The following is a 68,744-nucleotide window of genomic DNA, read 5'->3' as shown; positions in this document are numbered from 1 at the left end:
GGGCAGGCCCAAGTAGACCTCGTTCTGCACCGTCTCCTTCCGAGCGTTGAATTTCTTCCCCTTGTAGATGTATTCTCCGCACGTCTTACACCTGCGGGGCGGGATGTAGGGGAGCGAGCTGTCTTGGAACTCTGGCTCCCACTGGTGGGCTGTCCCTGCGGCATCCTGCAAGATCACTGCTTGCTTGCCTCCAGCGACGGGGAGCTTCCTCCTTCACGAGGCAGGCTGCCCCACCCTGTGTCCAAATTTGTTCTACCTGAGAGCTCTGTGTTCTCATTCATATCTATCCGGGGCTCGGTCCAAGGGTCGCCTGCTTGGGAAGCCCCCGGAGTAGGTGACGCCTGCCTGTCATGCACTGCTAGAAGCAATCTTGGTGCTTACGGGGCATCCCACCCCCCAGGAGGAAAGACGCTGCACAGAAAAATGCCGCCCCACCTCCCTCTTCCGCTCCTACTCGGGGCTCTGCTCCCCAGCCCAGCACGCCTGCCTCCTGTCTGAGCCTGCAAACACCCCCCGCTCAGTCCCAGCTCAAGGCCTTTGCTCCTACGGTCCCATGGCCGGTGACGCCCTTCATCCTCAGACCTCAGTGCCATCAGCAATTTGCCTGATGTCGCCCTGACCACCCCCGCTACCTACAGCCCTCCCTCCTCCGCCACTGCCCCAGGGGCTCCCTCTCCTGCCTGACTTCTGGGGCCCGTGCACCTGCCTGACTACCAATGATCTCCACTTCCCAGTAGACTGCGGGCTCCGTGAGGCCAGGGACTTTGTTTCTAGCGCCCAGCACAGACCCTGGCACACAGCAGGTGCCCAATAAATAAGTGCTGAATGAATAAATGAATGAAGGAGGGGGAGGCGCAGACAGGCCATCAACACATGGGCATGAACCAGATTTCACTGACCCAGATGGCTCTTTCCTCGTCAGGTGTGTGATTTCAGATATGCTACAGCATGAAGAGGTGTGGGGTTTAGAGTTGGTGAAATACAATAATTCTAAAGTGCTACAAAGGGCAAGATGTGGGTACCGTGAGTGGGGACAATGGAGGCCTCCCGGAGGGGGTGAGATTGGAGCCATGACCTATGGCAGCCAAGAGGAGCCCACCACGTGTAAGTAGGAGAAAGCCAGGCGTGGTAGCTCATGCCTGCAATCACAGCACTTTGGGAGGCCGAGGAGGGCAGATCACCTGAGGTCAGGAGTTTGAGACCAGCCTGGCCAACGTGGTGAAACCCCAACACTACTGAAAATACAAAAATTAGCCGAGCATGTTGGCGCACACCTGTAATCCCTGTTACTCAGGAGGCTGAGGCAGGAGAATCGCTTGAAGCCGGGAGGTGGAGGTTGCAGTGAGCCGAGATCACACCACTGCACTCCAGCCTGGGCAACATAGCAAGACTCTGTCTCAACAACAACAACAACAAAAGAAAGAAAGTAGAGGGAGAGAGTTCCAAGCAGGGGCAGCAGTGTGTGCAAAGACCCTGGGATAGGATGAACTTGGCTGTTGGAGAAGCTGAAATATATCTATGGGGCTGCAACTCTGTGGGGTCCTATCCTCTCTGCTCATATGTTTACTAACCACCAAGATCTCAAGGCAGGCACTGGCGGAGGCGGGGGTTCTAAAAGGTCCAGAGCTTAATTCCAAATGGTGAGGCGAAGGAGGGCCAGAGTGGTCAATGTCTGAGCCAGGACCAGTGATCTGGTCTGAACACAGGACGAGTCACCTCTGTCGATGTCAGGCACTGCGTCCTTCAGCCACGGCTGGTGTGTAGGATCTCGCAGGGGGTGCTCACCTCATGTTGAAGGGGGCCATCAGCCGCACCACGTACTGCCGGTCTTTGGGGAGCTTGAGTTTGGGGATCTTTGACGGGTCAAAGTCCGGCGGGTAGTATTTCTGCGGGGCAGGAAGGAAACATTGGGGGAGTTATTTTCAGAAGCAGGGGCAGGACATGGCAGAGGGAAGGGGCTCTGGGGAGCTGTGTCGGGGGTCCCCAAGCCCACCCTAGGTTCTGCGATAGGCAGAGAGGACTGGCAGGACTCAGTACAGTCGGAGGGAGGCCAGGCACAAGCTTCCTGACTCTCTCTCAGTGGAGACATACAGGATGCATTTGATTCTCCTAAATACCAGTCACGACAATACACATGAAATGTTATCTACACGGGAAGCTCTAAAAAGCCAGTTTTTTTGTTTGTTTTTGCTTTGAGACGGAATTTTGCTCTTGTTGCCCAGGCTGGAGTGTAGTGCCGTGATCTCAGCTCACTGCAAAACTCCGCCTCCCGGGTTCAAGCGATTCTCCTGCCTCAGCCTCAGCCTCCCCAGTAGCTGGGATTACAGCCACCCACCACCACACCCAGCTAATTTTTGTATTTTGAGTAGAGATGGTGTTTCACCATGTTGGCCAGTCTGGTCTTGAACTCCTGACCTCAGGTGATCCACCTTCCTTGGCCTCCCAAAGTGCTGGTATTACATGTGTGAGGCCCCATACCCTGCCCTTTGTAGAGGTTAAGCTTTGCTTAGTGCTTCTGTTGTTCCGGCAGGAGACTGAGTTCCCCAAGGTGTCCCAACTCCCCAGCAACTCTGTAGAGGTTAAACCAGGACACTGTTAGCTCAGCCTCCCAATTACTATACTACATCGTTTCCTACACAGTCATGTCCCTGGATCTGAATCCTAAGTAGCTGAAACCTGCGGGGCTCAGTTTACTCCTCTGTGAAACGGGCACATTGTCTTCTGTCTCCAAGAGTCTTTACACAGGTTCCTTGAGGCAAGGGGGATAAACTGCTCTTTGCAGTGTCTGGTACCCAGCAGGTGCTTCAAACACAAAGTGCTTTATTTTCCAGTGGTGCAGTAGAGTTATCTGTCATAATCCATACTCACACTGCCTTTGTATCCCGGGGCTCCTGTTTCCCAGGAGTTCCTACAGCAAGCCTGGGACCGCTCTCCTAGAAAGACCTGCGTGCGGCCGGGCACGGTGGCTCACGCCTGTAATCCCAGCACTTTGGGGGGCTGAGGTGGGCGAATTGCCTGAGCTCAGGAGTTCGAAACCACCCTGGGCAACATGGTGAAACCTCATCTCTACTAAAATACAAAACAAAAATTACCCGGGTGTGGTGGCGGGCACCTGTAATCCCAGCTACTCAGAAGGCTGAAGCAGGAGAATCGCTTGAACCCAGGAGGCAGAAGCTGCAATGAGCCAAGAACGTGCCACTGCACTCCAGCCCGGGCAGCAAGAGCAAAACTCAGTCTCAAAAAACAAAAAAACAGAACTGTGCCAACACTATGGTTTATACTGAACCTCTGCTTTTCTTCTGGAAGTCTGGAATCTTGGCCACTGTCAGGCAGAGAGTATCTGCATGACCAGACCCCAACAAAAACAAACACACACACCCCTCTCCAAAGAACACGATTGGCTACAGGCCCCAAGAGGGGCAGGGCTTCATACGGCCACGCCCCTCAAAAGGATAGCACAAGACCGCCAGTATTTTAAGGAAGCCCCGCCCCCAGATAACATGATTGGCTCATTCCCTCCGGGAAAAACCCTATCTGGTGAAGTGATTGGGTAAAAGCCCAAGCCTCGCCCCACAGGTGATGGCTACACCCCTGCCCGGAAGGGAAGACTTAGCGAAGGCCCACCCCCCACGGAAGGCGATGGGGAGGAGTCTGGGGAAGAGTCTGGGAAGCCCCATCCCATGGAGGGCCGTTGGGAAAGAAGGGTTCCAAAGAAGAGATCCCAGGAAGCTCCTCCCTCTCCCGGAGTTCCGGGATGTCCCGCTCCGATTGGAAAGCCCCAGTCGCCCAACACTTACGTTTAATACTTTTCGCTCCGACATCTTTGCCTCCTAATCACCTCGCAAGCACCTGAGAAATGCTAAGCCTAAGTACCAAGCTTGTCCGATGGCAGCCTCACTTCCGTAAACGTCACTTCCTTCATCCTGTTATTGGCTGCAGCATACATAGCCGACTTCTTTCATTGGTTCCAATCCCCGTCTATCAAGCTGGAAGTCCCGGCGTCTTCCCTCCGGAGTTGCAACCTGAGTAGCGCGAAATAAGGGTTCCGGGATCCATACGGAATTGGAGAGTTTTGTAGAGTGCGCTGCGCCCCCTAGAAGCGGGCAGCGGCTCATTAAAATTTTGTAACTTGACCTGGCTGCGGGTCGCGACAGCCCTTGTTCTTCATTCTTTTATTCAGCAAATATGTATTATGCGCCTGCCTTGTATTCTGGGCTCTGGGATTCCACACATCGTTCCTGTGCCCGCAGCTTTCACATGGGGTTGGGGCCACATATAGGATGACTTAAGAGGACCCTGGACGCCTCTTGAGTCACAGACATTGACTTAAAGATCAGGCTCCAAACCCACTTCCTAAACATACGCAGTGTCTCCCAAATGTCCCTCCATTGCCCACCTGTGCCTTCCCTTTAAAGAGGACTTCCCATCCCATTCCTTCCCCAGCCTCCTCCCCACCTTTCATGGACGTTTCCTCTATGTCAGATTGTTCCAGGAAAGGGGTCCGGATCCAGACCCCAAGAGAGGGATCTTGGATCTCGTGCAAGAAAGAATTCAGGGCGAGTCCACAGTGCAAAGCAAAAGCAAGTTTATTTAGAACGTAGATGAACAAAAGAATGGCTACTCCATGGACAGAGCATCCCCGACGGCTGCTGGCTGCCCACGTTTATGGTGATTTCTTGATGATATGCTAAAACAAGGGGTGGATGATTCATACCTCCCTTTTTTAGACCATATAGGGTAACTTCTTGACGTTGCTGTGGCAATTGTTTATTTATTTATTTATCTTTTGAGAAAGAGTCTTGCTCTGTTGCCCAGGCTAGCGGGCAGTGGTGCGATCTTGGCTCACTGCAACCTCCGCCTCCAGGATTCAAGTGATTCTCCTGCCTCAGCCTCCCAAGTAGCTGTGATTGCAGGCGTGTTCCACCATGCCTGGCTAATTTTTGTGTTTTTAGTAGAGACAGGGTTTCCCCATGTTGGCCAGGCTGGTCTCGAACTCCTGATCTCAAGTGTTCCACCCACCTCAGCCTCCCAAAGTGCTGGGATTACAGGTGTGAGCCACCACGCCCAGCCTGCCATAGTATTTGTAAACCGTCATGGCGCTGGTGGGAGTGTAGCAGTGAGGACAACCACAGGTAATTCTTGCTGCCATCTTGGTCTCGGCCGGCTTCTTCACTGCAATCTGTTTCATCAGCAAGGTCTTTTTTTTTTTTTTTTTTTTTTGAGACGGAGTCTGGCTCTGTCACCCAGGCTGGAGTGCAGTGGCTGGATCTCAGCTCACTGCAAGCTCCGCCTCCCAGGTTCACGCCATTCTCCTGCCTCAGCCTCCCGAGCAGCTGGGACTACAGGCACCCACCACTTCACCCGGCTAGTTTTTTTTTTTTTTTTTTTTTTTTTTTTTTTTTGAGACGGAGTCTCACGCTGTTGCCCAGGCTGGAGTGCAGTGGCGCGATCTCGGCTCACTGCAAGCTCCGCCTCCTGGGTTCACGCCATTCTCCTGCCTCAGCCTCCTGAGTAGCTGGGACTACAGGCGCCCGCCACCGCGCCCGGCTAATTTTTTGTATTTTTAGTAGAGACGGGGTTTCACTGTGGTCTCGATCTCCTGACCTTGTGATCCGCCCACCTCGGCCTCCCAAAGTGCTGGCATTACAGGCTTGAGCCACCGCGCCCGGCAGCAGGGTCTTTATGACCTGTATCTTGTGCCAAACTTCTGTTTTATCCTGTGACTCAATATGCCTTAATCGTCTGGGAATGCAGCCCAGTAGGTCTCAGCCTTATTTTACCCAGCCCCTACTCAAAATGGAGTCACTGCTTCGAATGCCTCTAACAAGATGACTTGCTCACTAAATGCGGACCCATGAGACAACAAGACCTAAGACTCCAGCCAGGCAAGGTGGCTCACCTCTGGAATCCCAGCACTTTGGGAAGCTGAAGTGGGAGGAGTGATTGAGCCCTGGAGGTCAAGAACAGCCTGGGTAACACAGCAAGACCCCGTCTCTACTTTAAAAAAGAAAAGACACAAGATTCCTGCCCTCACAGGGATCACTGTCTGATGGGACAGACAGACAATAGATTAAAAAGGGTCATTTCAGGGCATGAGGAATGATCAGAATGTTAGGGAAACAGGAGCATAGGAGAGCCGGGTGACACCATTTTAAAATCAACTCCATTTTTTTCTTTTCTTTTTTTTTTTTTTTTGAGACAGAGTCTGCTTCTGTCACCCAGGCTGTAGTGGAGTGGCGTGATCTCTGCTCACGGCAATCTTCGCCTCCCAGGTTCAAGTGATTCTCCTGCCTCAGCCTCCCAAGTAGCTGGGATTACAGGCACTCACCACCACATCTGGCTAGTTTTTGTATTTTTAGTAGAGATGAGGTTTCGCCATTTTGGCCAGGCAGGTCTCGGACTCCTGACCTCAGGTGATCTGCCCACCTCTGCCTCCCAAAGGGCTGGGATTACAGGCATGAGCCACCACACCTGGCCACAAATCAATTCCATCTTAAAAGTAACAAGGCACATTTGCTGCCAGTCACGACCCAGGGTCATAAGATGTTTACAATTGAGAAAACATCTTACAAATGCCTGGGAGGATGCACTCCTACAACAATGGAAGGTCCAGAGGTCCTGATATCGTGCAGCAATATATGCTTTTACGATCGTTATAGTCGCCGGGCGCGGTGGCTCACGCCTGTAATCCCAGCACTTTGGGAGGCCAAGATGGTCGGATCACCTGAGGTCAGGAATTTGAGACTAGCCTGGCCAACATGGCAAAAACCCAACTCTACTAAAAGTACAAAAATTAGCCAGGCGTGGGGCAGGCGCCTGTAATCCCAGCTACTCCGGAGGCTGAGGCAGGAGAATCGCTTGAACCCGGGAGGCGGAGGTTGCAGTGAGCCAACATCACACCACTGCACTCCACTGTGGGCAACAAGAGTGAGACTCTGTTTCAAAAAAAGAAGAAAGGGCCAGGCGCGGTAGCTCACACCTGTAATCCCAGCACTTTGGGAGGCCAAGGAGGGCGGATTGCCTGAGCTCAGGAGATCGAGACCATCCTGGCTAACATGCTGAAACCCCATCTCTACTAAAAATACAAAAAATTAGCCGGGCGTGGTGGCGGGCACCTGTAGTCCCAGCTACTCGGAGGCTAAGGCAGAAGAATGGCGTGAATTGAACCCGGGAGGCGGAGCTTGCAGTGAGCCGAGATCGCGCCACTGCACTCCAGCCTGGGGGACAGAGCGAGATTCCACCTCAAAAAAAAAAAAAAAAATTAGCCAGGCACGGTGGTGAAGGTCGGGAGTTCAAGACCAACCCGACCAACATGGATAAACCTCGTCTCTACTAAAAATACAAAATTAGCCAGGTGTGGTGGTGCATGCCTGTAATCCCAGCTACTTGGGAAGCTGAGGCAGGAGAATCACTTGAACCCGGGAGGCAGGGGTTGCAGTGAGTCGAAATTGCACCATTGCACGCCAGCCTGGGCAACAAGAGCGAAACTCTATCTCTAAATAAATAAATAAATAAATAAAACCTGCTTTGCAAAAGTGGAAGGTTTAACAGACTTTATTTTATTTTATTTTAGAAGGAGTCTCACTCTGTCACCCAGGCTGGAGTGCAGTGGCATGATCCCGGCTCACTGCAAGCTCCGCCTCCCAGGTTCACGCCATTCCCCTGCCTCAGCCTCCCGAGTAGCTGGGACCACAGGCGCCCGCCACCACGCCTGGCTAATTTTTTGTATTTTTTTAGTAGAGACAGGGTTTCACCGTGTTAGCCAGGATGGTCTTGATCTCCTGACCTCGTGATCTGCCTGTCTCAGCCTCCCAAAGTGCTGGGATTACAGGCTTGAGCCACCGCGCCCGGCCAACAGACTTTAAAAAGAAAGAAAAAGAACCCCTAATATTCTCTGCTCAGCTCATGGAAACATTCTGAAACTGGTCCAATTGTTCCATAGAACGAACACATGATTATTTGAATAAACAAAGAAATGGATCCTCCCTAGTCTTAAAACTTGAAACTTAACATTTGTCTCATCTTGGTTCCTTCCTCAGGAAACTGACCATCAGGCAAGGAACTGAAACTCATCAGATCATCACATCCAGACAATGAGAGTCCAGACCCCATCATCCATCAAGATTATTTCCTTAACATCCTCCCTGAATTTGTTTTCTCCCATTCCCCAGCTATGTAAACTCCCCAATTTTAGTTGGTCAGGGAGACATATGGGACTTTACCACCCCTTCTCCTTGATTGCAGCTCCAGGATAAAGCATTCCTCCCTGGCAATCCTTGTTGTCTCAGTGATTGGCTTTCTGTGCAGACGGCAGCAAGACCTAGACCAAACAGCTGGCGTTTTAGTAGCTAATTCGATCTGATGAAATGAGGTGTTGCCCGATTCCAGAATTGCAAAGAAAACCCAATTAAGATCTCTGAACTATATAGGTTGCAGCATTTGTTTTGTTTTGAGATGCAGTCTTACTCTGTTGCCCAGGCTGGAGTGCAGTGATGTGATCTCACCTCACCACAACCTCCACCTCCTGAGTTCAAGCAGTTCTCCTGCCTCAGCCTCCCAAGTCGCTGGGGCCACAGGCCTGTGCCACCACACCAGGCTCATTTTTGTATTTTTAGTAGAGATGGGGTTTCACCATGTTGGCCAGGCTGGTCTCGAACTCCTAACCTCAAGTGATTCACCTGCCTCAGCTTCTCAAAGTGCTGGGGTTACAGGCGTGAACCACTGTGCCTGGCCAAGGTTGCAGCTTTGTCTTTTGACCATGGATAGTGATGGAAAGGGGGCAATTGTAGGTGATGCTTGAGGGGCTTATGGCTGTTGTAACAAATGGCTACCAACTCAGTGTCTGAGAACAACACGCATTTGTTTTATGTATTTATATTTTTTTCTAAGACAGGGTCTTGCTCTGTCACCCAGGGTGGAGTGTGGTGCTGTGATCACAGTGACTGCAGCCTCGAGCTCTCAGGCTCAGAGATCCTCCCCCTTCAGCCTCCTGAGTGGCTGGGACTAAAAGTGCATGCCAGCATGCCCAGCTACATTTTAAATTATTATTTTGAGAGACAGGGTCTTGATAGGTTGCCACGGCTGGTCTAGTACTCCTGGGGTCAAGTGATCCTCCCACCTTGGCCTTCCAAAGTGTTGGGATTATAGACATGAGCCACTGCGTCTGTCTACAACATTCATTATAGTTTTACAGGTCAGAAATAAAAAATGGACTGGGCATGGTGGCTTATCAGCCCTGTAATTCCAGTACTTTGGGAGGCCAAGGTGAGAGGATTGCTTGAGACTAGGAGTTGGAATCTAGTCTGAGGAACATGGTGAGACCCCATCCCTATTAGTCTTTTTTTTTTTTCTATTGAGACAGGGTCTCACTGTCTCACCCAGAGTGGAGTGCAGTGGCACGATCATAGCTTACTGAAGCCTCAACCTCCTGGGCTCAGGCAATCCTCCTGCCTCAGCCTCCAGAGTAGCTGGGACCACCGGCATGTGCCACCATGCCTGCCTAACTTGTATTTTTTGTAGAGATGGTGTCTCACTGTGTTGCCCAGGCTGGTCTCAAACTCCTGAGCTCAAGCAATCCAGCTGCCCCAGCCTCTCAAAGTGCTGGGATTATCAGCGTAAGCCACTGTGACTGGCATCTATTAAATTTTTAGAAATACTTTTTTTTTTTGAGACAGAGTCTCACTCTGTTGCCAGGCTGGGGTGCAGTGGCACGATCTTGGCTCACTGCAACCTCCACCACCTGGATTCAAGTGATTCTCCTGCCCCAGCCTCCCAATTAGCTGGGACTACAGGTGTGTGCCACCACATCTGGCTAATTTTTTTTTTTTTTGTATTTTAGTAGAGATGGGGTTTCACCATATTGGCCAGGCTGGTCTCAAATTCCTGACCTCGTGATCTGCCCACCTCAGCCTCTCAAAGTGCTGGGATTACAGGCGTGAGCCACTGAGCCCAGGGTCTTGCTTTTTGAGACAGGGTCTTGCTCTTTTGCCCAGGCTGGAGTGCAGTGGTGAGATCATAGCTCACTGCAGCCTTGATCTCCTGGGCTCAAGAGATCCTCCCACCTCAGTCTGATTAGCTGGGAGACTATGAGTACATGACATCACACCTGGCTAACTTATTTTATTAAATTTTATTTTATTTTATTATTATTTTTTTGAGACAGAGTCTCGCTCTATTGCCCAGGCTGAAGTGCAGTGGTGCGATCTCAGCTCACTGCAACCTCTGCCTCCCAGGTTCAAGTGATTCTTCTGCCTCAGCCTCCTGAGTAGCTGGAACTACAGGTGCATGCCACAACGCCTGGCTAATTTTTGTATTTTTTAGTAGAGACAGGGTCTCACCATATTGGTCAGGCTGGTCTCGAACTCCTGACCTCATGATCCTCCCGCCTTTGATTCCCAAAGTGTTGGAATTACAGGCATGAACCCCCATGCCCGGCCTGTTTTATTTTTTTAGAGATGAGGGTCTCACTATGTTGCCCAGGTTGGTCTGGAGCTCTTGGCCTCGAGCAATCCTCCTGCCTTGGCCTCATAAAGTGTTGGGATTACAGGCGTGAGCCACCATGCCTGGCCCATTTTCATTAATTTGATGAAAGATCTTTAATCTTTAAAGATCTTTGAGATTATTAATGTAATTACTCCCACAAAGTTCCTTTGGCTGCGTCAGGCAAAATATTCATGACCTCTGGAGATTGGGACATGGATGTCTTTGAGGGATTGCGGAGTGTTACTCTACCTGCCACAGATGGGGTAGTCAGGGAAGGCTTCTTGGAGGAGGTGATTTTTGACTGGCGACCCAAGTGGAACCCACAGACAAGCCCAAGGCTGTTTCTCTCTCCTTCAGGGCCTGGCTGCCTTCCTTGCCCACTGTTCAGTTAAATCTCCCCAGAGCCACTCATACCTTATGGGTGTCTATCCTCAATGGGGCTGACATCTGGGCAGGTTTTCAGGAAGTGAACCAGCTGGGCGCAGTGGCTCATGCCTGTAATCCCAGCACTTTGGGAGGCTGAGGTGGGCAGATAACGAGGTCAGGAGATCAAGACCATCCTGGCTAACACGGTGAAACCCCGTCTCTACTACAAATACAAAAAATTAGCCGGGCGTGGTGGAGGGCTCCTGTAGTCCCAGCTGCTGGGGAGACTGAGGCAGGAGAATGGCATGAACCCGGGAGGTGGAGCTTGCAGTGAGCCAAGATTGCGCCACTGCACTCCAGCCTGAGCAATAGAGCGAGACTCCATCTCAATAAAAAAAAAGAAAGAGAAAAAGAAGGAAGTGAATCAACCTAACTGCTAATCTGAATGGATTCTTTTTTTTTTTTTTTTTTTTTTTTTTGAGTTGGAGTCTCACTCTGTCACCCAGGCTGGAATGCAGTGACGCGATCTTGGCTCACTACAACCTCCGCCTCCCGGGTTCAAGCGATTCTCCTGCCTCAGTCTCCCGAGTAGCTGGGACTACAGGCAGACACCAACATGCCTGGCTAATTTTTTGCATTATTATTTTTAGTAGAGATGGGGTTTCACTATCTTAGCCAGGCTGGTCTTGAACTCCTGACCTTGTGATCCACCCGCCTTGGCCTCTCAAGTGCTGGGATTACAGGTGTGAGCCACCATGCCTGCCCCTGAATGGACTCTACTATCCCACTCCAGGTGGAACCTCCAGCCCCCCACCCTGACATCCCCAGGCCCATGATGTCCCCTGGTCTAGCCCTGACAGTATGGCAGTGGGGATTTGTAGTGTCTGTGTCCTTTGGTTTAGGGCTGAGTCCTCGCCGGATCTCATCTAATCGAAGGGAGGAATCTTCATTTCTTTGTATTTTTTTTCCGACGGAGTCTTAGTCACTCTGTCGGCCAGGCTGGAGTGCAATGGCACAATCTTAGTTCACTACAACCTCTGCCTCCCAGGTTCAAGCAATTCTCCTGCCTCAGCATCCCGAGTAGCTGGGATTATAGGCACCCACCACCACGCCTGCCTAATTTTTGTATTTTCAGTAGAGACACGGTTTCACTGTGGTGGCCAGGCTGGCCTTGAACTCCTGACCTCAAGTGATCCACCTGCCTCAGCCTCCCAAAGTACTGAGATTACAGGCATGAGCCACCATACCCAGCTGGAGTTTTCATTTTAACTATGATTTCTTTGTTTTTATTTTGAGACAGAGTCTCACTCTGTTGCCCAGGCTGGAGTGCAGTAGCGCAATCTCAGCTCACTGCAACCCCCGACTCCCAGATTCAAGCAATTCTCCTGCCTCAGCCTCCTGAATAGCTCGCATTATGGGCATGCGCCACAACGCCCAGCTAATTTCTGTATTTTTAGTAGAGATGGGGTTTCACCATGTTGGTCAGGCTGGTCTTGAACTCCTGACCTCATGATCTGCCTGCCTCGGCCTCCCAAAGTGCTGGGATTACTGGCGTGAACCGCCAGGCCCGGCCTCAACTATGATTTTTTTTTTTTTTTTTTTTTTTGAGACGGAGTCTCGCTCTGTCGCCCAGGCTGGAGTGCAGTGGCCAGATCTCAGCTCACTGCAAGCTCCGCCTCCAGGGTTTACGCCATTCTCCTGCCTCAGCCTCCCGAGTAGCTGGGACTACAGGCGCCCACCACCTCGCCCGGCTAGTTTTTTGTATTTTTTAGTAGAGACGGGGTTTCACTGTGTTAGCCAGGATGGTCTTGATCTCCTGACCTCGTGATCCGCCCGTCTCGGCCTCCCAAAGTGCTGGGATTACAGGCTTGAGCCACCGCGCCCGGCCAGATTTTTTTTTTTTTAAACAAGGTCTTGCTCTGTTGCCCAGGCATGAAGGCAATGGTATGATCACAGCTCACTGCAGCCTTAACCTCCTGGACTCAAGCGATCCTCCCACCTCAGCCTCCCAAGCAGTTGGGACTGTGGGTGTGCCACATCACACCTGGCTAATTTATTTTATATTAATTTGTCAGAGATGGGGTCTCACTGTGTGGCCCGGGCTGGTGTCGAGCTCCTACCTCAGGCCACCCTCCCACCTTGGCTTCCTGATAACTGGGATGACAGGTGCGATCCACGGCGCCCAGCCCAACAATAATTCTTTTCTAATTAAACAATAAAAAAGATCTCACAGTGACGGTTCAGTAAGCCCCACACTGTGGTAAAGGAGAGAGTAGTACATCTCCATTTCTCAGCTAGAGAAACTGAGGCTCAAAGGGAAAAGCTGGTCATCTGAGGTTGCCCAGCAGCTGAGCAGCGGCAAAGCAAGGATTCCAGCCCAGCCTGGGCAGAGCCCATCCACCCTCCAACAGGTGTCCCGGGGCTTAGGGTGGCGAGGACCCAGGTCGTGTCTGGAGGCAGCGGGAAGCCCTCACTACTTGCCCGGGCTCATCGGGGTAGTGGCGGGGAGACTCCAGTCACTCAGCTCCCCGTAGTCTGTGAGGTCCTGAGCCGCCACTTGGACGCAGTACCTGGCTCGGGGCCGCACAGCCCTGAGGATGAAGGACGTGGCTTCAATGGGCCCCACCTGAGGGAAGAGAGAGCGTCAGGTCACTAGAACGAGAAGATGGAGAGGGGCCACTGTGCACAGAACCACACCACGGACCCCGCAGTCCTCCCTGCCCGCTGTAGGCTCCAATCCAGGACGCTGGCCCCAGCTGTACAGCCCCACTCCAAATAGCATCATGGGTTCCTCCCAATCCCAGCCTCTGTCTGTTTGGCCCCCAGAGCCACTTCTCTCACGAATCCTTCCTGGACCACACTAGCCCCTGCGGATGTCTCACCCATGAGGGTCTTTGTTCATCAGGACACCCCGATCCCTAGAATCCTCTTCTTTCTCCTCCTCGGAACTCAACTAGGATCTCTGGGCTAGGACCCCATACCTCCCTTTACCCCTGGTCCCACTATATTAACTATGCTTTTTGTTTTGTTTTGTTTTGTTTTGAGACAGTCTTATTCTGTCGCCCAGGCTGGAGTGCAGTGGGGCAATCTTGGTTTACTGCAACCTCTGCTTCCGGGCTCCAGCAATCCTCTCACGTCAGCCTCCCAGGTAGCTGGGATTACAGGCGCCCGCCGCCAAGCCTGGCTAATTTTTATTTGTTTGTTTTGAGACAGTCTCGCTCTGTCACCCAGGCTGGAGAACAGTGGCGCAATCTCAGCTTACTGCAAGCTCTGCCTCCCAGGTTCAAGTGATTCTCCCGCCTCAGCCCCCTGAGTAGCTAGGATTACAGGTGCCCACCACCACACCCGGCTAATTTTTGTATTTTTAGAGTAAAGGTGGGATTTCACCATGTTGGTCAGGCTGGTCTCAAATTCCTGACCTCGTGATCCACCTGCCTCAGCCTCCCAAAGTACTGGGATTACAGGCATAAGCCACCGCGCCCAGCCCTTTTTTTTTGAGACGGAGTCTTGCTCTGCTGCCCAGGCTGGAGTGCAGTGGCGCGATCTCGGCTCACTGCAACCTCTGCCTCCCGGGTTCACACCATTCTCTTGCCTCAGCCTCCGGAGTAGCTGGAACTACAGGCGCCCACCACCACGCCTGGCGAATTCTTCATATTTTTAGTAAAGACGGGGTTTCACCGTGTTAGCCAGGATGGTTTCAATCTCCTGACCTCGTGATCTGCCCGCATCAGCCTCCCAAAGTTCTGGGATTACAGGCATGAGCCACCATGCCTGGCCAACTTTTGTATTTTTAATACAGACAGGGTTTCACTTGACCTCCAGTGATCTGCTTGCCTTGGCCTCCTAAAGTGCTGGAATTCCAGGCATGAGCCACCACACTCAGCCTAACCATGCTTTTTATTTTATTTAATTTATTTAAGTTGGAAGACAGAGTCTCTCTCTGTCGCCCAGGCTGGAAGGCAGTGGTGCCAACACGGCTCACGGCAGCCTCAATCTTCCAGGCCCAAGTGATCTTCCCACTTCAGCCTCCTGAATAACTGGGGGCACAGGTGTGTGTCACCACACCTAACTAATGTTTAAATTTTTTGTAGAAATGGGAGTCTCACTATGTTGCCCAGGCTGGTCTCCAATTCCTGGACTCAAGCAGTCCTCCCACCTTGGCCTCTCAAAGTGCTGGGATTACAGGTGTGAGCCACCCTGCCCGACCAGAGTTGTTCACTTTAAAATGGTTAATTTGGCCAGATGAAGGCCTCACACCTGTAGTCCCAGCACTTCGGGAGGCCCAGGCAGGCAGATCACCTGAACTCATTGGTTTGAGACCAGCCTGGGCAACATGGCAAAATCTCATCTCTTCTGAAAATATAAAAATTAGGTGGGTGTGGTGGCCTGTAGTCCCAGTTATTCAGGAGGCTGAGGCAGGAGAATCATTTGAACCTGGGAGGTGGAGGTTGCAGCGAGCTGAGATCGCGCCACTGCACTCCAGCCTGCGTGACAGAACGAGACCTTGTCTCAATCAATCAATCCATCAATAAAGTGAACAATTCGGTGGCTCGCGCCTGTAATCCCAGCACTTTGGGAGTCCGAGGCAGGCAGATCACCTGAGAGCAGAAGTTTGAGACCAGCCTGGCCAACATGGTGAAACCCCATCTCTACTAAAAATACAAAAGTTAGCCGGGCGTGGTGGCACGTGCCTGTAACCCCAGCTACTGCGGACGCTGAGGCAGGAGGATCGCTTGAACCTGGGAGGCAGAGTTTGCAGTGAGCCGAGATTGGGCCACTGCCTGGGCGACAGAGCGAGACTCTGTCTCAAAACAATAACAAGAACAACAACAACAAAAGCGGGTGTGCAACTGCTTGTGCGAGCCCCTGCTTTCCATCTGTTTAGTCAGAGGCCCAGGAATCAGATTGCTGGACTGCTTTTTTTTTTTTGAAACGGAGTCTCGCTGTGTTGCCCAGGTTGGAGTGCAATGGCTGGATCTCAGCTCACTGCAAGCTCCGCCTCCCGTGTTCACGCCATTCTCCTGCCTCAGGCGCCCGCCACCACGCCCGGCTAGTTTTTTTTGTATTTTTTTAGTAGAGACGGGGTTTCACCGTGTTAGCCAGGATGGTCTCGATCTCCTGACCTCGTGATCCGCCTGTCTCAGCCTCCCAAAGTGCTGGGATTACAGGCGTGAGCCACCGCACCGGCCTGGACTGCCCTTATTTAATGCACCTGGAATCCCAAGCGCTACGCGAGAGCCCAGCACACCTGGTGGTCTTGGTAGAAGCCATTCCCTCTGCCGGGCACCGCGCTTCCCGGCCTCCCCCTCATCCTCCTCACCTGGTGGAAGCGGGCAGCTCCCTGACGCTTGTAACGGATCCAGTACTTGAGTGAGAAGATCTCTGGGAAGGGCCAGGACCTGGGAGGTTCCCACTGCACCTGGAGCTGGCGCTCAGCCAGGGGGCTTAGGCGCACGCCTTCTGGGGGGTCGGGCTTGACTGACGGACAAGCAAGAAGCAGCGTTAGGGGACAGTAAGTCCAGTCATTCATTCGCTCACTCATTCATTCAACCAACCGACATATTATATATATATTTGGTTTGGTTGTTTTTTGTTTTTGAAACAGAGTCTCATTCTGTCACCCAGGCTGGAGTGCAGTGGCACGATCTCAGCTCACTGCAACCTCTGGCTCCCACGTTCAGGCGATTCTCCTGCCTCAGCCTCCCGAGTAGCTGTAAGCCACCATGCCTGACTCAACCAACAAATATTTATTTATTTATTTATTTATTTATTTATTTATTTTTGTGACAAAGTCTCGCTCTGTCGCCCAGGCTGCAGTGCAGTGGCCGGATCACAGCTCACTGCAAGCTCCGCCTCCCGGGTTCACGCCATTCTCCTGCCTCAGCCTCCCGAGTAGCTGGGACTACAGGCGCCCGCCACCTCGCCCGGCTAGGTTTTTGTATTATTTAGTAGAGACGGAGTTTCACCGGGTTAGCCAGGATGGTCTCGATCTCCTGACCTTGTGATCCGCCCATCTCGCCTCCCAAAGTGCTGGGATTACAGGCGTGAGCCACCGCACCCGGCCAACAAATATTTATTGAGAAACTGTGTGCCTGGGGCTGCCACAGAGGGGACACAGCAGTGACCTTAACTGACCTACCCCTGTCCTCATGGAACTCGTAATCCCTCAGAGGGAAGGCAGGAAATGAGAAATCCGTAGTCACACAGAATAGAGGAGAAAGCTGGGGAGTGCAAGAACGGCAGTGGCTGCATTTTTTATTTTGTGTTGTTTTTTCAGATGGAGTCTCGCTCTCTCGCCCAGGCTGGAGTGCAGTGGCACGCTCTCAGCTCACTGCAAGCTCCGCCTCCTGGGTTCAAGTGATTCTCGTGCCTCAGCCCCCTGAGTAGCTGGGATTATAGGCACCTGCCACCACGCCCAGCTAATTCTTATATTTTTAGTACAGGCAGGGTTTCACCATATTGGCCAGGACTGGTCTCAAACGACCTCAGGTGATCTGCCTGCCTCGGCCTCCCAAAGTGCTGGGATTACAAGTGTGAGCCCCCGGGCCTAGCCAGGGCTTGCAATTTGTAATAATCTACTCAGGAGAGGCCTCACTGAGGAGGTGATGTAGGCACAGAGACCCGAAGGAGGTGAGGGAATAAGTCATGGGGACAGGTGTTCCACGTAGAGGACACTGCCCATGCAGAGGCCCTGGGGCAGAACCGTTCCTGGCATGTTGGAACATCGAGAAAGCCCATGTGGCTAGAGCAGAGTGAGCAAGGGGGAGACAGGGCAGGTTGTCCAGGGTTTGGTGAGCAGTAGAAAGGACTTGGGCTTTGACCCCAAGGCGGGTGGGAGCCATGGAGGACTGTAGGCAGAGGGGCGGGCCCTGACGCAGGTGCTCTCAGGCGCCCTCTGGTGGCTGCTGTGGGAAGGACAGGCTGTGGGGCCAGGGCTCAGGATGGAGGGGACTGGGCTGTCAATGATGGGGGTGCTCCACGTACTGGTAGAGGAGGAGGAAGAAGGAGTCAGATTTTTGCTGAAGTGTGAAGGTGCAGCCGCAGGACTGGAGGACAGGTGGGAAGTGAGGTGGGGTGGGGGGAGCTGGAAGGAGACGGCAGCTCCGCTCCCACGCCCAGGGCCGCCCGCACTCACTGATGTGCTCCGCTATGAAAGGCACGAAGCTGCTGCTGGAGCCCCAGGGGTGGACGGCAGTGACATTGAGCACGTAGGGCGCCATGGAGAACAGCCGGACATCCGCGATGGTGCAGCTGGTGGACGCTGGCGTCTGCTGCAGGCAGGGCCAGCTGTGGCCCCGGGCAGCCATGCCGAACCTGCACAGGGTGGGACTCGCTGAGCGTCTCGGGGAGCGCCTGTGGCCTCAGCACCTCCTGCTGCCGGGCCTGACCCGGGACCCCAAGGGGAGGCAGGAACAGGAAAGGGCAACAGATGGGCATCCCAGGGTGGGGTCCTGGTGGTGGCCGTGCCACCCTCCCGGGAGCGGGGCATGGGCCCCAACATCACAGTGCCCCTGATGGCTCAGGTCGGGGATTACAACCCAAGCTAGATACTAGGGTCCCGTATTCTAAAGGTTTCTGGGATGTCAGCATTCATTCATTCATTCATTCATTCATTCATTCATTCATCCATCCATCCATCCATCCATCCGTTCATTCATTCTTTCATCCGTTCATTCATTCTTTCATCCGTTCATTCATTCATTCACGACAGGGTCTCCCTCTGGCGCCCAGGCTGGAGTGCAGTGGCAGGATCCTAGCTCATTATAGCCTTGAACTCCTGACTCAAGGGATCTTCTCTGTCTCAGCCTCCAGAGCGGTTGGGACTACAGGTGCCTCATCACCACTCCTGGCTAATTTTTACATTTTTTTTTACTACAGACAGGTGTCTCAGTATGTTGCCCAGGCTGGTCTCTAACTTCTGGGCTCAAGTGATCCTCCCACCTCGGCCTCCCAAGTAACTGGGACTACAGATGTGTGCCACTACATCCAGCTAATTTTTTTGATTTTAAGTACAGACAGGATATTGCTATGTTGCCCAGGCTGATCTCAAACTCCTGGACTCAAGTGATCCTCTCACCTCAGCCTCCAGAGTAGCTGGGACTACAGGCAGGTACCAACATACCCAGCTAATTTTTTTTTCTTTTTCTTTTCTTTTGAGACGGAGTCTCATTCTGTCACCAGGCTGGAGTGCAGTGGCACGATCTTGGCTCACTGCAACCTCCACCTCCTGTGTCAAGTGATTGTCCTGCCTGCCCCAGCCTCCCGAGTAGCTGGGACTACAGGCGCCCGCCACCACACCTGGCTATTTTTTTGTATTTTTAGTAGAGACAGGGTTTCACCATGTTAGCCAGGATGGTCTCGATCTCCAGACCTCGTGATCCACCCACCTCGGCCTCCCAAAGTTGTGGGATCACAGGCATGAGCCACCATGCCCAGCTAATTTTAAAAATTGTTTGTAGGCCGGGCGCGGTGGCTCAAGCCTGTAATCCCAGCACTTTGGGAGGCCGAGGCGGGCGGATCACAAGGTCAGGAGATCGAGACCATCCTGGCTAACACGGTGAAACCCCGTCTCTACTAAAAAATACAAAAAACTAGCCGGGCGAGGTGGCGGGCGCCTGTAGTCCCAGCTACTCGGGAGGCTGAGGCAGGAGAATGGCGTGAACCCGGGAGGCGGAGGCTGCAGTGAGCTGAGATCCGGCCACTGCACTCCAGCCTGGATGACAGAGCAAGACTCTGTCTCAAAAAATAAAAAAATAAAAAATAAAAATAAAAAAAAATAAAAATTGTTTATAGAGACAGGATCTCACTATTTTGCCCAAGCTGGCCTCAAACTCCTGACTTCAAGTGATCCTCCCATACCAGCCTCCCAAAGTGCTGGGATTATAGGCATGTGCCACGGTGCCCAACCCAGGAAGTATTTTATTTTATTTTTTTTGAGATGGAATCTCGCTCTGTTGCCCAGGCTGGAGTGCAATGGCACCATCTCAGCTCACTGCTACCTCTGCCTCCTGCGTTCAAGCAATTCTCCTGCCTCAGCCTCTGGAGTAGCTGGGATTGCAGGCATAAGCCGCTGCACCTGACCAATTTTTAAAATTTTTCGTAGAGATAGTGTCTCACTATGTTGCCCAAGCTGGTTTGAAACACCTGACCTCAAGCAATCCGCCCTCCTCAGCCTCCCAAAGCGCTGGGAGTACAGGCATGCACCACAGTGCCTGGCCCTGAAAGTATATTTCTATTTGGCAGGGCTGCCCTAGAATTCCATCGGCCTGGGGTTCAGGATGTCTGGGTCTCCAGTTCTCCTGACCCCAGGGCTCTCAGGGCCAGAGTTCTAGGCTCTCCAGGAAGTCCAGTGTCCCTGAGGCCCCCTTCCAGGCTCTCCGACCTGTACGTGGCAATGAAGGACACGGGGCTGGTGGAGTTTGGAGCAGGTGGTAGGGTCCAGGAGCAATCCACAGCGATCGGGTACCGAGGGGCTCGGCACTGCACCCGGGGCAGTGTCAGAGCTGCTGGGGGCCCTGCAGGGAGACAGAAAGAGTGAGCTTCTGGTTTACCCCCAGATTGTCACAGCCCTCCTGTGCGCTGGGCTCCTGCCACGTTGCCAGCCAGTGCCAGGCACATGGTAGGTGCCTAATAAAGGCTTGTGGAATAAATAGGTACATGGACGAAAGGCGTCTGTCATCTTTTATCCCCAATGCAGTGCATCAAAGTGAGAACTATTAGCCCATTTTCCAGATAGGGAAGCTGAGGTTTAAGCATCTACAGAGAGGAACTTGGGTAAAAGGGAGAGGTTTTACTGTGTTCTCTCTTTTGTAATTTTTTTTTTTTTTTTGAGACGGAGTCTTGCTGTGTCGCCCAGGCTGGAGTGGAGTGGCCGGATCTCAGCTCACTGCAAGCTCCGCCTCCCGGGTTCACGTCATTCTCCTGCCTCAGCCTCCCGAGTAGCTGGGACTACAGGCGCCCGCCACCTCGCCCGGCTAGTTTTTTGTATTTTTTAGTAGAGACGGGGTTTCACCGTGTTAGCCAGGATGGTCTCGATCTCCTGACCTCGTGATCCGCCCGTCTCAGCCTCCCAAAGTGCTGGGATTACAGGCATGTACTGCCATGCTAGGCTAATTTTTGTATTTTTAGTAGAGATGGAGTTTCACCATGTTGGCCAGGCTGGTCTCAAACTCCTGACCTCAGGTGATCCACCTGCCTTGGTCTCCCAAAGTGCTGGGATTACAGGTGTGAGCCACCAAACCCAGCCTATAAATTATTATTATTATTATTATTATTATGTTGGAGACAAGGTATCCCACTCTGTCACCCAGGCTGGAGTGCAGTGGCACAATCATAGCTCACTGCAGCCTCCAATTCCTGGGCTCAAGCGATCCTCCCACCTCAGCCTCCCAAGTAGCTGGGACTACAGGCACGTGCCACCACATCTAGCTAATTTTTAAATTTTTTGTACAGATTGGTGGGGGCCGGTCTCACTATGTTGCCCAGGCTGGTCTCGAATTCCTGGCCTCACGTGATCCTCACGCCTTGGCCTCCCAAAGTGCTGGAATTACAGGCATGAGCCACCATGCCCTGCTGTAACCATTTTGTCTTCAAGGACATGGAAATGTTCTCTAGTGCAAAATGAATGTCGGCCGGGCGCGGTGGCTCACATCTGTAATCCCAGCACTTTGGGAGCCCGAGGAGGGTGGATCACCTGAGGTCAGGAGTTGGAGACCAGCCTGGCCAACATGGTAAAACCCTGTCTCTACTAAAAATACAAAAAGTAGCCGGGTGTGGTGGCAGGCGCCTGTAGTCTCAGCTACTCGAGAGACTGAGGAAGGAGAATCTTGCTTGAGCCCAGGAGGTGGAGGTTGCAGTGAGCCGAGATGGTGCCACTGTACTCCAGCCTGGGCAACAGAGACTCCGTCTCAAAAAACAGAAACCTGGTCAGGCGCGGTGGCTCAAGCGTGTAATCCCAGCGCTTTGGGAGGCCGAGGCAGGTGGATCATGAGGTCAGGAGATCGAGACCATCCTGGCTAACACGGTGAAACCCCGTCTCTACTAAAAATGCAAAAAATTAGCCAGGCGTGGCGGCGGGCACCTGTAGTCCCAGCTACTCGGGAGACTGAGGGAGGAGAATCTCGCTTGAGCCCAGGAGGTGGAGGTTGCAGTGAGCCGAGATGGTGCCACTGTACTCCAGCCTGGGCGACAGAGACTCCGTCTCAAAAAACAGAAACCAAAAGAAACAAAATGAATGACTATGACTTGAATTCGTACTTATGTCTGTGCAGCTCTATGGATACCTCTAAGCTGTGACTGCCAGTCCCTATCACCCACAAGGTGACATGCTTCCACCCCTAATGTGGCACTGTCTCTCTGTGCCTCAGTTCCTCCATCTGTACAATGGGAGGGTAACCCCATCCCACCAGTGGGCACACAGGAGGCCTGTGAGTTCCCACCTCAGACATGATCCGAGGCTAGTCCGCGCGTCATGTCCGTCTGCCTGGGTCCCCCAGGCCCCCCAGGGACCCCACATACCTTTCCTTCCACTGCAGGGCAGGCAGCCAGCCCAGAGGACAAGGGCCAGGAGAAGCTGCGAGGTCATGGCTGCGGCCAGCTCTGCTCTCAGGAGTGGGGGTGGGAACGTCATGGGAGACTTGAGAGGGGAGGTGGTGAGGACTTGGGACCTGCCCAGGGGAAAGCCCAGTCCAGGGTCAAGGACCCCCTTCGACTTCCTTCAGGTCTGACTCACTGGCCGGGCTCCTAGGGAGATGAATTAGGGTGCGGAGGAGCCCCAGCCCCCTGGGGAGTGCAGGCCACCCCTGCGCGGAAGGCCCCGAGGGTGGGGGCAGGGGGAGGAGGCTGTGAAAGGGAGAAGTGGAGACCTGCTGGTTTTTCCCAGCACAGCGTGTCCTGCTGGCCTTCCTTCCGCTGCCCTGCAGTCGGGGAAACCCCAGGCAGGCAGGCAGGGGCTCGGGGACATGGAGGGAGACAGAGGCAGACACTGGAGAGAGAGGCAGAGAGACAGAGAAGACAGGAGGAGGACACTGAGATAGAGGGACGGGGAGATGACAGAGACAGACACAGAGAGAGACAGATGAGAGGCAGAGAGAGATGAAAGGAGGACACAGAGGTAGAGGGATAGAGAGACAGGGAGATGACAGAGACAGAGACACAGAGATGAGAGAGGCAGAGAGACAGAGATGAGAGGAGGACACAGAGAGAGAGAGACAGGGAGATGATGGAAACAGAAAGAGACACACAGAGCAGACAGAGGAAGAGAGACAGAGGGACAGAGATAAGCGAGGAAGACAGAGAGATGAGAGACAGAGATAAGAGAGGAAGACAGAGAGACAGAGATGAGAAGAGTCAGAGACAGAGAGACAGAGATGAGAGAGTAGGATAGACAGAGATAGAGAGATGGTGGGGTGCAGTGGCTCACGGCTGTAATCCCAGCACCTTGGGAGGCTGAGGCGGATGGATCACCTGAGGTTGGGAGTTCGAGACCAGCCTGACCAACATGGTGAAACCCTGTCTCTACTAAAAATACAATAATTAGCTGGGCATGGTGGCAGGTGCCTGTAATCTCAGCTACTCTGGAGGCTGAGGAAGGAGAATCACTTGAACCTGGGAGGCAGAGGTTGCAGTAAACCAAGATTACACCACTGCACTCCGGCCTGGGTGACACAGCAAGACTCCGTCTCAAAAACAACAACAACAAAAAAGATAGACTGATGGGGAGATGACAGAGACAGAGAAAGAGAGACAAAAGAGAGACAGAAACAAGAGAGGAAGACAGAAATAGAGATACGGGGAGATGAGAGACACAGAGAGAGAGAGATAAGAGAAGAAGACAGAGGGCCGGGTGCGGTGGCTCATGCCTCTAATCCCAGCACTTTGGGAGGCTGAGGCGGGCGGATCACAAGGTCAGAAGTTTGAGACCAGCCTGGCCAATATGGTGAAACCTCATCTCTACTAAAAATACAAAAATCAGCTGGGCATGGTTGTGCACACCTCTAATCCCAGCTACTTGGGATGCTAAGGCAGAAGAATCGCTTGAACCTGGGAGGCGGAGGTTGCGGTGAGCTGAGGTCGCGCCACTGTACTCCAGCCTGGGAGACAGAGTGAGACTCTGTGTCAAAGAAAAAGAAGACAGAGATAGAAAGAGCCAGAGAGATGGGAGATGGGGAGATGAGAGAGACAGAGCAAAAGAGACACAGAGAGACAGAGGTAAGAGAGGAGAAAGACACAAAGGTAGAGGGAGACAGAGAGACAAAACGGCAAGAGAGACAGAGATGGAGACCAAGAGATAGAGACAGAGACATGGAGGTTGGGCACAGTGGCTCACGCCTGTAATCCCAGCACTTTGGGAGGCCAAGATGGGTGGATCACCTGAGGTCAGGAGTTCGAGACCAGCCTGACCAACATGTGAAACCCCGTCTCTACTAAAAATATAAAAATCAGATGGGCGTGGTAGTGCGTGCCTGTAATCCCAGCTATTCTGGAGGCCGAGGCAGGAGAATCGCTTGAACCCGGGAGGTGGAGGTTGCAGTGAGCCCAGATCGCGCCACTGCACTCCAGCCTGGGCAACAAGAGTGAAACTCCGTCTCAAAAAAAAAAAAAAAAAGAGAGAGACATGGAGAAGAGAGACAGAGAGACACACAAGTGCAGGCCTGGGGAAGCAGCTGCCACCACAGATGTCCCAGTCATCAGTATGCCCAGAATAAAGGAAAGCCCCAGGGGCAGGCTGGACAGGCTCGGGGATCTCCACTCCCACTCCCACCTCCCCTGTGTTTGCTGAAAAATGCCAAGAAACTCGTGGGGATTTCGAGGGATTTGCCAAGGGGCAGGGAGAGGTTGGGGGGAGGGGCTCCCACCATGGCCAGGCTTAGGATTTAGGAGAGTGTCTTTTTTTTTTTCTTTTTTCCCGTTTTTAGAGGCAGGGTCCTGCCTTGTCACCCAGGCTGGGGTGCAGTAGTGCCATCATGGCTTACTGCAGCCTCTTAACTGCTGGGCTCAAGCAATCCTCCCTCCTCAGCCTCCTGAGTAGCTGGCACCACAGGTGCACACCATCATTCCCAGCTAATTCTTGTATTTTTGATAGGGATGGAGTTTCCCCATGTTGCCCAGGCTGGTCTTCAACTCCTGGGCTCAAACAATCCTCCCACCTTGGTCTCCCAAAGTGCTGGGATTACAGGCATGAGCCACTGCACGCAGCCAATCCTGCCTTTCTTTGACATTTCCATACTTAGTTCATCATGCACTTTTTTTGCTCCCATTTTGCCTTTTTGAAATATTGCATTAAGATGGAGTTTATCAGGCCGGGCGCGGTGGCTCACGCCTGTAATCCCAGCACTTTGGGAGGCCGAGGCGGGCGGATCACAAGGTCAGGAGATCGAGACCACGGTGAAACCCCATCTCTACTAAAAATACAAAAAAAAAAATTAGCCGGGCGCGGTGGTGGGCGCCTGTAGTCCCAGCTGCTCAGGAGGCTGAGGCAGGAGAATGGCGTGAGCCCAGGAGGTGGAGCTTGCAGTGAGCCGAGATCACGCCACTGCACTCCAGCCTGGGCGGCAGAGCAAGACTCCGTCTCAAAAAAAAAAAAAAAAAAAAAGATGGAGTTTATCCAAAGGCCGGGCACAGTGGCTCATACCTGTCATCCCAGCACATTGGGAGGCCGAGGCAGGTGGATCACCTGAAGTCAGGAGTTTGAGACCAGCCTGGCCAACGTGGTGAAGCCCCATCTCTACTAAAAATACAAAAACGAGCCAGGCATAATGGTGTGTGCCTTGTAATTCCAGCTACTGGGGAGACTGAGGCAAGAGAATCACCTGAACCCAGGAGGCAGAGGTTGCAGTGAGCCGAGATCATGCCACTGCATTCCAGCCTGGGGACAAGAATGAAACTCCGTCTCAGAAAAAAAAGAAAAAATACAAAAATTAGCTGGGCGTGGTGGCAGGCGCCTGTAATCCCAGCTACTTGGGAGGCTGAGGCAGGAGAATCACGAGAACCCGGGAGGCAGAGGTTACAGTGAGTTGAGATCGCTCCACTGCACTCCAGACTGGGTGACAGAGGGAGACTCCACATAAAAAAAAAATAATAATAAAACAGGTGCAGTGGCTCATGCCTGTAATCCCAGCACTTTGGGAGGCCGAGGCGGGCGGATCATGAGGTCAGGAGATCGAAACCATCCTGGCTAACACAGTGAAACCCTGTCTCTACTAAAAATACAAAACTTAGCTGGGCGTGGTGGTGGATGCCTGTAGTCCCAGCTACTTGGGAAGCTGAGGCAGGAGAATGGCGTGAACCCAGGAGGCGGAGCTGGCAGTGAGCCGAGATCGCGCCACTGCGCTCTAGCCTGGGCGACAGAGCCAGACTCTGTCTCAAAAAAAGAAAAGGAAGAAAAAAGTTGGAGTTTATCCTGATGGTTGATTTGTTGTGCTGTGGGGCAGGTGGGGAGGGGTGTGAGTGCTTCCTTTTCTGGGCCACCCCCTTCCCTCCCCACAGGGGAAGCCCAGCAACCAGACGGCACGCGTTGGTCCTGTGCACAGAATGCCTTTATTCCTGGGCTGGCGTCTGGATGTGGAGGACACAGGGACTCACAGATTCTCCGGTGGTGGGGGAGGGGCAGTGATGCCCCGGGTCCAGACTGACCAGTGCCTGCGTGCAGAGACCAGGTGGGGCGATGGAGCCAGTTGGGGACGGTCGGGCAGGGACCCAGGCTGGTCTCCAAGTGCATGGGTCCGGATGGGGCCAAGTGAAGCCGGTCTGCAAGGGGCCTGCAGGGGCGTGAGGCCCCTGCATGGGTGTGGTCAGTGTAGCCACTGGGCCTGGCCTTTCTCAGCGGCCCTGAGCCTGGAGTCTCTGCATCTGCAGAATCTGGCTGAGAATCTGTTGCACGTCTTCATCCATCTGGCCCTAGGGTGGGGGGAGTAGAGGGGGACCCTGAGTGCACCCCCGACGGCTGCCCCAGGCCCCTCCACCACTCCCAAAGACCAAGCCAGCCAGGGGGGAAATGCACACAGGTGGGCTCCCACCTGCCACGAACCTCTCCCCAGGAGCAGCCTCCCACTGTACAGAAGGGGAAACTGAGACCGAGAGGACCATCGTGGCCCGCCCGAAGCCACCGGGCGCCCGGGAGCTGGCCGCTCACCTGAATGGCGTAGAGGAGGTGGCTCCTGTACAAAGCCACCACGCTGGAGTGGTCCCTGGCAGCTTCCTGTAGGTATGAGGGACGGCTGCTCAGAAGAACAGGACCACCTCCCCCCACAGCAAAACACACCAAAAAGTGCCCTTTGCTCCCCAAGCCTGTATTTTGATGGACGACTGCTAAAATAGGAAATGATGGCCGGACACAGTGGCACACATTTGTAATCCCAGCACTTTGGGAGGCTGAGGCTGGCGGCTCACCTGAGGTCAGGAGTTCGAGACCAGCCTGGACCAACATGGTGAAATCCTGTCTCTACTAAAAATACAAAAATTGGCCGGGCGCGGTGGCTCATGCCTGTAATCCCAGCACTTTGGGAGGCCGAGACGGACGGATCACGAGGTCAACAGATCGAGACCATCCTGGGTAACACGGTGAAACCCTGTCTTTACTAAAAGTACAAAAAATTAGGTGGGTATGGTGGTGGGTGCCTGTAGTCCCAGCTACCCAGGAGGCTGAGGCAGGAGAATCGCTTGAACCCGGGAGGCGGAGGTTGCAGTGAGCTGAGATTGTGCCACTGCACTCCAGCCTGAGCAACGGAGCGAGACTCCATCTCAAAAAAAAAAAAAAAAAAAAATTTCCCAGGCAAGGCGGCTCACACCTATAGTCCCAGCTAGTCAGGAGGCTGAGGCAGGAGAATCACTTGAACTTGGGAGCTGGGAGGCAGAGGTTGCAGTGAGCCAAGATCACCCGCTCCAGCCGGGGTGACAGAGTGAGACTGTCTCAAAAAATCTATCTGTCTGTCTGTCTGTCTATCTATCTATATCTATATATATATTTTTGTCTTTTTACATAGATATAGATATAGATATAGATATAGATATATGGAAATATGGCCAGGCACTTTGGGAGGCTGAGGTGGAGAACTGCTTGAGGTCAGGAGTTTGAGGCTGCCCAGTGAGCTATGATTGCACTACTGCACTCCAGCCTGATAGCACAAGATCCTGTGTCCAAAAAAAAAAAGGGGGAGTGGGTACCAGGAGCAGTGGCTCACGTCTGCAATCCCAGCATTTTGGGAGGTCCATGTGAGCCCAGGAGTTTGAGACCAGCCTGGCCAACATGGGGAAACTCCGTCTCTAATAAAATACAAAAATTAGCTGGGTGTGTGGTGGTGCGTGTCTGTAATTCCAGCTACACAGGACGCTAAGGCACGAGAATTGCTTAAACCCGGAAGGCTGAGGCTGCAGGGAGCCGAGACTGTGCCACTGCACTCCACCTGGGTGATGGAGTGAGACCCTGTCTCAAAAGAAATAAAGGAAATATTTCCTGGCCGCACCGTGCAGGTGATGTGGACGCCACCGACCCACCCCAGTCCCTCTCCTGGGATCCCCACCCATGCTGTGCTGATTGGTAAATATTTGGACTCCTCCATCCTGATGGTCCCGCGGCCCCCGCCCAGCCCGGCCCTTACCTGCAGCTGCTGCTGTAAATCCTTCACCTGGTCACGGAGGGCCTCCACCTCGGGGGTGGCCAGGGCGGCCGGCTGCTCCTTCAAGGCCTCCTTAAGACTGAAGACTTCTTTGGAGAGTTCTGTGATCTGGGGGTGCGAGTGCTGTCAGCCATCACCCTGGGCCCAGGGCTGGGGGCTGAGGACCTCTCTGCAGCCGCAGGAAAAGGCCAGGGATAAAGGCCTTCGAGGGAAGGTCCTGTCCCAGGCAAACTCTGGCCTGAGTGCCACGTCTGGCCCACAGCCTGTTTTAATTTCATTTATTTATTTATTTATTTCTATTTTAGATGCTTATGGCTACCAGCACAGCCTGTTTTTATACAACCCACAAGCTAAAATTGGTTTTCACGTTTTTTGTTTTTGTCTTTTTTTTTTTTTTTGAGATAGAGTCTCGCTCTGTCACCCAGGCTGCAGTGCAGTGCACTGGTGTGATCTCCGCTCACTGCAACCTCCGCCTCCCAGGTTCAAGCAATTCTTCTGCCTCAGCCTCCTGAGTAGCTGGGACTACAGGTGCCCATTACCACGTCTGGCTAATGATTATATTTTTAGTAGAGACGGGTTTTCGCCATGTTGGCCAGGCTGGTCTCGAACTCCTGACCTCAGGTGATCCACTTGCCTCGGCCTCCCAAAGTGCTCGGATTACAGGCGTGAGCCACTGTGCCCGGCCAAGTTCTTAACTTAGTAGTAGCTGTGATCCTCCACAGAAAGTATGTTTAAACTGTGCCTGGTCAACAGTAGGCACTCAATAAATGCAGGGCCTTATTATTACTATACATCAGGGGTTTTCAACTTGAGGCAATTCTGCCCCCCAAGGGGACACTGGGTGTTGTGTGAGGACAACACGACCTGGAGGAGCTCTTGGCATGGAGTGGGTGGAGGTCAGGGATGCTGCTCAGTCCCCTCCAATGCCCAGGACAGCCCCAGCCCAGGAAACGATCCTGCCTCGACGTCCACAGTGCGCAGGGGAAGAAACCAGGCTATAGATAAACCATCATCCTAACTGCAATTTTGCCCTCTGTTTAGAGGCGGAAACTGAAGCTCAGAGAGGTGAAGTGTCTGGTCTAAGGTCACACAGTGAGTCGAGGCTGGGTCATTCTTTATGCTGAAGCGCCTGGGACTCTGGGTGTCTCATCTCCTGTCCAGTGACATGTTGCGTGATTTTGAGCCACTAACTTCATCTCTTAAAGATTCAGTTTGGGCCGGGCGCGGTGGCTCAAGCCTGTAATCCCAGCACTTTGGGAGGCCGAGACGGGCGGATCACAAGGTCAGGAGATCGAGACCAGCCTGGCTAATACGGTGAAACCCCGTCTCTACTAAAAAATACAAAAAAAACTAGCCGGGTGAGGTGGCGGGCGCCTGTAGTCCCAGCTACTCGGGAGGCTGAGGCAGGAGAATGGCGTAGACCCGGGAGGCGGAGCTTGCAGTGAGCTGAGATGCGGCCACTGCACTCCAGCCTGGGCGACAGAGCGAGACTCCGTCTCAAAAAAAAAAAAAAAAAAAAAAGATTCAGTTTGCTCATCTGGGAAATGGGGACAAAAATACTTTCTGAAACCAGGTGCAGTGGCTCACGTCTGTCATCCTACCACTTCGTGAGGCTGAGGCAGACAGATCACATGAGCTGAAGAGTTTGAGACCAACCTGGGCAATATGGCGTTTGAAACCCTGTCTCTTACCAAAAAAAACAAAAACAAAAACAAAACAGGCTAGGCATGGTGGCTCACGCCTGTAATCCCAGCACTTTGGGAGGCTGAATCACCTGAGGTCGGGAGTTCAAGACCAGCCTGGCCAACATGGTGAAACCCTGTCTCTACTAAAAATACAAAAATTAGCTGGGTGTGGTGGTGCATGCCTGTAATCCCAGCTACTCAGGAGGCTGAGGCAGGAGAATCTCTTGAACCCGGGAGGCGAGGTTGCAGTGAGCCGAGATCGCACCACTGTACTTCAGCTTGAGCGACAGAGTGAAACTTTCTCTCAAAAAAAGAAACAAGGCTGGGCGCGGTGGCTCAAGCCTATAATCCCAGCACTTTGGGAGGCCGAGACGGGCGGATCACGAGGTCAGGAGATCGAGACCATCCTGGCTAACACGGTGAAACCCCGTCTCTACTAAAAAATACAAAAAAAACTAGCCGGGTGAGGTGGCGGGCGCCTGTAGTTCTGGCTACTCGGGAGGCTGAGGCAGGAGAATGGTGTAAACCCAGGAGGCGGAGCTTGCAGTGAGCTGAGATCTGGCCACTGCACCCCAGTCTGGGCAACAGAGCCAGACTCCGTCTCAAAAAAAAAAAAAAAAAAGAAGAAACAAAAAAATTAGCCAGGTGTGGTGGCACACACCTGTAGTCCCGGCTACTCAGGAGGCTGAGGCAGGAGGATCGCTTGAACCCAGGAGGTCAAGGGTCCAATGAGCTGAGATTGTGCCACTGCATTCCAGCCTGGGTGACAAAGTGAGACCCTGTCCCCAAAAAAAAAAAAAAAAAAAAAAAAAAAAAGGCTTTCTGGCTTTTAGAGTTGCAGGAAGATTAAAAATGGTAACGTGTAAGGCCGGGCGCAGTGGCTCACACCTGTAATCCAGCGCTCTGGGAGGCCAAGGCGGGTGGATCACAAGGTCAGGAGATCGAGACCATCCTGGCTAACATGGTGAAACCCCATCTCTACTAAAAACACATAAAAAATTAGCTGGGCGTGGTGGCGGGCACCTGTAGTCCCAGCTATTGGGGAGGCTGAGGCAAGACAATAGCGTGAACCTGGGAGGTGGAGCTTGCAGTGAGCCGAGATCGCACCACTGCACTCCAGCCTGGGCGACAGAGCGAGACTCTCTCTCAAAAAACAAACAAACAAACAAAAAAAACAAAGGTAATGTGTGAAAAATTCCCAATCTAACAACTGGAGGCTGCTGTTATCATCATTGTTTAGGAACAAACGTGGGAATGTGGGAGCGTGGGTACAAACCCAGCTGAAAGACTGCATGGCTGTGTGACCCTGGGTAAGTGACTTCACCCCTCTGTGCTTATGTTTCCTCAAATGGGGATAATAAAAGCACCTATCCTGTGAGAACTGGATATGATTAAATGCATCAAGTCCATAAGGTCTGGCATGCAGAAAGCACTCAATAAATGTAACTGGGCCGGGCGCGGTGGCTCACACCTGTAATTCCAGCACTTTGGGAGGCTGAGGTGGGTGGATCACGAGGTCAGGAGATCAAGACCATCCTGGCTAACATGGTGAAACCCCGTCTGTACTAAAACTACAAAAAATTACCCAGGCGTGGTGGTGGGCGCCTGTAATCCCAGTTACTCGGGAGGCTGAGGCTGGAGAATGGTGTGAACCTAGGAGGTGGAGCTTGCAGTGAGCCGAAATCACACCACTGCACTCCAGCCTGGCCAACAGAGCGAGACTCCGTCTCAAAAGTAAATAAATATATAAAAAATAAATGTAACTGTGGGGACAGATGCGGTGGCTCACGCCTGTAACCCCAGCCCTTTGTGGGGCTGAGGCAGGCAGATCACTTGAGCTAAGAAGTTCGAGGCCGGCCGGGCGCGGTGGCTCAAGCCTGTAATCCCAGCACTTTGGGAGGCCAAGACAGGCGGATCACGAGGTCAGGAGATGGAGACCATCCTGGCTAGCACGGTGAAACCCCGTCTCTACTAAAAAATACAAAAAACTAGCCAGGCGAGGTGGCGGGCGCCTGTAGTCCCAACTACTCGGGAGGCTGAGGCAGGAGAATGGCGTAAACCCGGGAGGCGGAGCTTGCAGTGAGCTGAGATCCGGCCACTGCACTCCAGCCTGGGTGACAGAGCAAGACTCTGTCTCAAAAAAAAAAATAAATAAATAAAATAAAATAAAATAAGGCTGGGTGCAGTGGCTCATGCCTGTAATCCTAGCACTTTGGGAGGCCGAGGTGGGCAGATCATGAGGTCAGGAGAACAAGACCATCCTGGCTAACACAGTGAAACCCCATCTCTACCAAAACTACAAAAAATTAGCCAGGTGTGGTGGCAGGCGCCTGTAGTCCCAGCTACTCGGGAGGCTGAGGCAGGAGAATGGCGTGAACCCGGGAGGCGGAGCTTGCAGTGAACCGAGATGGCGCCACTGCACTCCAACCTGGGTGACAGAGCGAGATTCCATCTCAAAAAATATATAAGTAAAATAAAATAAAAGTAACTGTGGTTATAATTAGTAGCTGGAACAGCAGCCTCTGTGTGTCTGACTTATCAGAGGCTGTAACCAGGCCCCCTTCTGTTTCTGAGCCTCAGTTTCCCTTCTGGAAAATGGGTTGATTTTCCAAGGCCCTTGCAGCGGGGACCTTCATAGACTGTCCTCAACCTTTGCTGAGTGAATGCCTCCCTGACCGGGTGTGGGAGAGGGGGCACCCACCTTCTTGTCCTTCTCCTTGGCCTTGTCCAGAGCCTCCTGGGCCCGGCTCTGGGCCTGGCGAGCCCTTTCCGCCTCGGTCCGTAGCCCCCGTAGCTGCTGCTCTGCTGTGGCCAGCTGCGCCTCGGCGGCATGTCGCTCACTCTTCATGAACAGGGCCTCACGCTGCACCTGCGGCCCAAGCCCACGCGTGACTCTCAGGACACTAAAGACTCCAATGATGCTAGACCCCAGAATTCATATGACCCTTCTACTTTGTTTTTGTATTTTGGGATTTTTTTTTTTTTTTTTTTTTGAGACGGAGTCTTGCTCTGTCGCCCAGACTGGAGCGCAGTGACCAGATCTCGGCTCACTGCAAGCTCCGCCTCCCGGGTTCCCGCCATTCTCCTGCCTCAGCCTCCCGAGTAGCTGGGACTACAGGCGCCCGCCGCCTCGCCCGGCTAGTTTTTTGTATTTTTTAGTAGAGACGGGGTTTCACCGTGTTAGCCAGGATGGTCTCGATCTCCTGACCTCGTGATCCACCCGTCTCAGCCTCCCAAAGTGCTGGGATTACAGGCTTGAGCCACCGCGCCCGGCCTGGATTTTTTTAAACACAGAGTCTTGCTCTGTTGCTCCAGAGCTGCAGTCCTGGCTGGAGTACAGTGGTGCGATCATAGCTCACTGTAGCCTCAATCTTTCAGGCTCAAGGGATCCTTCCACCTCGGCCTTCTAAGTAGCTGGGACCACAGGTGCATGCCACCACGCCCGGCTACTGTTTTCGTTGTTTTTTTCTTTTTCTTTTTCTTTTTTTTTTTTTTTGAGACGGAGTCTCGCTCTGTCGCCCAGGCTGGAGTGCAGTGGCGTTATCTCAGCTCACTGCAAGCTCTGCCTCCTGGGTTCATCCCATTCTCCTGCCTCAGCCTTCTGAGTAGCTGGGACTACAGGCGCCTGCCACCAGGCTGGTTAATTTTTTGTATTTTTAGTAGAGACGGGGGTTTCACTGTGTTAGCCAGGATGGTCTCGATCTCCTGACCTCTTGATTCGCCCACCTCGGCCTCCCAAAGTGCTGGGATTACAGGCTTGAGCCACCGTGCCCGACCCTGGCTACTGTTTTCTTGTTGTTTTTTTTTTTTTTGATACAGAGTCTTGCTCTGCTGCCCAGGCTGGAGTGCAGTGGTGCAATCTTGGCTCACTGCAAACTCCGCCTCCCGGGTTCAAGCGATTCTCATGCCTCAGCCTCCTGAGTAGGTGGGAGTACAGGCACGTGCCACAATGCCAACCTAATTTTTGTATTTTTAGTAAAGATGGGGTTTCACCACGTTGGCCAGGCTGTTCTCAAACTCCTGACCTCAGGTGATCTGCCTGCCTCAGCTTCCCAAAGTGCTGGGATTAAAGGCAAGAGCCACCACACCCAACCTGTTTTCTTGTATTTTTTGTCGAGATGGGGTTTTGCCATGTTGCCCAGGCTGGTTTCGAGCTCCTGGGCTCATGTGATCTGCCCGCCTTGGCTTCTCAAATTGCTGGAGTTACAGGTGTGAGCCACTGCAACTGGCCAGATTTCATTATTTTTAATCCAGTGGACTCATGCTGAAGTTTCTGTTTTTGCTTTTTGAGATGGAGTCTCCCTCTGTCACCCAGGCTGCAGTGCAGTAGCATCATCTTGGCTCACTGCAACCTCCACCTCCCGAATTCAAGCAAATTTCCTACCTTAGCCTCTTGAGTAGCTGGGATTACAGGCACCCATCACCACATCCAGCTAACTTTTTGTACTTTTAGTAGAGATGGGGTTTTGCTATGTTGGCCAGGCTGGTGTTGAACTGCTGACCTCAGGTGATCCACCCACCTTGGCCTCCCAAAGTGCTGGGATTACAAGCGTGAGCCACCGCGCCCAGCCATGAATTCAGGAATTTGAGACCACCCTGGGCAACATAGCAAAACCCCGTCTTCACAAAAAATTAAAAAGTTAGATGAGCATGGTGGTGCACACCTGTGGTACCAGCTACTTGGGAGGCTGAGGTGGGAGGATTGCTTGATCCCAGGAGGTGGAGGTTGCAGTGAGCTATGATTGTGCCACTGCACTCCAGCCTTGGTGACAGAGCCAGACCCTGTCTGAAAAACAAAAAGAAAGGAGAGGAAGGGAAGGGGAAGAGGGGGAAGAGAAGGAGAAAGAGAAAGAGAAAGAGAAAGAGGAAGAGGAAGAGGAAGAGGAAGGGAGGAAGGGAGGAAGGAAGGGAGGAAGGAAAGAAGGAAGGAAGGAAGGAAGGAAGGAAGCCAGTGGGCGCGGTGGCTCACGCCTGTAATCCCAGCACTTTGGGAGGCCGAGGGGGGTGGATCACAAGGTCAGGATATCGAGACCATCCTGGCTAACACGGTGAAACCCCATCTCTACTAAACAAAATACAAAAAGTTAGCTGGGCGTGGTGGCAGGCACCTGTAGTCCCAGCTACTCTGGAGGCTGAGGCAGGAGAACGCTGTGAACCCAGGTGGAGCTTGCAGTGAGCCGAGATCGCGCCACTACATTCCAGCCTGCGCGACAGAGCGAGACTCCCTCTCAAAAAATAAAAAATAAAAAAAATTAAATTAAAAAATAAAATAAGTCTGTTCAAGTAAAATCGATGGGGTCAAAACACCTCAGGGCTGGGGGGCTAAAAAAAGGCCGCCACGTGGCCGCTGGGGTGCTGGGTGGGGGCCAGCCCTGCTCACCTGGAAGACCTCTGCACTGGTCTTCTCATGCCGCCGTCCCAGCTCCTCCAGCTGCCCCTCCAGCTGTGCCACGTTGGCCTGCAGGACGCCCACGATGCGTTCGTGCTCGGAGAGAGCCACGCTGCACACACGCTCCCGCTCCAGCTCCGCGCGCAGCCGGGCGGCCTCCTTGCCCGTGGCCACCACCTCCTGCTCCAGACTGGCTGCCCGGCCCCGCAGCTCCAGGGCCTCCTCCTGCAGCCGGCGGTGCTCAGTGGCCGGCACCACGGACTGGCGGAGGGCCTCGGAGGCCTCCCGCAGCTCGGCCAGGCCCTGCCGCGCCTCCTCGCAGGCCGCAGCCAGCTCAGCCACTCGGGCTTCGGCCGCGTCCCGTGCCCGGCCCAGCTCCGCGGCCGCCGTGCGCTGCTGCTCCCCCGTGGCCTTGGCCGTGGCCAGCTGCTCCCGCAGCACCTCCAGCTCCCGGCTCTGCTCCAGCCGCGCCTCTTCCCGCTGGGCCAGCTCCGCCCGCAGGCCCCGGGCCTCCTCCTCGGCGAGTAGCCGGCTGGCGCGAGCCTCATCCAGGCAGGCCGAGGCCGCCTCCAGCTCCCGCAGGCGGGAGTCCCGGTCTCGGAGATCCTCCCGGGCCTGCTCCAGGGCGGCCCGCAGCTGTGCAGTGTCGCCGCCACCCCTCTCCACGCTGGCCCCGCTGCCCTCGGCCTCGCGGACGCGCTCTCGCAGCCGGCCCGCCTCAGCTTCCGCGGCCTCGCACTTCCCCAGGGCCGCCTCCAGCTCCGCAGCTGCCTCCCGCTCCCGCTGCCGGAGCGCCTCCTCCAAGCCGCGAATCCTGGTCTCCAGCTCTACTTGAAGCTTTTCCGAGGCCTCTGCAGCACCAGGATGTAGGACAGGGCCAGCAGAGACCCCCGGGGCCATGGCCTCTACCCCAGGGTTCTCTACACCTGTGGCACCGAATCCTGTGGCTTCTACCCCCGTGGCCCTAGAGCCTGTGGCCTCCATGTTTGTGGTCCCTGTGACTGGGGGCTCTGGTTGCCCAGCACCCGCTCTGCAGGCCAGCACTTCTGCTTCCTCTGCTTTTGTTTTTGTGGCCTCCACTCCCATGGCCTCCACTCCTGTGGCCTCTGTGTCTGTGGTCTGCAGTCCTGTGGGCTTAGTTTCCATGTTTGCTTCCTCTTCTACAGTCTCCATTTCTCTGACCTCAGCCCCTGTGGGTTTTGTCTCTGTGGCCGTGGCTCCCGTGGCCTCAGCTGCCGCGGACGTGGCTTCCATAGTCCTGGCTTCCATGGTTTCATCTCCTGCAGCCTTCTCATCTGTGGTCTCAGCTCCATTAACTTTGGTTTCTGGAGCCACTGAGCCATTTAGCTCCATGTGGGTTGGCCCGTTTTTGGTGGCTGTGGCTCCAACACCCTCACTCTCCCCATAGGCCGCCCTCTCTTCTCTGGGGACCTCTCGTGTCTCCTGCTGCCTCAGTGCCTGCAGGGCCTCAGCGTGCTGCCTGCGCAGCTGGTCAAACTCGGCCCGGAGAGAGTCATAGAGGGCAAGAGGGATGACCTCTGCTGAAGCTTCCACTTCCATCTGTGTCTCATCCTTCTCAAAGTTCTCCAGGATCTGGGGAGTGGGGTGGGGGGCAGGAGTCTGGCAGGGGTTGATGTGACCGTGGGGACACAGGGCAGCTTTGCCACTTTCCCTGCCCACCCTGACCTCAGGGAACCAGCCCTAGGTCCTCAGATCTGTCCCCAGCCTCACTTTCCCTACCTGGACCTTCTCCATCAGTTCCTGGTTCTGTCTGGTGAGCACAGCCACCTGTTCCTGCAGTGAGGCCAGGCGTTCCTGGGCCGACGGGCTGAGTTGCCTGGACAGCAGCGCCTCGGCCCCTGGAGGGGGACACAGAGTCAGGCCCCGGGGGCCTGGGCCACAGGGGACAGGAGGTGGAGGGCTGGAGTGGTGGATCAGGGTCCCCAGGGCAGACTTAGGCAAGCAGAATTTAAAAAACGGAAGAGTACATACCTCCCTCCCAGCTTCAAACTCCCCCACACCTAGAGGTCCAGGCTCCGTCTCCCAGGGCCCCAGGGGACAAGGCGGCCAGGAGTGCGTGGGGAGGTGGGGGCTCACCTGGAAAGTCAGGCAGCTCACCCTCCTCATCCTGCAGAGTGGTCACATCATAGCTAGTATTCTCCCGCTCGTTCTGGGGGTAGGGAGCAGAGTCCAGCTCGGGGTTCTGCTCTCAGCCCCTGTGTGTTCCCACCAAGACTCCAGTGGGGACTGGGCTGTTCACATATCTGTATGTCTCCCATGAGTACCAGATGGCTGCATTTGGCCCACCAGATTTGGCCCACAAGGATTTAGTGAGCGCCTTCTATGTCCTTTGCCACTCCCCTTTCCCCTGCTTTTTTAAAATTATTATTTTGGAGCCAGGGTCTTAATCTGTCACCCAGGCTGGAGTGCAGTGGTGCGATCATAGCTCACTGCAGTCTCCAACTTCTGGGCTCAAACAATCCTCCCACCTCAGCCTCCCAGGCAGCTGGGACTATGGGTGTGCAACACGACACCTGGCTAATTTTTAATTTTTTTTTTTGCAGAGATGCAGTCTCGTCACGTCGCCCAGGCTGGTCTCGAACTCCTGGGTTCAAGCCATCCTCCTGCCTCAGCCTCCCAAAGTGTTGGGATGACAGGCGTAAGCCACTGTGCCTGGCCCCATTTTTTTTCTTTTTCCCAGGCTGGAGTGCCGTGGCACGATCTCGGCTCACTGTAACCTTCGCCTCCCAGATTCGAGCGATTCTCCCACCTCAACCTCCAAAGTAGCTGGGATTACAGGCATGTACCACCATGCCCGGCTAATTTTTGTATTTTTTAGTAGAGATGGGGTTTCCCCATGTTGGCCAGGCTGGTCTCGAACTCCTGACTTCAGGTGATCCACCCGCCTCGGCCTCCCAAAGTGCTGAGATTACAGGTGTAAGCCACGGTGCCCGGCCTCATGCTTGAGTTTTAGGCGGGTGTGTGTGGCTGTGTGGTTTTTTTTTTTTTTTTTTTTGAGACGGAGTCTCGCTCTGTCGCCCAGGCTGGAGTGTAGTGGCCGGATCTCAGCTCACTGCAAGCTCCGCCTCCCGGGTTCCCGCCATTCTCCTGCCTCAGCCTCCCGGGTAGCTGGGACTACAGGCGCACGCCACCTCGCCCGGCTAGTTTTTTGTCTTTTTTGGTAGAGACGGGGTTTCACCGTGTTAGCCAGGCTGGTCTTGATCTCCTGACCTCGTGATCCGCCCGTCTCGGCCTCCCAAAGTGCTGGAATTACAGGCTTGGGCTGTGTTTTTAATGTGTCTGTGGATCTCTGTGTTTGTGTCTATGGTTGTCTGTATGTATATATGTTTGCATAATTATGTGTTTTCAGAAATACTGGCGGGGCATAGTGGCTTATGCAATCCCAGCACTTTGGAAAGCAGAGATGGGAGGATTACTCAAGGCCAGGAGTTCGAGACCAGACTGGGTAACATAGTGAGACGCCATCTCTCCAAAAAAAAAAAAAATTAGCCAGGTGTGGTGGCACAGGCCTATGGTCCCAGCTACTCAGGAGGCTGAGGTGGGAGGATTGCTTGAGGCCAGGGAAGCCAAGGCTGCAGTGAGCCATGATCATGCCACCACACTCCAGCCTGGACAACAGAACAAGATCCTGTCTCAAAAAAAAAAAAAAAAAGAAGTATTTGTTGCACGTGTATGTATTTGTGGGCATGTTGTCTGTGCGTGACTGCATGGGACGGATGCATACACAGTGCCTGTGTGTGTGATGATGTATTCTTGGATGTGTTTCTTGCGTGTCTGTAAACTGTGTGTTTGTGGGTGTGCCTGCTGTTATCTATGCTCTGCCACGTGCCTAGAGAGTGGTTACCCATCCCTGTGTGTATACGTATGCTTAAAGAAAAGTCCTTTCTGGGTCTGGGTGTGGTGGCTCACACCTGTAATCCAGCACTTTGGGAGGCCAAGGTGGGCGGATCACCTGAGGTCAGGAGTTCAAGACCAGCCTGACCAATATGGTGAAACCCCATTTCTACCAAAAATACAAAAGTTAGCCGGGCGAGGTGACGGGCACCTGTAGTCCCAGCTACTCGGGAGGCTGAGGCAGGAGAACGGCATGAACCTGGGAGGCAGAGGTTGCCATGAGCCGAGATCACACCATTGCACCCCAGCCTGGGTGACATAGCAAGACTCTGTCAAAAAAAAAAAAAAAAAAAAAAAGGAAGGAAGGAGGAAGGAAGGAAGGAAGGAAGGTCGGTCTCGATCTCCTGACCTCGTGCTCCACCTGCCTCGGCCTCCCAAAGTGCTGGGATTATGGGCGTGAGCCACTGCGCCCGGCTGTGACTATGGGTTTGTGAGTGCATGTGTCTGGTGGGTACGTTTGCATGTGTGTGAGGCTGTGCGTGCACTGGTGTGGCTGTCTTTTCACTGCTGCAGGAGAGAAGTTCCCCCACCCAGCCCCAGCCCCAGCCCAGCCCCGACTTATCACTGCTCCTACCTCCAGCAGGGACAGCCGGCTCTGCAAACTCTCCACCTCCCGTCCCAGGTTCTCCTTCTCCTCCTGTCTCTCCACCAGCAGCTGCTGCAGCTCTTGCACCTGTGAGCAGCAGTGGACGCTCAGCTGCCTCTGGCAGGAAAGGCTGGGCAGGGGGAGGCCGGCTCCTCCCCACCTTCCCACCTACCTGTCTCTCCAGGCTGTGCAGGGAGCTGGCCTCCGGGGACTGATGGGAGAAGCAGGGACAGGGGGTTGGATCTGGGCAGAAGGTCTCCCTGCCCCACCTCCTGCTTCATAGCCTCCATTCCATGCACATTCACGCAGGCCATGTGCAACTATTGAGCACCTACTGCATTCTGCCTGCTTACTCATTACTATTTATTGAGTGGCTGCTGTGTACCAGGTACCATTCTGTTTAATGACTCATTACTAAGTATTTATTGGGCACCTGCTGTATGCTGGGCCCCATTCATTCCTATTTATTAAGTGCCTACTTTGTGCTATTGTTCTGACCTTTCACTCAGTATTTATTGAGCACCTACTGTGTGCCACCATGCACCATTCTGACCAGTCATTCATTTCTAAGTATTTATTGAGTGCCTGCTGTGTGCCAGTATGCACCATTCTGGCCATTCATTACTAAGTACTTATTAAGCACCTGCTGTATGTCAGGCACTGTTCCATCCGCTCATTCATTCACTCGACAAGTTTATTTTGTTTTTTGTTGTTGTTGTTGTTGTTGAGACGGAGTCTTGCTCTGTCACCCAGGCTGGAGTGCAGTGGCGTGATCTTGGCTCACTGCAACCTCTGCCTCCCAGGTTCAAGCAACTCTCCTACCTCAGCTTCCCAAGTAGCTGGGATTACAGGCCCCTGCCACCAGGTCCAGCTAATTTTTTTTGTTTTTGACATGCTCTGTCACCCAGGCTGGAGTGCAGTGGTGCAATCTCAGGTCACTGTAACCTCAGCCTCCTGGGTTCAAGCGATTCTCATGCCTCACCCTCCCAAGTATCTGGGACTACAGGTGCGCACCATCACGGCTGGCTGATTTTTTGTACTTTAGTAGAGACAGGGTTTTGCCATGTTGACCAGGCTGGTGTCGAACTCCTGATCTCAGGTGATCCACCTGCCTTGGCCTCCCAAAGTGCTGGGATTACAGGCGTGAGCCACGGTGCCCGGCATAGCTAAATTTTTTTGTATTTTTAGTAGAGATAGTGTTTCACCATGTTGGCCAGGCTGATTTCCAACTCCTGACCTCAAGTGATCCGCCCACCTCAACCTCTCAAAGTACTGGGATTACAGGTGTGAGCCACTGCGCCCGGCCATAAAGTTTTTACTGAGTGCCTCTTCTAGGGCAGACCCTGGTTTCGGCCATTCATTCATCCACTCACTTGAATATTCATTCACCCAATCAATATTGATGATGCCCATACTGTGACCCAGGCACGACCAGCCATGCCTGCCCTCACAGGCTCATAGTCAAATGGGTGGACATACATAAAATAAATGGATGCCCAATAGCAGTAAGTGCTGCAAATAAAAATAAAGAGGCCAGGCACAGTGTCTCACACCTGCAATCCCAGCACTTTAAGAGACCGCGGTGGGTGGATCACCTGAGGTCAGGAGTTCGAGACCAGCCTGACCAATGTAGTGAAACTCCGTCTCTACCAAAAATACAAAATTAGCTGGGCGTGGTGGTGGTCGCCTGTAATCCCAGTTGCTTGGGAGACTGAAGCAGGAAACTTGTTTCAACCTGGGAGAAAGAGGTTGCAGTGAGCTGAGATTGTGCCATTACACTCCAACCTGGGTAACAAGAGTGGCAACAAAACAAAACAAAAAATAAATAAATAAAAAATAAAGCGAACTAGCGAGTTGGCAGGGGGGAGCGGGTGTTACAATTTTTTTTTTTTTTAAGATGGAGTTTCACTCTTGTTGCCCAGGCTGGAGTGCAATGGCACGATCTCGGCTCACAGCAACCTCCGCCTCCCAGGTTCAAGCGATTCTCCTGCCTCAGCCTCCTGAGTAGCTGGGATTAAGGCAGGTGCCACCACGCCCGGTTAGTTTTGTATTTTCAGTAGAACTGGGGTTTCTCCATGTTGGTCAGGCTGGTCTCAAACTCCCGACCTCAGGTGATCCACCTGCCTCGGCCTCCCAAAGTGCTGGGATTACAGGCGGAGCCACTGCGCCTGGTTGGGTGTTAACAATTTTAAGAAGTGGGCATGGGAGGTGTCTTTGGCAAGGGGCCTATAACGTAGGTGAGGTAAAGAGCTGTGGGAACATCTGGGGCTACAGCATTCCAGGCAGAGGACCCAGGCCGTGCAAAGGCCCTGAGGCAGGACCGCGCCTGGTGAGTTGGAGGAACATCGAGGAGGCCCAGGTGGCCGCAGCAGAGTGGGGAGGGGGAGAGACGGAGGAGGGAAGGTGGGAGAAAAGTAGGGGGCTCTTCATGCCTGCATTGACCCCACCCGGGCTTGGCCCCACACCCAAATCTTGGAGGCCTCCTAACCTCCTGCTGCCTCCGTTCCTTGTGCTGTTCCAGGCCCCGGATCTTCTGCAGGAGGCGGCCCCTCTCCTGGCGCAGCCTCACGATCTCCTCATAGGCATCTCGATCATCCTGTTCCCCTCCCGGCCCGCGGCCTTTAGATGGGGCCTAAGGTTTCCCCATCCCAGGCCTCAGCCAGAGCCCCACCCTGTGCCTGGGGGCTCCCCACGCCTCCTCCCGTACCCGGAGCATCTCTCACCGGCATGGGGATGCTGGCGGGAGGTGGAGGCGCCTTCCGCTTCTTGGGGGCCCCCTGCTTTCCATGGCTGGACATAGAGTTCTGGGAAGGGAGGGGAGAGAGGGTGAAGGGGGCAGATCGGGGTCCATGCCAGCCTCCCCGACAGTAAACCAACCTAGCCAGCCCCAGTCATGTCCTGACTTCCCGTAAACACGGAACCAGCCCCTGCCTCCTCCCCCTTGCTTATCCCAGCAAAACGCAGACAAGACCACCTCCCTGTAAGTTCCAGATCTTACTCTTCACTCTCTGCTCCTCTCTGTGCCTCAGTTCTTTGCCCAGCTAGACCACAGTGCCCACATGTTTTCACTCCTCTGTGGAACAGAGATGCTTTAAAACTGGGAGAGGGGCTGGGCGCGGTGGCTCACACCTGTAATCCCAGCACTTTGGGAGGCCAGGGCGGGTGGTCACTGGAGGTCAGGAGTTTGAGAGCAGCCTGAACAACAAACAGTGAAACCCTGTTTCTACTAAAAAATACAAAAAATTAGCTGGGTGTGGTGGCACCCAGCTACTCAGGAAACTGAGGCAGAAAAAGCACTTGAACTCGGGAGGTGGAGGTCGCAGTGAGTTGAGATCACACCACTGCACTGCAGCCTGGGTGACAGAGCGAGACTCCATCTCTCAAAAAATAAACAAAACAAAAAACAAACAAAAAAACTGGGAGGGGCTGGGCACGGTGGCTCACATCTATAATCCCAGCACTTTGGGAGGCTGAGGCGGGTGGATCACTTGAGGCCAGGAGTTTGAGACCAGCCTGGCCAGCATGGTCAAACCCCGTCTCTACTAAAAATACAAAAATTAGCCAGGTGTGGTGGGTGCCTGTAATCCTAGCTACCAGGGAGGCTGAGGCAGGAGAATCGCTTGAACTCAGGGGGTGGAGGTTGCAGTGAGCCAAGATCGAGCCACTGCACTCCAGCCTGGGCAACAGAGCGAGACTCCGTCTCGCAGGGAAAAAAAAAAAAAACTGAAAGAGGGGAAGAGGCCAGATCTGCTTCCCTCCCTGAAGACAACAACCCTCAACAACCTCAGTCCCCACTGCCCTCCCACCCCAGCCCCATAATTTGGCCCCATCCCCCCAGTATTCTCACCCAGTTCTGGGAGTTAGGCTGGGCACACTGCCGCCACTTGGTGGCAGCATACCCTGAAGGTAGGATTCTTTCCAAACAGGTTTTCCCAGGTCTAACTTCCTTCTCTTCTCACAGAGCTTGGGGCAGGGGAGAAGTTAGTGTGGTTGCAGGGAGGAGGGGCTCCTTCACTGCTTACGGGTCCATACCTGAGATGACGCCTCGCCTGAGTCATCCTCTGTGAGGGCCAGGGAGAGAGGGAAGCAGGGTCAGACATTCTGTTCCCAGCCCCAGGAAGGGCATTGGTGGGCCCCAGGGACTTGCAGGGGGTTTCTGATTTCCCCAAGAATCAGGGCCTTTAAGGTAGAAATCTGGTGCTTGGGTAGAGTGCTGATAGAGCAACTTGGGACTCTTAAAAAGAGAGGACAGGCCGGGTGTGGTGGCTCATGCCTGTAATCCCAGCATTCTGGGAGGCCGAGGCGGGTGGATCACCTGAGTTCAGGAGTTCGAGACCAGCCTGGCCAATGTGGTGAAACCCAGACTCCACTAAAAAAACAAAAATTGGCCAGGCGTGGCGGCAGGCACCTGGAGTCCCAGCTACTCAGGAGGATGAGGCAGGAGATTTGTTTGAACCATGTGTGGCTAATTTTTGTATTTTTAGTGGAGACAGGGTTTCACCATGTTGGTCAAGCTGGTCTCGAACCCCTGACCTCAAGTGATTCGCCCACCTCGGCCTCCCAAAGTGCTGGGATTACAGGCATGAGCCACCTTGCCTAGCAGTGATGCCCTTCTTAGGAGACACAAAGTTTTGTTTTGTTTTGTTTTTTGGTTTTTTGGTTTTTGTTTTTGTTTTTGTTTTTTTTGAGATGGAGTCTCGCTCTGTCGGCCAGGCTGGAGTACAGTGGCCAGATCTCAGCTCACTGCAAGCTCCGCCTCCCGGGGTTACGCCATTCTCCTGCCTCAGCCTCCCGAGTAGCTGGGACTACAGGCGCCCTCCACCTCGCCCGGCTAGTTTTTTGTATTTTTTAGTAGAGACGGGGTTTCACTGGGTTAGCCAGGATGGTCTCGATCTCCTGACCTCATGATCCGCCCGTCTCAGCCTCCCAAAGTGCTGGGATTACAGGCTTGAGCCACCGCGCCCGGCCTTGTTTTGTTTTTTGTTTTTTGTTTTTTTTTTGAGACGGAGTCTCGCTCTGTGGCCCGGGTTGGAGTGCAGTGGCCGGATCTCAGATCACTGCAAGCTCCGCCTCCCGGGTTCCCGCCATTCTCCTGCCTCAGCCTCCCGAGTAGCTGGGACTACAGGCGCCCGCCACCTCGCCCGGCTAGTTTTTTGTATTTTTTAGTAGAGACGGGGTTTCACCGTGTTAGCCAGAATGGTCTCGATTTCCTGACCTCGTGATCCACCCGTCTCGGCCTCCCAAAGTGCGGGATTACAGGCTTGAGCCACCGCGCCCGGCCTTGTTTTGTTTTTTAAGACGGAATCTCGCTCTGTTGCCCAGGCTGGAGCGCAGTGGCACGATCTCGGCTCACTGCAAGCTCCGCCTCCCGGGTTCACCCCGTTCTTCTGCCTCAGACTTCCAAGTAGCTGGGACTACAGGCACCCGCCACGGCGCACCCCCATTCTCCTGCCTCAGCCTTCCAAGTAGCTGGGACTACAGGCGCCCGCCACCACGCCTGGCTCATTTTTTTGTATTTTTAGTAGAGATGGGGTTTCACCATGTTAGCCAGGATGGTCTTGATCTCCTGATCTCATGATCCACCCACCTTGGCCTCCCAAAGTGCTGGGATTACAGGCGTGAGCCACCAATGGCCAACAAAGTTCTTACTGTACAGATGACCCATGAAAGGAGAAGCAGACCCCCTCCTAGACTACTCTAAATGCCCTGGGGCTCCTTGAAACTGTTCTGAGTAGAATTGGGTAAGCTCTGGGACCTCCTAGAATGCAGACAGTCGGGGGTACCTTGAAACTATTCACGATAAAGAAAAGGGGTGACAAGAAGCTGCCAAGAAGCAAATGCAGCGGGGAGATGGGGCTTGCATACCGCTGGGTGGGGAGGGGCGCTGGGCCGCCTCTTGCAGAAGGTGCAGGATGAGCTTGTCCCCCGCCAGCGCGCCATAGTGAGCCGCGTCCTGCCCCAGCGCATCGGTGATGCCCGGCTGGGCTCCGCCCTGCAGCAGGACTTCCACTGTTTCCGGGCTGGCCCCCTCACAGGCCAGCATCAGGGCCGTCCTACCAGGGGAGGGGGCTACTGAGGAGATGAGAACATCCCCCAAGCCCCCACGCCCACCTCAGCACCCAGGCCGGGCTGGGAAGAGGAGGCTGGCTAGATCGCTTTACTCAGAGAGGTTAAGAGTCTTGCCCAAGGTCACACAGCATAGGGTGGACTGGCTGGGATGGGAGATGCTCACCTGCCTTGCAGGTCCTGATCATTCGCGGCAGCCCCTTGCTGCAGTAGGAGACGGCACAGGTCTGTGTGACACATCTGAGCTGCTATAATGAGGGGTGTTGCACCTGACTGGTAGGGAGGAGGAGGGATGCGATGGCATGAGAAACTGACCCCCGGGAAGTGCAGAAGCCTATGTAACCACCCTTGAGTTTTCACCTTGAACTTTCTCAGGCTTTCAAAGGGTGCCTGAGATACTGCCACTTGGTGGCAGCATACCTCAAGCATAACATCTTCCCCAAAGAGATCCCAGAAGCTTACCCGATCTTGGGGGTTTAGATGTGCCTTAAAGGAGCAGAGCACCTCTGAACAGGAGAGACAGCCACCAGCCACTGCAAAAGAGAAAAGGTTGTCTGGTGTGGTGGCTCAACCCTGTAATCCCAGCACCTTGGGAGGCCGAGGCAGGAGGATCACTTGAGCCCAGGAGTTCGAGACCAACCTGGGCCAACATAGCAAGATCCTGTCTCTAAAAAAAAAAAAGCAAAAATTATCTGGGTGTGGTGGCATGTGTCTGTGGAACCAGCTACTCGGGAGGCTGAAGCAGGAGGACTGCTTGAGCTCAGGAGTTCAAGGCTGCAGTGAGCCATGATGGCGCCACTGCACACCAGCCTGGGTGACAGAGTGAGACCTTGTCTCAAAAACCAAGAAAAGAAAGGAAGAAAAACAAAAGGGGGAAGAGTAGGGGTAGAGTGAGACTTCAACCTTTTCTGGGGACTTTCTGCCTGGGTGTGACCCTGCCCCTTTATTTCATGAGAAATTCCCACGTACCCTGGGAGATTTGTAACAAAGGCAAATTTTGCATTTTACAGATGCAGGAAGCGAGGCCCAACCAGGCCTGAGGTCACCCAGTGGGGTCACAGGAAGAGTCAGATCTAGGATCTAGGTCTGCCAACTGCTAGTCCCAAGCACTGTGGTTCCCTCTACTTTCTGTAGAGACGGGGTCTCACTGTGTTGCCCAGGCTGGTCTCGAACTCCTGGGCTCAAGCAATCCTCCTGCCTCGGCCTCCTGAGGGGCTGGGATTACAGGCATGAGACCCACACTACAGGCATGTGCAACCATGACTGGCTAATTTTTACTTTATTTTGTTTTTTTAGAGACAGGGTCTTGCTATGTTGCCCAGGCTTTTCTTGAAGTCCTGGGCTCAAGCAATCTGCTCGCCTTGGCCTCCTGAGTGGCCGGGAGTGTGGGCATGCACCACCACTCCTGGCTAATTTTCTTTTGGATTTTTTATTTTATTATTATTATTATTTTTTTTGAGACGGAGTCTTGCTCTGTCACCCAGGCTGGAGTGCAGTGGCCGGATCTCAGCTCACTGCAAGCTCCGCCTCCCAGGTTCATGCCATTCTCCTGCCTCAGCCTCCCAAGTAGCTGGGACTACAGGCGCCCGCCACCTCGCCCTGCTAGTTTTTTGTATTTTTTAGTAGAGACGGGGTTTCACCGTGTTAGCCGGATGGTCTCGATCTCCTGACCTCGTGATCCGCCCGTCTCGGCCTCCCAAAGTGCTGGGATTACAGGCTTGAGCCACCGCGCCCGGCCTTGGATTTTTTTTATGGAAATGGAATGTCACTATATTGCCCAGGCTGGTCTCAAACTCCCAGGCTCAAGCAATCCTCCTGCCTCTGGCTCCCAAAGGGCTGGGATTATAGGGTGGAGCCACCACGCCCGGCCCCGCTTCTGTATTTATTTATTTTATTTTATTTTTATTTTTATTTTTTGAGACAGAGTCTCCCTCTGCACCCACACTGGAGTGCAGGGGTATGATCTTGGATGACTGCAACCTCCGCCTGCTGGGTTCCAACGATTCTCCTGCCTCAGCCTCCCGAGTAGCTGGGATTATAGACATGAGCCATCACACTTGGCTAATTTTTATATTTTTAGTAGAGACGGGGTTTTGCCATGTTGTCCAGGCTAGTCTCAAACTCCTGGGCTCAAGCAATCCTCCCACCTCTGCCTCCCATAGCGCTGGGATTACAGGCCTGCACCACTGTGCCTGGCCTATTTATATTTTAAGAGATCCCTCCTACTGCCATTTGCGCAGGACCAGAGTGGAGACAGGGAGGCTCCCCAGGAGGCTGTGCAGCTGAGACAAGAACACAGTCTCTGGAATCCCTGGGTGTGAATTCCAGCAGGTTGACATACAGTCTATGCACAAAAATCCATTTTTTAGTCAATAAACTCTATTTGGGTACCTGCTGTGTGTCTGAGGGAGTATGAGGTTTTGATTGCTGCAAACCTTATCTACAACATGTAGAACAGTGCCTGACACACAGTAGGTACTCAATAACTGTTTTCTGTTGTTGTTTGTTTTTTTTTGAGATGGAGTCTTGCTCTGTTGCCCAGGCTACGCAGTGGTGCGATCTCGGCTCACTGCAACCTCCGCCTCCCAGGTTCAAGCGCTTCTCCTGCCTCAGCCTCCCGAGTAGCTGGGACTACAGGCGCCTGCCACCACACCCAGCTAATTTTTTGTATTTTTAGTAGAGACGGGGTTTCACCGGGTTAGCCAGGATGGTCTTGATCCGCCCGCCTCGGGCCCCCAAAGTGCTGGGATTACAGGCATGAGCCACCGTGCCTGGCCTTAATTTTTTATTATTAGTAGAGACAGGGTTTCACCATGTTGGCCAGGCTATTCTCGAACTCCTGACCTCCAGTAATCTGCCTGCCTGGGCCTTCCAAAGTGCTCGGTAACTGTTGAATGACAAAAACCAACGGGCTCCTGTATTGTGACCAGAGGCATTGCTGCCACTAGGTGGCAGCATACTCCAACTGCAGGGAATTCTCACTCAGGGACTAAAATCCCAAAAGCCCAATTTTATTCTGAGTTTCCAAAAGAACAGATGTTTCGTGAGTCGGCAGCGAAAGCCACGCCTGAATTTCATGGGCACAGCGGACAGATCGGGGGCTGTGGGTTCTGGTTCACATCCGTGGGCCCCTTTCCCTCCCTCTGGGAAGGAGATTGGATTTGGTGATTATGAGGGTGCCAGCTGCCTGAAGTTATGGTTTTCCTGATATCTCCTAGGAGCTCCTCAAAGGAAATTAAACCCTAGGGACCTCTCCTCATCCTCACAAAGACCAGGAGTACAATCGGCTGCTCCTTGAGGTCAGATGACCTGGATTCCCTACGACTTACCTGCGGACAAGTTAAGCCTCATCTGTGCAATGGGCTAAAAGCCTGCAGTTCAAAGGGTAACCGGGATTTATGATGGGCTCCAGTGCCTGGCATACAGTAGGTAATAAAAAAGGAGGAGAAGGGCTGGCATGGTGGCTCACGCCTGTAACCCCAGCACTTTGGCAGGCCGAGGCGGGCAGATTACCTGAGGTCAGGAGTTCAAGACCAGCCTGGTCAACATGGTGAAACCCTGCCTCTACTAAAAATACAAAAAAATTTTAGGCAGGTGTTGTGGCACAGGCCTGTATTCCCAGCTACTCAGGAGGCTAAGGCAGAAGAATTGCTTGAACCTGGGAGGTGGAGGTTGCAGTGAGCCGAGATTGCACCATTGAACTGCAGCCTGAGCGACAGAGGGAGATTCTATCTCAAAAAAAAAAAAAAAAGGAGGCTAGGTGGGGTGACTCACGCTTGTAATTCCAGCACTTTGAGTGGCTGAGGTGGGAGGATCACTTGAGCCCAGGAGTTTGAGATCAGTCTGGGCAACATAGCAAGATCCTGTATCTACAACTAAATTTAAAATATTAGCCAGGCATGGTGGTGCATGCCTGTGGTCCCAGTTACTTGGGAGGCTGAGGCAGAAGGATTGTTTGAACCCAGGAGGTCAAGGATGCAGTGAGCCATGATTGCACCACTGTACTTCAGCCTGGGCAACAGAGCGAGACCCTATTTCATAAAAAGAAAAGGAACGCCAGGAGTGGTGGCTCACGCCTGTAATCCCAGCACTTTGGGAGGCCAAGGCAGGTGGATCACCTGAGGTCAGGAGTTCGAGACCATCCTGGCCAACATGGTGAAACCCCGTCTTTACTAAAAATACAAAAAAATTAGGAGGCGTGGTGGCAGCTGCCTGTAGTCCCAGCTGCTGGGGAGGTTGAGGCAGGAAAACTGCTTGAACCTGGGAGGTGGAGGTTACAGTGAGCTGAGATCTCGCCACTGCACTCTAGCCTGGGCAACAGAGTGAGACTCTGTCTCAAAAAAAAAAAAAAAAAAAGAAAGGAGGAAACAGAAAGCTTCACAGCATGTCAGATCCCTAGGGCCCTGGGTAGAATAACCCCCAAGTCTAGCACCCTCTGGGCTACGGGGTCAGGGCAGGGCTGGGCTGCACCCACCTGCATGGTGTAGGGCAGTCCACCCGCTGCTGTCCACGACGTCCACCACGCAGGAAGCCTGGGGATGGGGTGAGTCCTTTGAGGCGGAGCCATCCTTCTTGCTGCCTGATTTCTCTAGGACTGTCTTCCCCACCCTGGGCTCTGCTATACTTCAGCCCCACCCTTCCCTGGTCCCCACGTGACTCCATTTTCATGAAACTTGGTGAGAAAAGAAAATAGCTGGGATCTGAGAAGCAGCTGGGAATTTGGGGAGTAGCTGGGAACTCTGCGAGTGTCTGGGTCTAAGAAAGGACCTAGGGCTTGGGGAGAAACAGAACTCAGGAAATACCTGGCACTGGGAGTATATGTACATATATATATATTTTTTTTTATTAGATGGTGTTTCACTCGTTGCCCAGGCTGGAGTGCAATGGCGTGATCTTGGCTCACTGCAACCTCCGCCTCCCGAGTTCAAGGGATTCTCCTGCCTCAGCCTCCCTAGTAGCTGGGATTATAGGCACACGCCACCACTCCCAGCTAATTTTTTGTATTTATAGTAGAGACAGGGTTTCACTATGTTGGCCAGGCTGGTCTCGAACTCCTGACCTCAGGCGATCCACCGGCCTCAGCCTCCCAAAGTGCTGGGAGTACAGGCCTGAGCCACCACGCCCGGCTCGGGAGTATATCTTAAATAAGAGAAGCATGTGGATGGTCTGAGAGTATCTGGTTATCCAGGGAGTAGCTAGGGTTCTGGAGTAAAAGGGGCCAAGGAATATCTAGGATTCATAGAGCATCTGGGGGTTCAAGGAACTGCTGGAACTCAGGAGTAGTAGGGGCCAACGGAGTAGCTGAGATAAGAAAGTAAATGACCTGCAGTAGTTGCTTCAAGCACTGTGGGTGCCCGTATTTGGCGGCCAGGTGGAGGGCATTGTAACCTGGGGAAGGAAAGAAGATTTACTGGAGCTCCAGCTATTCAAGTAGCTCCCAGCTGCTCCCCAAGCCATGTCAATGACTTGTGATGAATTTCTGTATCTAGTAAAGTCCCTGAACCCTAGTATTTCTCTCTTTTTTCCCTACAGATAGGATCTTGCTCTGTCACCCAGGCTAGAGTGCAGTGTGACCATAGCTCACTGTAGGCTTGAACACCTAGGCTCAAGCGATCCTCCTGTCTCAGCCTCCCGAGTAGCTGAGACTACAAGCAAGTGCCACCATGTCCGGCTACTGTATTTGTATTTTCTGTAGAGACGGGGGTCTTGCTATGTTGCCCAAGCTGGTCTTGAACTCCTTGGCTCATGCGATCCTCCCATCTTAGCCTCCCAAAGTGCTGGGATTAACAGGCATGAGCCATTGTGCCCCACCGTCAGGTGCTTCTCAAAACCATGCTATTCCCTGTACCCAGAGACTCTCCAAGCCGTGGCTAGTCTGTATTCCAGACAATCCCACCTCAGTGACTCTCCACACCCCCCTATTCCTCAAGCCCTATTGCCTCAGCTACTCCCCATATCCCCAGATACTCTACAGGGTCAACTACACCAAAGTTTCAGCTCTGCCCTTCAAAACCCACAGTTGCCGTACACGTTCTTCCAATCCACATACCCTTGCTCTTCCACATGCCAACTCTGTCCCTGTTTGATGCTCCAAGAATCCCCAGCTACTCCATATACCCTGCCCATCATGCCTGTGGCCCTAAAGCTTCAGATTTAACTGTGTCCCCATGCTAGTTGCCTCCTGAGCCCCAACTAGTCCTTTTGGCCACACATTTTTATCTCAGTTATTCCCCCCAGGTCCCCAGGTAAGTCATACATACATACAAGTTCTCCTTGTACCCCAGCTACTCCAAGAGCTCAAGCTACTCCCACAGCTCCACCTGCTCCCACAACTCCAGCTACTTCTAGATCCCAGCTATCCCACATACCTCAGATACTCCCCAAACTCTACTTGTTATTCTCCTGCCCCAGATACTTTGCAAGCTCAGCTACTCTCATGAATCCAGTTCCTCCTCCAAACTCCAAGTAGTTCCCTTCAGTCACTTCCTTGATCTCGGATACTCCCACATCCCAGATACACCTCAAAGCTTAGTTCGTCCAATAGTCCCAGTTATCTCCCAAGCCCCAGGTTCTTCCTCTGCCTCAGTCACTTTCTAGAAACTTCCCCAGGCTGGGCATGGTGGCTCACACCTGTAATCTCAACACATTGGGAGGCTGAGGTGGAAGGATCACTTAGAGCCCAGGAGTTCAAGACTGGCCTGGGCAACACAGGGAGACCATATCTCTACTAAGAATAGAAAAATTAATTGGGCGTGGTGGTGTGCGCCTGTAGTCCTAGCTACTTGGGAGGCTGAGGTTGGAGAATCTCTTGGGCCCGGGAGGTGGAGACTGCAGTGAGCTGAGATCATGCCCATTGCACTCAAGCCTGGGTGACAAAGGGAGACTGTGTCCCTCCCCTAAAAAAAGAAAAACAAAACAAAACAACAAAACCCCAGAAACTTTGCAGCTATCCCCCAAGCCCCAGCTACTTCCCTGTGCCAGCTATTTCCTCAACCAACTGAACCAATACCTGAATCCTAGTCACTCCCCATCCACAAGCTGTCCACTCGCTTTACTCGGTGCCAGCCACAGTCTCTGTCTTTGGACACCCCATCCTAACATGCCCCTGTGTGTCTCCCTGGGGGCAGGGGAGGGGCGCCAGAGGGAGCCTCCCCCATTTTCAGTGGGCAACATTGAGGCCTGGAATCAGGGCCTGGCTGGATGCTCAGACTGGGCACCTGGGCTGAGTTCCTCCTCCCTCCCTGGGGCCCAGCTGGCATTACCTGCCCCATCTGTGCTCATGACATTGGCACCATGAGCTATCATCACCTCCAGACAGCTGGCTGCACCCCGCATGGCTGCCAGGTGGAACCTGGAAGTGAGAGACAAGGGTTCAGCCAGCAGGTTGCACCCCTCAGCCATCTCTCTCCCGGGTCACGGGCACTCACGCGGACTTGCCCTCGGGGTCTAGCTTCGTGGGCACCAGTCCCTTGCGGGCGATGAGGGTGGCCACCCGAGGTGCATCGTTGTTTTCCACAGCTTGTAGCAGCCTCTCGTCACTCTTGCCCCAGTCTTGACTCTGCAGGGCACACCCAGAGGTGCGTGGGGCAGGGTTGGCCCCTGCCCCCTCCCCGTGCCCCCTGACAGGGCCTCCAGGCTCTCACCACCTGCCCCTGGGCACTTGCCTGGCGCCTGCCTCTGGCTGCCGGCTTCGGGATGGGGCAGGGGCCGCAGGGCGGGCAGGAGCCAAGGTCAGTGGGGCTGAGCCGCAGCTGCAGTGGGAGGTGGTCCTGGGCGAGGGGGTCCTCAGACAGTGTTCCCCAAGCCTGCGACCCCCAGCATCTGCCCCCAGGCCCATCACCCCAGTTGTCCAACAAAAGCCCACCACCAGCATCATCCCCTGAGCAGCCCCCTGGCATCTGTTTCCAAAAGGTTGTTCCCTGGACCAGGCGCGGGGGCTCACGCCTGTCATCCCAGCACTTGGGGAGGCCAAGGTGGGAGGATCGCTTGAGCCCAGGAGTTTGAGACCAACTTGGGCAACACAGTAGGACCCCGTCTCTACAAAAAATAAAAAAAGTCAGCAGGGCGTGGTGGCTCATGCCTGTAGCTGCTTGGGAGGCTGAGGTGGGAGGATCATTTGAGCCCAGGAATTTTGAGACCAGCCTGGGCAACACAGCAAGACCCCTTGTGTGTACAACAAAAAAAGTTGTCCCACAACTCATCCGTTAGTGAAAACCACCCCTGCAACATCGCCCCCAGCAAATGGATCCATCAGTCTTTTCCAAACTACCCTCCAAAGTCCCATCTGAACCCCTAAAAGGCCCCCTAAACGTCTCTCAGGATCATTCTCTGCACTGTTTATCCACAACTGCCCTGAAATGCCACCACTGTCCCCTAAACATCCCGAGGCTTCTCCCCCCAAAACTATAGCCTGAAATGCATTACAAAATGTCTCCCCGAAATTCCTGAAGTGTTCTGTAAAACCATCCTTCCCAATGAGCCCGTCATGTCCCAAAAATATCCTCCAAAAACATCCCTCAACTGTTCTTCAAAACTGTTCTCCAAACCATTACCTCTTCGCAAAATCGGCTCTCCCAAAATAGCCTCCAAGTTGTCCCCTCAGTGACCCCATCTGTCTCCAAAATGTTTTCCCAAAACTGCACCCCCCAATGCCCTCTAAACGCTCCTAAATGTCCCCGTTTGTTTCCAAGTGTCTTCCACAACATGTCCACATGTCTCCCCAAATGTCTCTTCCATCCCCCCAAAAGCTGCCCCAACCTCTGTCCCCTCCCCCGCCCATCTTTCCCGGGTCTGGAATGAGGGGGTGGTCCAGGTCAGCCGGGGACTGGGAAGAGAGGGAAGAGGAAGTACCCGCGCCCCGCCCGCTCCCGCGTCCCCTCCCCAGGCCCTACCGCGAAGGAGGCGGCTGCGCACAGACACAGCTGCTTCATGGCGTCCGGGGCGCGGGGCGCGGGGCGCGGGGGGCGCACGGGGTTCCAGAATGAGGCGGCGGCCGGAGGGGCTGGAGGGACCGCGGGGAGCGGCCGGAAGGCGGGGCTGGGCGCTGCCGGAGCTCCCCGCCCCGCCCGCCCGGTCCCGCCCTCCCTGGTGCCGCCCCCTCCCCCTCGCCCCCCTCGACAGCCCCCTCCCCCACGGGATGGAATGGGAAGACCCAGGAAGGGGGCTGGGCGCTGAGGGAGGGGGCGCCGCCCCGGCCCCTCCTGACCTTGTCGCCTGGAGGAGGATGAGGACGCGGCGCCGGGGGCCGGGTTCCCTCACCCGCGCAAGCGGCTGGCTCCATCTCCAGGGGACCCGCGGGCGTCCATCTCCGCCTCCTCCGAGTCCGCCAAGGGCGCGCAGGTGCCTCCGGGCCTCCGCAGCCTCGCACCGCCAAGCGGCCGGCAGGCTCTCGCCACTCACGCTTTCATTCATTCACTCACTCATTCGTTCAACCATTCGTTCATTCATTCACCGTCCCGCCCATTCATTCATTCCCTCACCCATTCGTTCATTCACTTATTCGTTCGTTCATTCACTTATTCGTTCATTCACTAGTTCATTCGGTCAACCACTTGTTCATTCCTTCACCCATTTGTTTATTCGCTCACTTTCATTCATTCACTCACCCATTCATTCATTCACTTATTCATTCGTTCATTCACTTGTTCATTCGTTCATTCATCCATTTCTTTATTCACTCACCCTTTCAGTCACTCATTCATTCATTTGCTCGTTCATTCATTCACGGGCTCAGCCATTCATTCATTCACCCACTCATTCGTTCATTGGTTTATTCATTCGTTCATTCACTCAGTCATTCGTTCATTCACTCAGTCATTCCTTCACCCATTTATTTGCTCACCCTTTCATTCATTCACTGGCTCATCCATTTGTTCATTCGTTCATTCTTGTATCACCCATTCATTCATTCCCGCACCATTCCTTCCTGCATTCACTCATTCCTGCATTCATTCATTCACTCATTTGTTAATTCATTTGTTGGCTCACCCATTCATCCATTCATTTGTTCACACACCCATTCATTCATTCATTTGTTCATTCCCACACCATTCATTCATTCTCACATTCATTTGCTCATTCATTGGCATGCCCATTCGTTCATTCATTCACCCACTGGCTCACCCATTCATTCATTCAATCACTCATTTGTTCATTCATTCGTTCATTCATTCATCAATGGGGATCTGCAGTCCTACACACCTGAATTTGAATCCAGCACCCCGCCCCTGCCCCAGCCTTTCCTGCCTATAGGACTGGGCCAACAGACTTACCAGTTTTGGACTTCACTTTCCTCCTCTCTAAAATGGGTTTCATAATAAATAGTTCCTACGGCGGAGGGTTACTAGGAGGATTCCCAAGTACTACGCAGCACTCAGTCGACCGGTGCCTGGCATACAGTAAGCGCACAATAAAACTGTGACTCACAGAAACAGCTAGCTGGCCCTGGCGCAGCTCTGACATTCTCTAGCCATTTCCGGTCTATTTCCGCCACTCCCGGGACCCGCAGCTCCTCCAGCAGAGGAGGAGCCTTGGGTTCCTCTTAGTCACTGCTGCGTACCCATTGCCTGGCCCACGGCAGGTGCTCCGCAAATATGCATCAGATGAACACTTGGGGGAGTGCTCCTTCATGCAATAAGTATTTATTGAGCACCTACTGGATGCCACGCAGCATTCGCAGGCCTGGAGACTCTGGGAGCACAATCAAGACCCTTACAGGTAGCTGGCATTTTAGAAGGAGCCCTGGAGGTCAGGAGCGGTGGCTCACGCCTCTAATCCCAGCACTCTGGGAGGCCGAGGCGGGCGGATCACCTGAGGTCAGGAGTTCGAGATCAGCTTGACCAACATAGTGAAACTTTGTCTCTACTAAAAATGCAAAAATTAACTGGGTGTGGTGGCGGGCGCCTGTAATCCCAGCTACTCAGGATGTGAGGCAGGAGAATTGCTTGAACCCGGGAGGCAGAGGTTGCAGTAAGCCAAGATGGCGTCACTGCACTCCAGCCTGGGTGACAGAGCGAGGCTCCATTGCAAAACAAACAAATAATAACAAAAACAAACAACAACAACAAAAAACGAGGACTTCCAGAGCCAGAATTTAAGAACGACCCAGCAGACAGGCGACAGGGGCTTGAATTCAGTTTGGTTATATCATCCTTGCTGTGTGACCTTGAGCTAATCGATTTCCCTCTCTGAAATTCTCCCTCTCAATTTCTTAACAGTTAAATTAGATAGATAATGGGACAGGCACCAAGGAGGCACTGTGGGCATTTGAGGCTGGATCTTTCTCTAGGTGGGGCTGTCCTGGGCACTGCAGGGTGCTGAGCAGCATCCCTGGCCTCCACCCACTCCACATCCGGAGCACCTCCAAGTTGTGACAACCACAGATGTCCCAACATTGGCAAGTGTCCCTCTATTAACACACTGACCACTGGCTTAGGGCTGGGTGAGCATTGAGCATTCATTCACATGTCGGTGTGGTCTGTGATTATTCTTAGAAATTATTTATTTATTTATTTATTGAAAAGGAGTCTTGCTCTGTCGCCTGGGTTGGAGTGCAGTGGCATCATCTCAGCTCACTGCAACCTCTGCCTCCCAGGTTCAAGCAATTCTCCTGCCTCAGCCTCCCGAGTAGCTGGGATTACAGGCACGAGCCACCACGCCTAGCGAATTTTTGTATTTTTTTTTTTTTTGAGATGGAGTCTCGCTCTGTCGCCCAGGCTGGAGTGCAGTGGTGCAATCTCAGCTCACTGCAAGCTCCGCCTCCCACGTTCATGCCATTCTCCTGCCTCAGCCTCCCGAGTAGCTGGGACTACAGGCACCCGCTGCCACGCCCGGCTAGTTTTTTGTATTTTTTAGTAGAGACGGGGTTTCACCGTGTTAGCCAGGAGAATGCTATCGATCTCCTGACCTCGTGATCTGCCCGTCTTGGCCTCCCAAAGTGCTGGGATTACAAGCTTGAGCCATCGCGCCCGGCCACGAATCTTTGTATTTTTAGTAGAGACGGGGTTTCGTCATGTGGGCCAGGCTGTCTTAAACTCTGACCTCGTGATCGGCCTGCCTTGGCCTCCCAAAGTGCTGGGATTACGGGCATGAGCTACCGCGCCTGGCCCTCTTAGACACCTTTGGACAAGAGGAGGGAGGAGTGGGAACCAAGGCAGGAAAATGGAAAGTGACAGGCATTTAAGAAGGAGGGTGTCCTTGGAACTCCTCTCTCTTTTCACCTCAGTGGGGAGGTCCTCTGAGCTTCTCCAGAGAAGAGACTGAAATGGATCTCTGAGCTCAGGGATTCAGTTTCCAATTGTCTCCTGCACTTGTCCTCCTGGATGCCATACAAGATCAGAGCAAATGGCCAGGCGCGGTCGCTCACGCCTGTCATCGCAGCACTTTGGGAGGCTGAGGCAGGCAGATCACCCGAGGTAGGGAGTTCGAGAACAGTCTGGCCAACATGGCAAAACCCCATCTCTACTAAAAATACAAAAAACTAGCCAGGCGTGGTGGTGTATGCCTGTAATCCCAACTACTTGGGAGGCTGAGGCAGGAGAATCACTTGAACCCGGGAGGCGGAGGTTGCAGTGAGCCGAAGTTGCGCCATTGCACTCCAGCCTGGGTGACAGAGTGAGACTCCGCCTCAGAGAGAAAAAAAAAAAAAAAAAAAGGCTGGGTGCAGTGGCTCAGGCTGAGAGCACGCCACTGCACTCCAGCCTGGGAGACGGAGCAAGACTCCATCTCAAAAAAAAAAAAATCAGAGCAAATGCCCCTCGGAGCCCACTGAGGTATACCATGGATAATGCCATCCCTCCAGGATTCATCCAAGCCCTGGCATCACCTTGATGCCTCTCTCTTGCCCCATATTCGGTCCACCGGCCAAGCCCACTGGTTGCACACTGGGTCCTGTTCTGCCCCTTCTCACCCCTTCCATGGTCACCACCGTAGTCTAGCCCCATCACTGCAGGTTCTGCCTCTGGGATGCATCCTTCCCGGTCTCCAGCCTCTGACCTTGTCGCCTTGTCCCTTCTCCCCCAGCAGCCAGAGGCGGCTTCCTAAACCCTGCATCAGACCTCATCTCTCTCTCCTGCACAGCAGCCTCCGGAGACCTCACTCAGCTTAAAATGCAAACTGCTCACAGCAGCCCAGATCCTGCCCACTGCCTGTTTCCGCAGAGAATGGTATTTACACGTGTGAGTCGTTGGGGGGGGCGGGGGAAAGCAAAATAAGAATCATCCTTCCTGACACGTGAAAAATGATATGAAATTCACATTTCTGGCTAGGCACAGTGGCTCATGCCTACAATCCCAGCACTTTGGGAGGGCAAGGTGGGCTGATGGCCTGAGGTCAGGAGTTTGAGACCAGCCTGGTCAACAAGGTGAAACCCCGTCTCTACTAACAATACAAAAATTAGCCGGGCATGATGATGCACGCCTGTAATCCCAGCTACTCATGAGGCTGAGGCAGGAGAATCACTTGAACGTGGGAGGCTGAGGTTGCAGTAACCCGAGAGCACTCTAGCCTGGGCGACAGAGCCAGACTCTACCTCAAAACAAAACAAAAAAACTCACATTTCAGTGTCCATAAATAAAGTTGTATTGGGGCCAAGCCCTGCCCATTCATTTATAGATGGCTGGATGCCACACGCAGGGTATGAAAAAAAAAGTGCAGATAATCAAAGGCTATTCTCAGGCTGCAATGGCAGAGCTGAGGCTGATCTACACCACGAACCAAAAATAGTTACCCTCTGGCCTTTTAAGAAAAAATTTGCCAACCCTTCTCTGAGCAGCCCCTCTTTGCCAGTCCCTGACCTCATGGAATTTCCCCTCCCTCCTTCCCTCTCTTCCTTTCTTTTTTGACGGAGTCTCACTCTGTCGCCAGGCTGGAGTGCAGTGGCGCGATCTCGGCTCACTGCAAACTCCACCTCCCGGCTTTAAGCGATTCTCGTGCCTCAGCCTCCCGAGTAGCTGGGATTACAGGCACCCGCCACCGTGCCTGGCTAATTTTTGTATTTTTAGTAGAGACGGGGTTTCATCATGTTGACCAGGCTGGTCTTGAACTCCTGACCTCAGGTGATCCGCCCGCCTCAGCCTCCCAAAGTGATGGGATTACAGGCATGTGCCACCGCGCCTGCCATCATCTCTGTTTACATTTCCCTTGGTGCAACCCATGCTGCCATAGCAGCCTCCTTCCTGTCCTTCAAACGGCTGGGTCCCACCTCTGAGCCTTGGCGTCTGCAGCTCCTTCTGCCTGGAGCATCTGCCCCACCACACACATGGCTGCTTAATTTACTGCTGTCCACACCTGGAAATGCCTCTTCCAAGAGCCCTTCTCTGACAGCCCTTTCTTAGACTGTATTTTTCCTTTATTGCTTTTTTTTTTTTTTCTGACGGAGTCTCACTGTATTGCCCAGGCTGGAGTACAGTGGAGGGATCTGGGCTCACTGCAACCCCTGCCTCCCAGATTCAAGTGATTCTCCTGCCTCAGACTCCCGAGTAGCTGGGATTACAGGTGCCCGCCACCACGCCCGGCTAACTTTTGTATTTTTTAGTAGATACAGGGTTTTGCCATGTTGGCCAGGCTGGTCTCAAACTCCTGACTTTAAGTGATCCACCCACCTCGGCCTCCCAAAGTGCTGGGATTACAGGTGGGAGCCACCGCGCGGGGCCTTTTATCACCACCTACATATCTTTTTTAAAATATTGTGTTTACTCTTACATTTATTTATTTATTTATTTATTTATTTATTTAATTTTGGCACAAGGTCTTGCTCTGTCACCCAGGCTGGAGTGCAGTGGTGCAATCACAGTTCACTGTAGCCTCAACCTCCTGGGCTCAAGTGGTCCTCCCACCTCAGCCTCCTGAGTAACTGGAGACCAGAGGCACACACCACCACACCCAACTAATTTTTGAATTTTTTTGAAGAGACGGGGTCTTGCTATGTTGCCTAGGCTGGTCTCGAACTCCTGGGCTCAGGTGATCCTCCCACCTCGACCTCCTAAAGTGCTGGGATTACAGGCGTGAGCCACCGCGCCCAGCTTGTTTCCTCCTGATCTCTTCCTTAGAATGTCACCTCCTTAGGGACAGCGATTATTGTCTATCTTAGTCACTGCTGTATTCCATGCAGGACCAACTACAGGTTTCGTAGGCCTCAGTGAAAAAATGAAAATACGAGGCCTGGCCAGGCGTGGTGGCTCATGCCTGTAATCCCAGCACTTTGGGAGGCTAAGGCAGGAGGATCGCTTGAGGCCATGAGTTCAAGACCAGCTTGGGCAACTTGGCGAGACCTCATCTCTGAAAAAAAAAAATGCATACTTAAGTAAAAAATAAAAATATGAAAAGAAAAAAGACAGAAAGAGAGAGAGGACTTTCCACGAAGCATTGATGTATGGCATCTGTGAATCTCTAGAAACCCCAATCTTGCCACTTGGGAGATTTTCCTGAAACCTAAAACAAAGGCAGGAGGTCAGTGAGGTCCCTGATGGACAGCTCCAGGTAACTCCCATTTTATGGATGGAAATACTGAGGCCCACGGACAGCCTAAGGGGCATCAGAGTAAGCAATGCCAACTGTTGGGACCCTGAAGAAAGAGACGGTGTTGGCCAGGCACAGTGGCTCTCGCCTGTAATCCCAGCACTTTGGGAGGCCGAGGCGGGTGGATCACTGGAGGTCAGAAGTTTGAGACCAGCCTGGCCAACATGGTGAAGCCCCATCTCTACTAAAAATGCAAAAACAACAACAAAAAATTAGCCGGACATGGTGGTGGGCGCCTGTAATCTCAGCTTCTTGGGAGGCTGAGGCAGGAGAATCCCTTGAACCCAGGAGGCGGAGGTTGCAGTGAGCCGAGATCACGCCATTGCACTCCAGCCTGGGCAACAGAGCAAGACTCTGTCTAATAAATGAATAAATAAATAAATAGGCTGGGAGTGGTGGCTCACGCCTGTAATCCCAGTAACTTTGGGAGGCCGAGGTAGACAGATCATATGAGGTCAGAAATTCAAGACCAACCTGGCCAACATGGTGAAACCCAGTCTCTAATTTTTCTATTAAAATACAAAAATTAGCCAGGTGTGGTGGCGCGCCTGTAATCCCACCTACTCAAGAGGCTGAGAGAGACGAATCTCTTGAACCCGGGAGGTGGAGCTTACAGTGAGACAAGATTGTGCCACTGCACTCCAGCCTAGGTGACAGAACGAGACTCCGTCTCAAAAAAATAATAATAAATAAACAAAAATAAAACAAATTAAATTAAAGTAAATACATAAATAAGAAAAAGCCGGTGTTAGAGACCAGGAAAGGCACGCAGAGAGGCCACCAGGCAGGGATAAGGAGAGGAGGAGAGGGGTAGCAGTGGCTAGAAGACACGGAACACAAGGTCCCAGGGACAGGAGGAGGCCAGGCCCCTGCAGTCACGGGTGTTTGCTTTCTTCCCTCGGGGCTGCTGAACAAAAGCTGAACTTGACTCTGGCTGCCTGCTGCGAAACTGGAGAAGGGCAGGTGGAGGGACGGATGGCCAGGTGCCCCGGGAGGGGAGGATGGAGGCCATGCAGCTCCCCACCAACAGCCAGGCCTCCCATCTGCTGCAACAGCTCCCGCAGGCTGTGGGCCGACCTCAGGCCCCTCCAGCTCCAGACACCCTCAGAGGCCCTCACACCCATCTGAGGTTTTAACACCTATCCTGTCCCCGTCCAATTTTGACTTTGTCCCGACCCCTCCCATTGCAAACATATCAAAACACACCCACGTCCCGAATGAGGCATCTCTTTTTTAGCCGCCCACGCTTCTTGAAGGATTTGATTTAAATATTTTTTTTTTTTTTTTTTTTTTTGAGACGGAGTCTTGCTCTGTCGCCCAGGCTGGAGTGCAGTGGCCGGATCTCAGCTCACTGCAAGCTCCGCCTCCCGGGTTTACGCCATTCTCCTCCCTCAGCCTCCCGAGTAGCTGGGACTACAGGCGCCCGCCACCTCGCCCGGCTAGTTTTTTGTATTTTTAGTAGAGACGGGGTTTCACCGTGTTAGCCAGGATGGTCTCGATCTCCTGACCTTGTGATCCGCCCGTCTCGGCCTCCCAAAGTGCTGGGATTACAGGCTTGAGCCACCGCGCCCGGCCTGATTTAAATATTAAATATAACCATGCTTTGGAAATGAAGCAATCATACGGCTTGGTTTAACAGTGGCTACTACTTCTGGGGAATGCTTGGGGGAAAAAAGCATTCAGGAGTTGACCCCTGAACGATATGGGTTTGAACGCCCAGGTCCACTTACATGTGGATTTTTTGTTTGCTTTTTGAGATGGAGTCACGCTCTGTCGCCCAGGCTGGGCAATCGTGCAGTGGCGCGATCTCGGCTCACAGCAACTTCTGCCTCCTGGATTCAAGCGATTCTCCTGCCTCAGCCTCCTGAGTAGCTGGGATTACAGGTGCCCACCACTGCGCCCGACTAATTTTTGCATTTTTAGTATAGAGGGTGTTTCACCATGTTGGCCAGGCTGGTCTCGAACTCCTGACCTCAGATGATCTGCCTGCCTCTGCCTCTCAAAGTGCTGGGACTACAGGTGTGAGCCACCATGCAGAGCCAGAATTTTTTTTTTTTTTTTAGATGGAGTCTCGCTCCGCTGCCCAGGCTGGAGTGCAGTGGTGCCATCTCGGCTCATTGCAACCTCTGCCTCCCGGGTTCAAGCGATTCTCCTGCCTCAGCCTCCCGAGTAGCTGGGATTGCAGGCACGCGCCACCACGCCCAGCTAATGTTTGCATTTTTAGTAGAGATTGGGTTTCGCCACGTCGGCCAGGCTGGTCTCAAACTCCTGACCTCAGGTGATCCATCCGCCTGGGCCTCCCAAAGTGCTGGGATTACAGGCATGAGCCCCAGCGCCTGGCCTCTTCATGGATTTTTTGACTGTGCAGGTGGTGGGCTGTAATTGTTCAAAGGGCAACTATAATTGAGAAATTGATTCCAAATGGGAAGAAAAATTTTAGGATCACTCCACAGTGAATGAAACTCACCCAATGCCACATTTTGTAGGCAGTTAATGAGCCATTTTTCACCTCTTTCTCTCCCGCTGTCTGTCTCCACCTGTTCTCTTTTCAGTCAATGCACCCCCCTCCCACCTCCAGGCCAATCATGTTCATAGTAATGCAGCCCTAGGGGAAGGCTTGTGTCTCACTTACTAGCTGTGTGACCTTGAGCAGGTGTCTTAACCTCTCTGGGCTTCCCACCCTCATCTATAAAATGAAGATAATAAAAGCTCCTGCTTCATTACATGGTGGTGAGGATTAAATGAGCTGACACCTGCAAAGCATATCTTATGTTCTCTATCGTGCTCAAAAATCAACAAAAATGAAAATAAAATAAATAAGCCAGGCACAGTATCGCACTTCTGTGGTCCCAGCTACTTGAGAGGCTCAGGCAGGAGGATCTCTTGAGCCCAGGAGTTTGAGACCAGTCTGGACAACACAGTGAGACCCCATCTCTTAAAAACAAAAACAAAAACAAAAAAAAACTTAGGGCCAGGCATGTCTGTAATGGCTCATGCCTGTAATGGCAACCCTTTGGGAGGCCGAGGTGTGCGGATCACTTGAGGTCATGAGTTTGAGACCAGCCTGGCCAACATGGGGAAACCCCATCTCTACTAAAAATACAAAAAAATTATGGGCGTGGTAGTGTGCTGTAGTCCCACCTACTCAGGAGGCTGTGGCATAAGAAAAGAATCACTTGAACCCAGGAGACGGAGGTTGCAGTGAGCCAAGATCACAACACTGCACTCCAGCCTGAGCAACAGAGTGAGACTCCTTCAAAACAAAAAAAAAGAAGAAAGAAAAACTTAAAAGAAATAAAAGTGTATTCAATGATATTAAATTAAAATGTTTTAAATAAAATTAAAATGAATAATGAAATGAAAGGGAACATGATAATTAATAAATAGTTTAAAAATAAAATGGGCTGGGTGCAGTGGCTCACGCCTGTAATTCCAGCACTTTGAGAGGACAAGGTGGGCGGATCACCTGAGGTCGGGAGTTTGAGACCAGCCTGACCAACATAGTGAAACCCTGTCTCTACTGAAAATACAAAAAAATTAGCCAGCCATGGTGGCGGGCGCCTGTAGTCTCAGCTATTTGGCAGGCTGAGGCAGGATAATTGCTTGAACCCGGGAGGCGGAGGTTGCAGTGAGCAGAGATCATGCCACTGCACTCCAGCCTCAGCAACAGAGTGAGACTCTGTCTCAAAAATAAATAAAATGAACCCAAACAACTGAAGGAAGCCACAGAGGGGTCATGACATGCCCAGAGTTACCCAGGACACCAGGGACAGAGGAAGAATCTGAACTCAGAGCCACCTGATTCTATCCCAGGCTTGGCTGGGTGCAGTGGGTCACACCTGTAATCCCACACTTTGGGTAGGAGGTAGGAGGATCTCTTGAGGCCAGGAGTTTAAGACTAGCCTGGGCAACACATCTCTACAAAAAATAAAAATTAGCCCAGTGTGGTGGTGCACGCCTGTAGTCTCTGCACTTTGGGAGGCTGAGGCAGGAGGATCGTTTGAGCCCAGGAGTTGGAGGCTGCAGTCGGCTGAGATAGCACCATTGCACTCCAGCCTGCATGACAGAAAGAGACTCTGTCTCAAAAAAAAAAAAAAAAAAAAATTGGACCAGGCGTGGTGGCTTATGCCTGTAATCCCAGCACTTTGGGAGACCAAGGCAGGTGGATGACCTGAGGTCAGGAGTTCAAGACCGGCCTGGCCAACATGGTGAAATCCTGCCTCTACTAAAAATACAAAATTAGCCGGGCATGGTGGTGCATGCCTGCAATCCCAGCTACTCAGGAGGCTGAGGTAAGAGAATCGCTTGAACCTGGGAGGTAGAGTTTGCAGTGAGCCGAGATTGAGCCATTGCACTCCAGCCTGGGCGACAAGAGGAAAACTACATCTCAAAAACAAAATAAAATAAAAAATGTAATCCAGGCTTGTTCCACAGGACTCTCTTTTTGACTTTTCAAAAATGGCTTTTAAAGATCCTGAGCTCGGCCAGGCGCGGTGGCTCAAGCTTGTAATCCCAGCACTTTGGGAGGCCGAGACGGGCGGATCACGAGGTCAGGAGATCGAGACCATCCTGGTTAACATGGTGAAACCCCGTCTCTACTAAAAAATACAAAAAAACTAGCCGGGCAAGGTGGCGGGCGCCTGTAGTCTCAGCTACTTGGGAGGCTGAGGCAGGAGAATGGTGTAAACCCGGGAGGCAGGGCTTGCAGTGAGCTGAGATCCGGCCACTGCACTCCAGCCTGGGCGACAGAGCGAGACTCCGTCTCAAAAAAAAATAATAATAATAAAATAAAATAAAATAAAATAAAAAATGAAATCTAGGTTTTTTCCACAGGCCTCTCTTTTTGACTTTTCAAAAATGGCTTTCAAAGATCCTGAGCTCCCACTCACTTGCACTCTCCGCTCCTGCCAAGAGAATCCGCCTGTCATGCCCGTGAATCAAGCAGACCTGGTCCAGCCTCCGAATCTGTCCCCACACGGGTCCGTGCTCCGCTCCTCACATGCCTGCCTTCACTTCTCTAAATCCTCCCTATTCTTCCAGGCTCTGCTCTGGTGCTGCCTCCTCCAGGCAGACTCCCTGATTTCTCCAGGCCACACCGGTTGGGGAGGTTGTATCCCATGATGGGAAAATTAAAGGGTCCAAGTCAAGTTTGCCCACCCAGGCCAGGCACAAAGAGGTGCTCAGGAAGGCTGCCTGCCTGTCCCTGGAGGGGAGTCCTCCCTGTCATCCTCTCCATCTGTGCCCTGAACTGGCCGCCACAGGGACTTGGGGAGCTGAGAGGGAGTGAGGATGATGGAGGAAGAAGCATGTCTTTCTAGGAGTTCATAGCTAAAGAGACGGATGCAAGAGAAGACAGCTGGATCTACCTCACGGCCTTTGAACTGGCTGTTCCAGCCACTTGGAATGCAATTCCTGCAAACTCCCTCCCCCACTCCCCTTCCCCTTCTTTTTTTTTTATTTTTATTTTTTTTTATTTTTGAGATTGAGTCTCACTCTGTTGCCCAGGTTGCAGTGCAATGGCACAATCTTGGCTCACTGCAACCTCCACCTCCCGGGCTCAAGCAATTCTCCTGCCTCAGCCTGGGCTCAGAGTAGCTGGGATTAGAGGTGGCCGCCACCACACCCGGCTAATATTTGTACTTTTAGTAGAACCAAAGTTTCACCATGTTGGCCAGGCTGGTCTCGAACTCCTGACCTCAAGTGATCTGCCTGCCTCGGGTTCTCAAAGTGCTGGGATTACAGTCATGAGTCACCATACCCAGCTCTCCCCTTCCCTTTCCAGTCTTTGCTCCAATATCACCTTCTCTGGGAAGCCTTCCCTGGTCACCCTCTTAAAAACTGCAGCCACCTCCCCTGCCCAGGATGCTTCAATTCCCTTTTCCTGTTTTGTCTGTCTTCGCGACACAAAACACACATTGTCACTTATTTATCTTGTTTCGTGTTCATCTCCCGTACTCAGCGGTCGGCTCCACGAGAGCAAGGATTTTTGCCTACCCTATTCCCTGGCTGATTCCCCGATGCCTGGAGCAGCGCCTGCTATCTAAATATGTGCTGAGTACACACGCTCCAAAGCAAAAGATCAAGGTCCAAGGGAAAGTGGGTCCTTGGAAAAGCAAGGGGTCACTGTGGCCGGGGAGAGCGGAGATTGGATGGGGAGGTGGTACTGGGGCCAAACTGTGATGAGGAGGGTCTGATAGGTGGCAATGTAGGGAGAAGCTATTGCATGGGGAGCAGACTAGGGCCTGGGCAAAGGCCTGGGCTGGAAAGCTTGTACGGGGAGCAGGGGGGAGGTCAGGACGCTAGGGGGCAGCAGAGAGGAAAGGAGAAGAGGTGGGTACTGGAATGAAAGGGAGGGTCTTCAGCCAAGCCCCAGGAGAGAGAAGCCTGAAGTTGGGGGGACGTGTATCCGGCATCTAAGGCCTCACACTCACCTCTGTCTTCTTAAATCGCGCCCTGAGAGTCTTCATGGTCGGTGCCCTGCGTTTCTCCTCTTCCCAGGCCACCTGAGGAAGGTCAAGGGTGGGGGTAAGGTGAGGGACACCAGTCCCAGTGGGCGGCAGGGTCCCTTGCCTCTCCCTCCTCAAAAGGGCCACTTCCTCCTCCCTGACCAGTCCTGGCCCCCTAGAACAAGACACAGACCTGCTGTCTCTCCTACCTGCTGTGTGTCCTTTGGCAGGTTACTTGCCCTCTCTGTTTTTATTTCCCTCATCTATAAAATGACAGAAACGATCCTTTCTTGAGCAACTCATGGTCAGTTTTCAGTATGGTCCCAACATAGAGCCTGGCCAAACCATGAGGGGCTCCATAAATGCATCTCGCTGGTATTTCCTGTTGTCCAAACAGATCAAGCCTTCTCTGGTCTAACTTTTCTCTCTGTGCAGTTATTTCTGCCTAGAATGGTTTCCTTTTTCTTCTCTGAACTCCTACTCATCCTTCAAAACCCAATTACCAAAATCCCTTGCTCTGATCAGCTTTGCCTCTCGTTCCCAAGCAGAGATCTAACTCCCCAAATCGGGTTCCCGCCTACGCTGGCTGGGTCTCTTCCTCTGCCTCACCCCTGGCTCCATGGGCTGGAAGGGTCTGGGCTGATTCTGTCTTTTGCAACAGTCGGGGGCTCCCTGGGG

At 53.1% G+C, this 68,744-nt stretch overlaps 3 protein-coding genes across 19 annotated transcripts in view; all 3 read right to left on the bottom strand.

The window, feature by feature from the left end:
- The window catches only part of YJU2 (YJU2 splicing factor homolog), a 21,714-nt gene extending 17,802 nt beyond the window's left edge, over positions 1-3,912 (bottom strand). For 3 of the 4 annotated variants that reach the window (XR_011617870.1, XM_011747614.2, XM_071087729.1), the window contains exons 1-3: positions 3,798-3,912; positions 1,786-1,886; positions 1-91 (exon numbers count right to left, since the gene is read on the bottom strand). The exon at positions 1-91 is cut by the window's left edge and continues 54 nt beyond it. Coding sequence is in view for 3 of the 4 variants with exons in the window: in XM_011747614.2 (XP_011745916.2) it covers positions 1-91; positions 1,786-1,886; positions 3,798-3,821 (216 nt within the window). In the remaining variant the exon portion in view is untranslated. Of the gene's footprint in view, positions 92-1,785; positions 1,887-2,636; positions 2,766-3,797 lie in introns of those variants that run through there. The other variant, XM_071087730.1, reaches the window with a different exon arrangement.
- An 8,963-nt stretch (positions 3,913-12,875) lies between these two features.
- LOC105485330 (Epstein-Barr virus induced 3) lies at positions 12,876-23,738 on the bottom strand. Its single transcript, XM_011747619.2, has 5 exons — positions 22,366-23,738; positions 20,231-20,363; positions 17,984-18,162; positions 16,169-16,326; positions 12,876-13,474 (listed from the first exon to the last, which is right to left on the bottom strand). Exons 1-5 carry the CDS (start codon positions 22,475-22,477, stop codon positions 13,322-13,324), a joined length of 735 nt encoding a protein of 244 aa, XP_011745921.1. The 5' UTR covers positions 22,478-23,738; the 3' UTR covers positions 12,876-13,321.
- Positions 23,739-26,366: 2,628 nt separating this feature from the next.
- On the bottom strand, positions 26,367-58,727 carry LOC105487173 (ankyrin repeat domain-containing protein 24). 14 transcript variants are annotated; one of them, XM_071086952.1, is made up of 21 exons: positions 55,310-58,727; positions 53,769-53,855; positions 53,532-53,662; positions 53,367-53,455; positions 51,428-51,492; positions 50,579-50,636; positions 46,567-46,637; positions 46,271-46,377; positions 45,904-46,091; positions 44,071-44,099; positions 42,762-42,842; positions 42,527-42,670; positions 40,211-40,249; positions 40,027-40,125; positions 37,635-37,707; positions 37,278-37,396; positions 35,529-37,130; positions 32,850-33,017; positions 28,446-28,571; positions 26,981-27,046; positions 26,367-26,745 (listed from the first exon to the last, which is right to left on the bottom strand). In XM_071086952.1, exons 1-21 carry the CDS (start codon positions 55,382-55,384, stop codon positions 26,668-26,670), a joined length of 3,495 nt encoding a protein of 1,164 aa, XP_070943053.1. In that variant the 5' UTR covers positions 55,385-58,727; the 3' UTR covers positions 26,367-26,667. The 14 variants fall into 14 exon arrangements, with proteins under 14 accessions (XP_070943053.1, XP_070943055.1, XP_070943056.1 ...); XM_071086954.1 differs by lacking the exon at positions 55,310-58,727 and adding an exon at positions 54,996-55,185; XM_071086955.1 differs by lacking the exon at positions 53,769-53,855 and having other exon boundaries at positions 55,310-56,467.
- Between the last annotated feature and the right edge of the window lie 10,017 nt (positions 58,728-68,744).

This window comes from Macaca nemestrina, chromosome 20 (assembly GCF_043159975.1).
Source record: "Macaca nemestrina isolate mMacNem1 chromosome 20, mMacNem.hap1, whole genome shotgun sequence".
Taxonomy (NCBI): Eukaryota; Metazoa; Chordata; class Mammalia; order Primates; family Cercopithecidae; genus Macaca; species Macaca nemestrina.
The sequence above is the reverse complement of the archived record's forward strand: the minus strand, read 5'-3'. Positions and strand labels throughout refer to the sequence as shown.

Excerpts from the sequence above, each read along its gene's own strand:
- LOC105485330 (XM_011747619.2), bottom strand. The coding sequence starts at position 22,477 with ATGACGTTCCCACCCCCACTCCTGAGAGCAGAGCTGGCCGCAGCCATG. Across the intron at positions 20,364-22,365 it reads GCCCTGCAGTGGAAGGAAAG|GGCCCCCAGCAGCTCTGACA; the intron begins GTATGTGGGGTC and ends GTCTCCCTGCAG. Across the intron at positions 16,327-17,983 it reads TTTCATAGCGGAGCACATCA|TCAAGCCCGACCCCCCAGAA; the intron begins GTGAGTGCGGGC and ends CTTGTCCGTCAG.
- LOC105487173 (XM_071086948.1), bottom strand. The coding sequence starts at position 54,305 with ATGAGTTGTGGGACAACTTTTTTTGTTGTACACACAAGGGGTCTTGCT. Across the intron at positions 53,663-53,768 it reads CAGCCAGAGGCAGGCGCCAG|AGTCAAGACTGGGGCAAGAG; the intron begins GCAAGTGCCCAG and ends TGTGCCCTGCAG. Across the intron at positions 37,397-37,634 it reads TGAGCTGCCTGACTTTCCAG|GGGCCGAGGCGCTGCTGTCC; the intron begins GTGAGCCCCCAC and ends GTCCCCCTCCAG.